Raw genomic sequence first — 60,948 nt, forward strand, 5'->3', positions numbered from 1 at the left:
GAATATAGCTAAAGTTTGGACTATAACCACTACTAGTAATGCTAATGCTACAAATGTTGCTGCACCTCCTACTAATACTAATAAAAGAATTGGTGTTAGCAATGTTTCCACTTCTAATGCAAAGCGCGAAAAACTGCCTGAAACTGCTAAAATCATTTAAATCGCCTGTGATAAAGCTGCTGAAATTTTTTCCAACATTGGGGATGATGATCCCATTGCTTTAGATTATAATGGTTTGAATTTTGATGATTGCCATATCTCTGAAGTTATAAAGTTCTTGCAAAAACTTGCTAAAAGTCCTAATGCTAGTGCTATAAATTTGGCTTTCACGCATCATATTACAAATGCTCTCATAAAAGCTAGAGAAGAGAAACTAGAGCGCGAAGCCTCTATTCCTAAAAAGCTAGAGGATGGTTGGGAGCCCATCATTAAGATGAAGGTTAAAGATTTTGATTGTAATGCTTTATGTGATCTTGGTGCAAGTATTTCTGTTATGCCTAAGAAAATTTATGATATGCTTGACTTGCCACCGCTGAAAAATTGTTATTTGGATGTTAATCTTGCTGATCATTCTACAAAGAAACCTTTGGGTAAAGTTGATAATGTTCGCATTACCGTTAACAATAACCTTGTTCCCGTTGATTTTGTTGTCTTGGATATTGAATGCAATGCATCTTGTCCCATTATATTGGGAAGACCTTTTCTTCGAACTGTTGGTGCTATCATTGATATGAAGGAAGGTAATATAAAATATCAATTTCCTCTCAAGAAAGGTATGGAACACTTCCCTAGAAAGAGAATGAAGTTACCTTTTGATTCTATTATGAGAACAAATTATGATGTTGACACTTCGTCTCTCGATAATACTTGATACACACTTTCTGCGCCTAGCTGAAAGGCGTTAAAGAAAAGCGCTTATGGGAGACAACCCATGTTTTTACCTACAGTACTTTGTTTTTATTTTGTGTCTTGGAAGTTGTTTACTACTGTAGCAACCTCTCCTTATCTTAGTTTTGTGTTTTGTTGTGCCAAGTAAAGTCTTTGATAGAAAAGTAAGTACTAGATTTGGATTACTGCGCAGTTCCAGATTTCTTTGCTGTCACGAATCTGGGTCCACCTCCCTGTAGGTAGCTCAGAAAATTAAGCCAATTTACATGCATGATCCTCAGATATGTACGCAACTTTCATTCAATTTGAGCATTTTCATTTGAGCAAGTCTGCTGCCATTTTAAAATTCGTCAATACGAACTGTTCTGTTTTGACAGATTCTGCCTTTTATTTCGCATTGCCTCTTTTGCTATGATGGATGAATTTCTTTGATCCACTAATGTCCAGTAGCATTATACAATGTCCAGAAGTGTTAAGAATGATTGTGTCACCTCTGAATATGTTAATTTTTATTGTGCACTAACCCTCTAATGAGTTGTTTCGAGTTTGGTGTGGAGGAAGTTTTCAAGGATCAAGAGAGGAGTATGATGCAACATGATCAAGGAGAATGAAAGCTCTAAGCTTGGGGATGCCCCGGTGGTTCACCCCTGCATATATTAACAAGACTCAAGCGTCTAAGCTTGGGGATGCCCAAGGCATCCCCTTCTTCATCGACAACATTATCAGGTTCCTCCCCTGAAACTATATTTTTATTCCATCACATCTTATGTGCTTTTTCTTGGAGCGTCGGTTTGTTTTTGTTTTTTTTGTTTTTGTTTGAATAAAATAGATCCTAGCATTCACTTTATGGGAGAGAGACACGCTCCGCTGTAGCATATGGACAAGTATGTCCTTGGTTTCTACTCATAGTATTCATGGCGAAGTTTCTCCTTCGTTAAATTGTTATATGGTTGGAATTGGAAAATGATACATGTAGTAATTGCTATTAATGTCTTGGGTAATGTGATACTTGGCAATTGTTGTGCTCATGTTTAAGCTCTTGCATCATATGCTTTGCACTCATTAATGAAGAAATACATAGAGCATGCTAAAATTTGGTTTGCATATTTGGTTTCTCTAAGGTCTAGATAATTTCTAGTATTGAGTTTGAACAACAAGGAAGACGGTGTAGAGTCTTATAATGTTTTCAATATGTCTTTTATGTGAGTTTTGCTGCACCGGTTCATCCTTGTGTTTGTTTCAAATAAGCCCTGCTAGCCTAAACCTTGTATCGAGAGGGAATACTTCTCATGCATCCAAAATACTTGAGCCAACCACTATGCCATTTGTGTCCACCATACCTACCTACTACATGGTATTTTCCGCCATCCCAAAGTAAATTGCTTGAGTGCTACCTTTAAAATTCCATCATTCACCTTTGCAATATATAGCTCATGGGACAAATAGCTTAAAAACTATTGTGGTATTGAATATGTAATTATGCACTTTATCTCTTATTAAGTTGCTTGTTGTGCGATAACCATGTTCACTGGGGACGCCATCAACTATTCATTGTTGAATTTCATGTGAGTTGCTATGCATGTCCGTCTTGTCTGAAGTAAGAGAGATCTACCACCCTATGGTTAAGCATGCATATTGTTAGAGAAGAACATTGGGCCGCTAACTAAAGTCATGATCCATGGTGGAAGTTTCAGTTTTGGACATATATCCTCAATCTCAAATGAGAAAATTATTAATTGTTGTTACATGCTTATGCATAAAAGAGGAGTCCATTATCTCGTTGTCTATGTTGTCCCGGTATGGATGTCTAAGTTGAAGAATAATCAATAGCGAGAAATCCAATGCGAGCTTTCTCCTTAGACCTTTGTACAGGCGGCATAGAGGTACCCCTTTGTGACACTTGGTTAAAACAGTGCATTGTGATGATCCGGTAGTCCAAGCTAATTAGGACAAGGTGCGGGCACTATTAGTACACTATGCATGAGGCTTGCAACTTATAAGATATAATTTACATGATGCATATGCTTTATTACTACCGTTGACAAAATTGTTTCATGTTTTCAAAATCAAAGCTCTAGCACAAATATAGCAATCGATGCTTTTCCTCTATGGAGGACCATTCTTTTACTTTCAATGTTGAGTCAGTTCACCTATTTCTCTCCATCTCAAGAAGCAAACACTTGTGTGAACTGTGCATTGATTCCTACATACTTGCTTATTGCACTTATTATATTACTCTATGTTGACAATATCCATGAGATATACATGTTACAAGTTGAAAGCAACCGCTGAAACTTAATCTTCTTTTGTGTTGCTTCAATGCTTTTACTTTGAATTATTGCTTTATGAGTTAACTCTTATGCAAGACTTAATTGATGCTTGTCTTGAAGTGCTATTCATGAAAAGTCTTTGCTTTATGATTCACTTGTTTACTCATGTCATATACATTGTTTTGATCGCTGCATTCACTACATATGCTTTACAAATAGTATGATCAAGATTATGATGGCATGTCACTCCAGAAATTATCTGTGTTATCGTTTTACCTGCTCGGGACGAGCAGAACTAAGCTTGGGGATGCTGATACGTCTCCGACGTATCGATAATTTCTTATGTTCCATGCCACATTATTGATGTTATCTACATGTTTTATGCACACTTTATGTCATATTCGTGCATTTTCTCGGAACTAACCTATTAACAAGATGCCGAAGTGCCGATTCTTTGTTTCTGCTGTTTTTGGTTTCAGAAATCCTAGTAAGGAAATATTCTCGGAATTGGACGAAATCAAAGCCCAGGGGCCTATTTTTCCACGAAGCTTCCAGAAGTCCGAAGACGAAACGAAGAGGGGCCACGGGGTGGCCAAACCCTAGGGCGGCGCGGCCCCACCCCTGGCCGCGCCGGCCTGTGGTTTGGGCCCCCCGTGCCGCCTCTTGACTTGCCCTTCCGCCTACTTAAAGCCTCCGTGACGAAACCCCCAGTACCGAGAGCCACGATACGGAAAACCTTCCAGAGACGCCGCCAACGCCGATCCCATCTCGGGATCCAGGAGATCGCCTCCGGCACCCTGCCGGAGAGGGGAATCATCTCCCGGAGGACTCTACGCCGCCATGGTCGCCTCCGGTGTGATGTGTGAGTAGTCTACCCCTGGACTATGGGTCCATAGCAGTAGCTAGATGGTTGTCTTCTCCCCATTGTGCTATCATTGTCGGATCTTGTGAGCTGCCTAACATGATCAAGATCATCTATCTGTAATTCTATATGTTGCGTTTGTTGGGATCCGATGAATAGAGAATACTTGTTATGTTGATTATCAAAGTTATATCTACGTGTTGTTTATGATCTTGCATGCTTTCCGTTACTAGTAGATGCTCTGTCCAAGTAGATGCTTGTAACTCCAAGAGGGAGTACTTATGCTCGATAGTGGGTTCATGCCTGCATTGACACCTGGGACAGTGACAGAAAGTTCTAAGGTTGTGTTGTGCTGTTGCCACTAGGGATAAAACATTGATGCTATGTCTAAGGATGTAGTTGTTGATTACATTACGCACCATACTTAATGCAATTGTCTGTTGCTTTGCAACTTAATACTGGAGGGGGTTCGGATGATAACCTGAAGGTGGACTTTTTAGGCATAGATGCAGTTGGATGGCGGTCTATGTACTTTGTCGTAATGCCCAATTAAATCTCACTATACTCATCATGATATGTATGTGCATGGTCATGCTCTCTTTATTTGTCAATTGCCCAACTGTAATTTGTTCACCCAACATGCTGTTCGTCTTATGGGAGAGACACCTCTAGTGAATTGTGGACCCCGGTCCAATTCTCTATACTGAAATACAATCTACTGCAATACTTGTTCTACTGTTTTCTGCAAACAATCATCTTCCACACAATACGGTTAATCCTTTGTTACAGCAAGCCGGTGAGATTGACAACCTCACTGTTTCGTTGGGGCAAAGTACTTTGGTTGTGTTGTGCAGGTTCCACGTTGGCGCCGGAATCCCTGGTGTTGCGCCGCACTACATCCCGCCGCCATCAACCTTCAACGTGCTTCTTGACTCCTACTGGTCCGATTAAACCTTGGTTTCTTACTGAGGGAAACTTGCCGCTGTGCGCATCACACCTTCCTCTTGGGGTTCCCAACGGACGTGCCAACCACACGCATCAATGGCGTCCCCAGAAACATGGTTACCGCTCAACAAGCAACTTATCAAGAAATAAGATACATAAGTACATATTCTTCACCACAATAGTTTTTAAGGCTATTTTCCCATGAGCTATATATTGCAAAGACAAAGAATAGAATTTTAAAGGTAGCACTCAAGTAATTTACTTTGGAATGGCAGAGAAATACCATGTAGTAGGTAGGAATGGTGGACACAAATGGCATAGTTTTTGGCTCAAGGATTTGGATGCACGAGAAGAATTCCCTCTCAATACAAGGCTAGGCTACTAAGGTTGTTTGAAGCAAACTTAAGTATAAAATGGTGCAGCAAAGCTCACATATGAACATATTGTAAGCATTTTAAGACTTTACATCGTCTCCTTGTTGTTCAAACACCTTAACCAGAAAATATCTAGACTCTAGAGAGACCAATCATGCAAACAAAAATTTTAACAAGCTCTATGTAGTTCTTCATTAATAGGTGCAAAGTACATGATGCAAGAGCTTAAACATGATCTATATGAGCACAACAATTGCCAAGTATCAAATTATTCAAGACATTATACCAATTACCACATGCAGCATTTTCCGTTTCCAACCATATAACAATGAACGAAGTAGTTCAACCTTCGCAATGAACATTAAGAATAAAGCTAAGAACATATGTGTTCATATGAAACAGCGGAGCGTGTCTCTCTCCCACATAAAGAATGCTAGGATCCGATTTTATTCAAATAAAAACAAAAACAAAAACAAAAACAAACAGTCGCTCCAAGTAAAGCACATAAGATGTGACTGAATAAAAATATAGTTTCACTAGAGGTGACCTGATAAGTTGTCGATGAAGAAGGGGATGCCTTGGGCATCCCCAAGCTTAGATGCTTGAGTCTTCTTGAAATATGCAGGGATGAACCACGGGGGCATCCCCAAGCTTAGACTTTTCATTCTTCTTGATCATATTGTATCATCCTCCTCTCTTGACCCTTGAAAACTTCCTCCACACCAAACTCGAAACAAACTCATTAGAGGGTTAGTGCATAATTGAAAATTCATATATTCAGAGGTGACATAATCATTCTTAACACTTCTGGACATTGCACAAAGCTACTGAACGTTAATGGAACAAAGAAATCCATCAAACATAGCAAAACAGGCAATGCGAAATAAAAGGCAGAATCTGTCAAAACAGAACAGTCCGTAAAGACGAATTTTTCTGGGGCACTTAACTTGCTCAGATGAAAATTCTCAAATATAATGAAAGTTGCGTACATATCTTAGGATCACGCACGTAAATTGGCAGATTTTTCTAAATTTCCTACAGAAGGGGCTGCTCAATTTCGTGACAGTAAGAAATATGTTTCTGCGCAGTAATCCAAATCTAGTATCAACATTACTATTAAAGACTTTACTTGGCACAACAATGCAATAAAATAAAGATAAGGAGAGGTTGCTACAGTAGTAACAACTTCCAAGACTCAAATATAAAACAAAAGTGCAGAAGCAAAATAATGGGTTGTCTCCCATAAGCGTTTTTCTTTAACGCCTTTCAGCTAGGCGCAGAAAGTGTGAATCAAGTAACATCAAGAGATGAAGCATCAACATCATAATTTGTTCTAATAATAGATCATAAGGTAACTTCATTCTATTTCTAGGGAAGTGTTCCATACATTTCTTGAGAGGAAATTGATATTTAATATTACCTTCCTTCATATCAATAGTAGCACCAACAGTTCGAAGAAAAGGTCTTCCCAATATAATGGGACAAGATGCATTGCATTCAATATCCAAGACAACAAAATCAACGGGGACAAGGTTATTATTAACCATAATGTGAACATTATCAATCCTCCCCAAAGGTTTTTTTATAGCATTATCAGCAAGATTAACATCCAAATAACAATTTTTCAATGGTGGCAAGTCAAGCATATCATAGATTTTCTTAGGCATAACAGAAATACTTGCACCAAGATCACATAAAGCATTACAATCAAAATCATTGACCCTCATCTTAATGATGGGCTCCCAACCATCTTCTAACTTCCTAGGAATAGAAGTTTCAAATTTTAGTTTATCTTCTCTAGCTTTTATGAGAGCATTTGTAATATGTTTTGTAAAGGCCAAATTTATAGCACTAGCATTGGGACTTTTAGCAAGTTTTTGTAAGAACTTTATAACTTCAGAGATGTGACAATAATTAAAATCTAAACCATTATGATCTACAGCAATGGGATCATTGTCCCAATATTTTGAAAAATTTCAGCAGTTTTATCACAAACAGTTTCAGCAGCTTTAGCAGTTTCAGGTAATTTTGCACGCTTTGCACTAGGAGTAGAAACATTGCCAACACCAATTATTTTACCATTGATAGTAGGAGGTTTAGCAAAATGTAAATAATTATCATTACTAGTGGTGGTAATAGTCCAAACTTTAGCTACATTATTCTCTTTAGCTAGTTTTTCGTTTTCTTCTCTTTCCCACCTAGCATGCAATTCAGCCATCAATCTAATATTTTCATTAATTCGAACTTGGATGGCATTTGCTGTAGTAACAATTTTATTATCATTATCCCTATTAGGCATAACTTTCAATTTTAAAAGATCAACATCAGAGGCAAGTCTATCAACCTTAGAAGCAAGAATATCAATTTTATCAAACTTTTCCTCAACAGATTTGTTAAAAGCAGTTTGTGTACTAATAAATTCTTTAAGCATGGCTTCAAGACCAGGGGGTACACTCCTATTATTGTTGTAAGAATTACCATAAGAATTACCATAACCATTACCATTATTAGAAGGATATGGCCTATAGTTGTTACCAGAATTATTCCTATAAGCATTGTTGTTGAAATTATTACTTTTAATGAAGTTCACATCAACATGTTCTTCTTGGGCAACCAATGAAGCTAAAGGAACATTATTTGGATCAACATTAGATCTACCATTCACAAGCATATACATAATAGCATCAATCTTATCACTCGAGGTTTCTTCAACAGAATTTACCTTCTTACCTTGTGGAGCCCTTTCTGTGTGCCATTCAGAGTAATTGATCATCATATTGTCAAGAAGCTTTGTTGCCGCCCCCAAAGTAATGGACATAAAGGTACCTCCAGCAGCTGAATCCAATAGGTTCCGCGAAGAAAAATTTAATCCTGCATAGAAGGTTTGGATGATCATCCAAGTAGTTAGTCCATGGGTTGGCCAATTCTTCACCAAAGATTTCATTCTCTCCCATGCTTGAGCAACATGTTCATTATCTAATTGCTTAAAATTCATTATGCTACTTCTCAAAGATATAATTTTAGCGGGAGGATAATATCTACCAATAAAAGCATCCTTACATTTAGTCCATGAATCAATACTATTTCTAGGCAAAGATAGCAACCAATCTTTAGCTCTTCCTCTTAAGGAGAAAGGAAACAATTTTAATTTTATAATGTCACCATCTACATCCTTATACTTTTGCATTTCACAAAGTTCAACAAAATTATTAAGACGGGCAGCAGCATCATCAGAACTAACACCAGAAAATTGCTCTCTCATAACAAGATTTAGTAAAGCAGGTTTATTTCAAAGAATTCTGCTGTAGTAGCAGGTGGAGCAATAGGTGTGCATAGGAAATCATTATTATTTGTGCTAGTGAAGTCACACAACTTAGTATTCTCAACAGTTCCCATTTTAGCAGTAGTAAATAAAGCAAACTAAATAAAGTAAATGCAAGTAACTAATTTTTTTTGTGTTTTTAATATAGAGATCAAGACAGTAAATAAAGTAAAACTAGCAACTAATTTTTTTGTGTTTTGATATAAGAGCAAACAAAGCAGTAAATAAAATAAAGTAAAGCAAGACAAAAACAAAGTAAAGAGATTGGATGTGGGAGACTCCCCTTGCAACGTGTCTTGATCTCCCCGGCAACGGCACCAGAAAAAGAGCTTGATGCGTGCAGTTAACACACGTCCGTTGGGAACCCCAAGAGGAAGGTGTGATGCGTATAGTAGCAAGTTTTCCCTCAGTAAGAAACCAAGGTTATCGAACCAGTAGGAGTCAAGGAACACGTGAAGGTTGTTGGTGACGGAGTGTAGTGCGGTGCAACACCAGGGATTCCGGCGCCAACGTGGAACCTGCACAACACAATCAAAGTACTTTGCCCCAACGTAACAGTGAGGTTGTCAATCTCACCGACTTGCTGAAAACAAAGGATTAACCGTATAGTGTGGAAGATGATGTTTGTTTGCGAAGAACAGTAAAGAACAAGTATTGTAGTAGATTGTATTTCAGATGTAAAGAATGAACCGGGGTCCACAGTTCACTAGTGGTGTCTCTCCCATAAGATAAATAGCATGTTGGGTGAACAAATTACAGTTGGGCAATTGACAAATAGAGAGGGCATAACAATGCACATACATGTCATGATGAGTACTATGAGATTTAATCAGGGCATTACGACAAAGTACATAGACCGCTATCCAGCATGCATCTATGCCTAAAAAGTCCACTTTCAGGTTATCATCCGAACCCCTTCCAGTATTAAGTTGCAAACAACAGACAATTGCATTAAGTATGGTGCGTAATGTAATCAACACAAATATCCTTAGACAAAGCATTGATGTTTTATCCCTAGTGGCAACAGCACATCCACAACCTTAGAACTTTCTCTCACTGTCCCAGATTCAATGGAGGCATGAACCCACTATCGAGCATAAATACTCCCTCTTGGAGTTACAAGTATCAACTTGGCCAGAGCCTCTACTAGCAACGGAGAGCATGCAAGAACATAAACAACATATATGATAGATTGATAATCAACTTGACATAGTATTCAATATTCATCGGATCCCAACAAACACAACATGTAGCATTACAAATAGATGATCTTGATCATGATGGGCAGCTCACAAGATCTAACATGATAGCACAATGAGGAGAAGACAATCATCTAGCTACTGCTATAGACCCATAGTCCAGGGGTGAACTACTCACACATCGATCCGGAGGCGATCATGGCGATGAAGAGACCTCCGGGAGATGATTCCCCTCTCCGGCAGGGTGCCGGAGGCGATCTCCTGAATCCCCCGAGATGGGATTGGCGGCGGCTGCGTCTCTGGAAGATTTTCCGTATCGTGGCTCTCGGTACTGGGGGTTTCGCGACAAAGGCTTTAAGTAGGCGGAAGGGTAGGTTTAGGGGCGACACGAGGGCCCCACACAACAGGGCGGCGCGGGCCCAGCCCTGGCGCGCGGCCCTGGCGTAGCGGCGCCTCGTCGCCCCACTTCGTAATCCTTTCGGTCTTCTGGAAGCTTCGTGGAAAAATAAGACCCTGGGCGTTGATTTCGTCCAATTCCGAGAATATTTCCTTTGTAGGATTTCTGAAACCAAAAACAGCAGAAAACAGCAACTGGCTCTTCGGCATCTCGTCAATAGGTTAGTGCCAGAAAATGCATAATAATGACATATAATGTGTATAAAATATGTGAGTATCATCATAAAAGTAGCATGGAACATAAGAAATTATGGATACGTTTGAGACGTATCACCTACATATACCTTGCCCCTGCCCAAGTGTGAGCCACACTTAGCCATTTTCCACTTCTTAGCACAAGAGAGGTGTATGTGGCTTTGCCCTCTTCATATGCACAAGAGGCGTTCGATGAAATGCCTAAGAGCTTTTGCCACTTGAGTTCACACAAAACAAGCCACACTTAAATGTCTTTTTTCTTCTCCATCGAGGTTAACAACTTTACCCTTTCATCTATCATTGATAAAATGCATGTGTATATATATACATCGTTTCACTAATCCTGATGTTCTGTAATGGTTTTTGATAAGCTTAATTATATCATGCATATGAATCGACAATGGATGTACTGACCGATGCTTTGACGAGTTCACTTCGGGCCTAAGAAATTTTATCGACGTGCCTGAGGCAAACAAACATGGTGGTGTTTATGTATTTTCCATGTGTTGACTGTAAGAATGTCATAAATTACTCTTCCTCGAGTACCATTCACAGCCACCTGCTGCGGTCCGGTTTCATGCCCCACTACAATTGTTGGACCAAGCATGGAGAAAGAGGGGTTATGATGGAAGACAATGAAGAACAAGAGGCTGATGACAACTATCCCATGTTCGTTGAATACGGTGATACTGCAAAGGGGGTTGTTTTCCTTCAGAAGGCAATGAAGACAATGAAGCAAAATATCAAGGGGCACCAGATGAGCCTGCTGATGATCTTGGTCGGGCCATTGCTGATACAAGGAGAGAATGTGAAACTGAAAAGGAAAGGTTGAACTTCGACCAGATATTAGAGGATCACAACAAATTGTTGTACCCAACTTGCGAAGATGGCCAGAAAAAGCTAGGTAGCACACTGGAATTGTTGCAATGGAAGGCAGAGAACGGTATCACTGACTCAGGATTTGAAAAGTTGCTGGAAATAATTAAGAAGCAGCTTCCAAGGGGTAACAAATTGCCCGCCAGTACGTACAAAGCGAAGAAGGTTGTCTGCCCTCTAGGATTAGACGTGCAAAAGATAAATGCATGCACTAATGACTGCATCCTCTACCGCGGTGAGTACGAGAATTTGGATGCATGCCCGGTGTGCACTGCATTGCGGTATAAGATCAGACAAGATGACCCGGATGATGTCGAGGGTGAGCGTCCTAGGAAGAGGGTTCCTGCCAAGGTTATGTGGTATGCTCCTATAATACCACGGCTGAAACGTTTGTTCAGAAATAAAGAGCATGCTAGGTTGTTGCGATGGCACAAAGAAGACCGTAAGAAAGACGAGATGTTGAGACACCCTGCTAATGGGTCCTAGTGGAGAAAAATCGATAGAGAGTTCCCGTACTTTGCAGAGGATGCAAGGAACTTAAGGTTTGGTCTAAGTACATATGGCATGAATCCTTTTGGAGAGCAGAGCTACAACCATAGCACCTGGCATATGACTCTTTGTATCTATAACCTTCCTCCTTGGTTGTGCATGAAGCGGAAGTTCATTATGATGCCAGTGCCCATCCAAGGCTCGAAGCAACCCGACAACGACATTGATGTGTACCTGAAGCCATTAGCTAAAAAACTTCTACAACTATGGTCCATAATAGGTGTACATGTGTGGGACGAGCACAAAAAGGAGGAATTTGACCTACGAGCGCTGCTTTTCATAACCATCAATGATTGGCCTGCTCTTGGTAACATTTCAGGACAGTCAAACAAGGGATACAATGCATGCACGCACTGTTTAGATGAGCTCGAAGGTGAATATTTGGATAAATGTAAAAAAGGTCGTGTATCTGGGGCATCGTCGATTTCTTACGTGTACCCATCCCGTAAGAAAGAAAGGCAAGCATTACAACAGTGAGGCAGATCATCGGAAGAAGCCTGCCCACAGTAAGGGTGCTGATATATTTGGTATGGTCAAGGATCTAGAAGTAATATTTGGAAAGGGTCCTGGAGGACGGTGAGTTCCGAATGACGTTGCCGGACACGCGGCCATGTGGAAGAAGAAATCTATATTTTGGGAGCTATCCTATTGGAAAGTCCTAGATGTCGGCTCTTCAATCGATGTGATGCACGTGATGAAGAATCTTTGCGTGAACCTGCTAGGCTTCCTGGGCTTGTACGGGAAGACAAAAGATACACCAGAAGCACGGGAGGACCATCAACGTATGAAAGACCCAGAACAACTGTATGAGACAGATAAATGACATCATTACTCCAGCTACGCTCTTACAAAAGCAGAGAAGGAAATCTTTTTTGAATGCCTGAGCAGTATCAAGATCCTGTCTGGCTTCTCCTCCAATATAAAGGGAATAATAAATATGGCAGAGAAAAATTCTAGAACCTGAAGTCTCATGACTGCCACGTGATAATGACAGCTTCCGATTGCATTGAGGGGGCTTCTACCGAAAAATGTTCGAGTGCCCATTGTGAAGCTATGTGCATTTCTCAATGCAATTTATCATAAGGTAATCAATTCAGAAATTCTACAGAGGTTGCAGAATGATGTGCTCCAGTGTCTTGTTAGTTTTGAGTTGGTGTTCCCACCATCATTCTTCAATATTATGACACATCTCCTCATTCACCTGGTCGAAGAGATTTCCATTCTCGGTCCTGTGTTTCTACACAATATGTTCCCCTTTGAGAGGTTCATGGGAGTCTTAAAGAAATATGTTCATAACTGTGCTAGGCCAGAAGGAAGCATCTCCAAGGGCTATGCAACATAGGAGGTCATTGAGTTATGTGTTGACTTTATTCCTGACCTTAAGCCGATTGGTGTTCCTGAATCGCGGCATGAGGGGAGACTGAGTGGAAAAGACATGCTAGGAAAGAAAGCAATGATATGTAGGGACGGGCATTTTTTCACTCAAGCACACTACACAGTTCTACAAAGTTCCACCTTGGTGGCTCCATATATCAATGTACACAAGAAATTTGTACGCTCCCAAAACCCAGGGCAGTCGGACGATTGGATTATACGCGAACAAATGTCGACTTTCGGTGGTTGGTTGCAAAAACATCTCATGAATGATACCACTGTTGGAGATCAGATGTACTTGTTGGCCTAGACACCATCGTCGACTGTATTGACTTTCCAAGGGTATAGGATAAATGGGAATACATTTTACACGATCGCCCAGGATAAAAAGAGCACCAACCAAAACAGTGGTGACCGCTTTGATGCAATAAAAAACAAAGGAAAAAAATGACACATATTATGGTTACATAGAGGAGATATGTGAACTTCACTATGGACCTTCTTTTAAGGTCCCTTTGTTTAGGTGCAAATGGATCAAGATAACAGGAGGCGGGGTTCAGGTAGACAAGTTGTATGGACTGACAACAGTGGATCTCAACAATCTTGGGTATAGAGACGAACCATTCGTCCTAGCCAAGCATGTGGCCCAGGTTTTCTATGTGAAGGACATTTCTACCAAACCAATAAAAAGAAAAATAAGGAAACAAATACATCAAACGATAAGCCAAAGCGCCACATAGTTCTTTCTGGAAAAAGAAACATCGTGGGAGTGGAGAACAAGACAGACATGTCAGAAGATTATAATAAGTTTGATGAAATTCCACCCTTTACAGTGAACATTGAACCAATCATCAAGTTAAATGATGAAGATGCTCCATGGTTACGGTCGAAGAAGGTTCAATGATGAAGATGCTCCATGATCAAGTTAATTGAAGAAGGTTCATGGCACAAATGAGTATCTAAACATGGCAATCAATTTCCCATTTATTTTTGTGTAATCATGTAACTGTATGTAAGATATTAACAGTGGAGATGGTTGCCTTTTTATACCATATATATATATATATATATATATATATATATATATATATATAGGGAGATTCCCCAACACTGTTAGAGGATATGGAGTCTTTCACGGGCTTGCAGGAAAAAAAATCTGAGGCGGAGCTTCCAAAGATGACGTAGGGCGTGTGCACCAACAAAATCTTCGAGAAGCTCCACCACGGGAGATTTCCCAACCCTTTCCCCAACACTGTTAGAGGAGATGGAGTCTTTCACGGGCTTACAGGAAAAAAATTCCGAGGCAGAGCTTCCAAAGATGCCGTAGGGCGTGTGCACCAACAACATCTTCGAGAAGCCCACACGGGAGATTTCCCAACCCTTTCCCCAACACTTTTAAAGGAGATGGAGTCTTTCATGGGCTTGCAGGAAAAAAATTCCGAAGCGGAGCTTCCGAAGATGCTGTAGGGCGTGTGCACCAACGACATCTTCGAGAAGCTCCACCACGGGAGATTTGCCAACCCTTTCCCCAACACTGTTAGAGGAGATGGAGTCTTTCACGGGCTTGCAGGAAAAAAATTCCAAGGTGGAGCTTCCGAAGATGCCGTAGGGAGTCTGCACCAACGACATCTTCGGGAAGTTCTGCCACGGGAGACTTCCCAACCCTTTCCTCCATCCATGGGGATGAAACTCTCCCTACCTTCTAGGTTGGCTTGTTGAGCTGCTTGCCATGGCGTATCGATGCTCCTTTTATAGGCACAACGCCGCTTCTACTTCGTCTTGTTCCTCCGACTGGGCGTCGTGCGCTACATGCTTTATCTCATCGAGCAGTGCATCCACCCACGCGTCCTTATCCTGTCGGCAGCTTTAGTCTCGGTTGCACCTACTAGCCGGGACTAAAGGTTACCCACACGTCCTTATCTCACCAACAGCTTTGTTAGTTGACACAAAAACCACCTTTAGTCCCAGTTGTTCCCACCAGCCGAGACTAATGGTTGCCCGCACGTCCTTATCCCGCCGACAGTTTGTTACATGGCTTCTAAAACCACCTTAGTCCCGGTTGCACCCACCAGCCGGGACTAAAGGTTAGATGGTCAGCTCTGGCTTCCTCTTCTTCTGCCATATGCTCACCACCATCTCTGGGTTCCTCTTCTTCCTCCTCCTCATCATCAGCAGCGTCACCCACGATGAAGCCACCAGCTCTGGGTTCCTCTTCTTCCTCTATATGCTCACCACCAGCTCTAGCTTTCTCTTCTTCCTCCTCCTCATCATCATCGGCGTCAGCCACGATGAAGCCACCACCTTAGGCTTCCTCTTCTTCCTCCATATGCTCACCGCCAGCTCTGGATTCCTCTTCTTCCTCCATATGCTCACCACCAGCTCTGGGTTCCTCTTGTTCCTCCATATACTCACCACCAGCTCTGGGTTCCTCTTCTTCCTCCATATGATCACCACCAGCTCTGGGTTCCTCTTCTTCCTCCTCCTCCTCATCATCGGCGTCAGCCACGATGAAGCCACCAGCTCTGGGTTCCTCTTCTTCCTCCATATGCTCACCACCAGCTCTAGCTTTCTCTTCTTCCCCCTCCTCATCATCATCGGCGTCAGCCACGATAAAGCCACCAGCTTAGGCTTCCTCTTCTTCCTCCATATGTTCACCACCAGCTCTGGGTTCCTCTTCTTCCTCCATATGCTCACCACCAGCTCTGGGTTCCTCTTCTTCCTCCATATGCTCACCACCAGCTTTGGGTTCCTCTTCTTCCTCCATATGCTCACCACCATCTCTAGATTCCTCTTCTTCTTCCTCCTCATCATCGTAAAAGAAATTATTCAAAAGATATAAATTAATGCATTTTAAATTAAAAATGGCAAAATGGTTAGTAGTTTGAATAGTTTGAATAATTATTTAAGAAAACATAAAATGGTTTTAGATTAATTATGTAAATTAAAACACTTTTCATGTTGAAAGTTTTGTCACATTCATATTAATATTCATAAGTTATTCAAATTCATATCCATAAGTTATTCAACTTCATATTAAAATTCATATGCATACGTTATTCAAATTCATATTCATAAGTTACTCAAAATCATATTCAAATTCAAATTCATAAGTTATTCAAATTCATATTCATAAGTTATTCAAATTCATATACAAAAGTTATTCAAATTCATATTCATAAGGAATGTAAATATTTAAATGTTCATAATGAATAAATTATACATTTATTACATAGAGATTTCTTTTCTGAACTTTTTGATATATCATATGTTATTTTTTGATTTGAAATAAGGCGGAAAACGAAATTATTTGAAAAGGCACATACAAATTTGCCTTTGGTCCCGGTTCGTGCGACGAACCGAGACCTAAGGGTTATTTTGCGCGCATAGTGAACAACGCAGCCAAAATAGGCCTTAGGTCCCGGTTGGTTCCACGAACCGGGACCAAAGGGGGGCCTTTGGTCCCGGTTCGTGCGGCGAACCAGGACCAAAGGGTCTCCCCTATAACTGTTGACACTTCGTCTCCGCGGTTCGACGCCGTCAGGCTGCCCAATCGCCGTGTGCCCGCCGCTCGCCGTCCACCGTGTCGTCGACCGCTGCGCCATCGTTCACCGCGCCACCTTCCGCGTGCGCCCCGGCCCAACCGCCTCCTCCCCATTACCGCGTCGCCGCTCTGCTTGCCGCGCGCCGCCCGCCGCCAAGGCTTGACCGCCGCGCCTCCTCCGGTAAGGCCCCCCTCTCCCTCTCCTCCTCCGGCCGGCCGACCGGCGGCCGGCCACTACATCTTTTTTAGTTAGTTAAAATTAGTGGTAGTGAAATTAGTTAGAAAATTTTGTTAGAAAATTATTTAGTAGTGAAAAATTAGTTAGAAAAACTTATATGTTAGAAATATTAGATAAATTTATATGTAGTGAAATTTATATGTTAGTGAAATTGAGAAAAATTTATATGTAGTGAAATTTATATGTTAGTGAAATTTAGAAAAATTTATATGTTAGAGAAATTTATAAAATAGTGAAATTTATATGTCAGTGAAATTTATAAAATAGTGAATTTATATGTAAGTGAAATTTATAAAAACTTATATGTTAGTGAAATTTATAAAAACTTATATGTTAGTGAAATTTATATGTTAGTAATATATTCATAAGTAGTAAATATTAGTAGTATAAATATTTAGATAGAAATATTAGTTAAAAAAGTGTTTGAAATATTTACTTACTAAATATAGTAGAAGTATTAGTTAGAAATATTTACTTACTAAATATTAGTTATAGAACTAATATATTAGTAGTATGTATATATAGTTAGTTTATTGATCACAATATTATGTTTGTTTAATTATGTTAGTACATATATGATTTAGTTTTCATAACTACGATGCCGTGCCCGCCGCGTCGTGGAGGGTTTGGGACCGTTCTGGACCAGATGCTGTTGATGAGGGAGGTCCGGGACTGGGCTCCGCCGGGGTGTCACTGAGAGGTGTTATCTTCCGGGGCGCGCACGTTGGCGCGGAATCCGGGTCCCATCGTCGACTCGGATCTTCTTTGGTGGAGGTCGTGTGGGCCACGCTCGTTTCAGAGGGAGCCGACCCCCGAGGAGGTGGTAGCTCAGCGCATCACAGAGGAGGACGAGCATGTTCGCCGTTACCTGCATGTGTTAGACACCATGTATATGAACGGATGGTCAGTTCTGCAGGGATCTCACGTGAGCTATGATCCTGTGATTTTTACGTGGCTTTGGGTGTTCACCCGGCGCGGCTCGGGACCCGGTCGGTGCCGTTGAGAGGTTCTAGTGATGTATTAGGGTTAAATAAAAATCGACTAGAGCTATATAGGCATGTAACTGCACTATCTGCTTTTAGCACTACATTATCGATCCTTAATTAATAACTATATATGTAACTCCAATTTCTGTTTTCTACATTATCCTTAATTAATATATATATGTGATTATATGATGGTTCCTATAACTTACAAGTCATTGCAAAAACTATGGACGCTGACAGAAACGAAGCCCAAGAAAATTCATGGCTAACCTCATAGCCGGCGGTATTCTTGATGATGGCGGTGACGATGTCACCGCAACTTATTTGAATGACTCCGGTGAGGGAGCAGAGGATATTGAGCGAAGAAAAGATGGCTCCGGTGAGGGAGCGAAGGATATTGAGCGAAGAGAAGATGGCTATGGTGAGGAGAAAATCATAATGGCCCCGCTGATGGAACCATAGTTATTACAAAGTCCACCAAGGTATATAAATTAAGCTGTTGCTGACTAGATGCATTAACTAATTTGTATATATATAAATTGATGATGAATTATTTCTTTTTTAGCCCTCCAGATCGAGCAATTCTTCTGTAAAGTCGAAGCGAGGCCCGACCAAAAAGTTATCAAACGGTGTTAGGTATGACATCATCAAAATCGATCAGAGTGGCCGACCGACTGCTCCCGACAAGGCTACAAAATTATTTATAAGTCAATGCGGAGTGATTGTTAGGGACTGCATCCCGATCGCCGTTCGAGAATGGCACACGCCGAAGGGAGGGGCTGAACCAGGTCATTATGTCGATGATGTAGCAAAAGGAAACCTTTGGCGCCCTCTCATGGCACATTTCAACCTACCTCCAGAGGAGAATGTCGATAGAGCCAGACAGATGGAGGAGGCAGCCAAGGAGTTTGCTCTAAAGAAGATGGCCGAACTATTCAAGCAACACAAGAAAAGATTGCACGACTTTGTCAAGAATAAGAAGACCCCGGACTTCACTGGAGGGTATGGGAAGATAAAAGATCACTGGCCCGAATTCGTGAAGTACTAAGAGTCAAAACAATTTAAGAAAAGGTCGGGAACAAATAAGGCAAATGTTGCGTTGAAGAAATATCACCAAATTACGGGTCCATGTGGCTACAGGTCCAACCGGTCTAAGTGGTAGGCAGCTGAGGCGGAACTGGTCAACAAAGGGATCCAAATAGGGACATTCGATTGGACCGAACGGTCGAAGGAGTGGTTCTACAGGATTGGGGGAAGGTTGGACCCAGAAATAGGGAAGTGTATTTATAATAAAGAACATCTGAAGAACCCTTGTCAAGCCCTTATAGATGCATAGGGACGTGTGGGAGGGGAGGTTCCATCCCAAAAGAGAGAAGGGCGATCTGACACGCGCCCTTGGGAACAAAGAACACGGCGGATGAACATGAGGCACAGAAGGCTCCATTCCGTGGAAGTATGGCTTTCCCGCGGCAAGGGAAGCAGACCGCATAGCGTCCTTAGAGAATTCTGTGAGCGCTCTTCAAGCCACCGTTAACCAAGTACTTACAACCCAGCGATCTTAGGGGAAGCATGTAGATATTGCATTCGATGCTATGACCCGCATTAGTCTCAGCACCGGAAAAGCAGCGTGGCTTCCACTCAGCTTGATAAAGATGAACATGTGATGGTGCCTCCTCGCTACCCCGTGGATGATCTCACGAAGAGCCATCCTTGTGAGCTGCATGTAAAATTTGTCAACATATCCATGAAGGCGGCGGTCGGCTATGTCTTACCTACAAGAACTTACCATTGTCGTCCCATCCAAGATGGCTATATTTTTGTGCTGGTGGATGAAGTGACGGTAGGATATGAGCCGTTGATGCTTGACCACCCTGCAGGTGAAGATGGGGAAATCACTGAAATGGGAGAAGCCCATAGAACCACCGTTCAATGGTGAAGGAGCTTGATGTCTACGCATGCTTCTATTCTTGTAGACAGTGTTGGGCCTCCAAGTGTAGAGGTTTGTAGAATAGCAGCAAGTTTCCCTTAAGTGGATCACCCAAGGTTTATCGAAGTTAGGAATGTAGAGGTCAAAGGTATCCCTCTCAAGCAACCCTGTAACTACAATACAAGAAGTCTCTTGTGTCCCCAACACACCCAATACACTTGTCAGATGTATAGGTGCACTAGTTCGGCGAAGAGATAGTAAAATGCAAGTGATATGGATGAATATGAGTGGTAATAACAATCTAAAATAAATATGGCAGCAAGTATAAATGCAATAAAACAATAAATAAATGGTGATTTGATGCTTGGAAACAAGGCCTATGGATCATACTTTCACTAGTGGTCACTCTCAACAATGATATCATAACGGAATATAAATATAAGCACTTCACTATGCTACTCTGAAAGACTCTCCGGCTGGATAACGAACACTAATCCATTGTGTAGGTCTGCAAAAGCAAACCTTAAAAATATATTCCCAAATACTAATCAACACCCCGCGCTGCGCTTTGAGCATTTCTAGGCGGTACTAACACACCACAATTTCATAGAGACATCCAACTCAAATCATAATTCAGTGAACATGTATTCTATGAAATATAGCCTAAGAGACCCACACGGTGCACACACTCCACCTTTACACACATGGGACAAGGAGTCTCCGTAGATCACATAAGTAAAGTTCACTTGAATAGCATAACGACATCTAGATTCAAAGCTCATGATCACATAAAGATCACACCATGAGAGAGAGATAGACCACATAGCTACCGGTAGAGCCCTCAGCCCCGGGGAAGAACTACTCACTCCTCATCATGAGAGTCAGCAACGGCAATGGAGATGGCGGTGGAGTCGATGGAGATGGCTCCGGGGGCAATTCCCCGTCCCGGCAGGGTGCCAGAACAGAGACTTCTGCCCCCCGAATCTTGTCTGCAACGGCGGCGGAGCTACGGAACTTTTCATGGGAGGAGGCTTGTATATTTAGGGTTTTTGCGTCGGGAGCTTTATATATCCGAAGGATTTAGGTCGGTGGGGTGCCTGGTGGCCCCAGACCACCTCTAGGCACGGGCCAGGGCCAGGCCGCTCCTAGGGTAGGTGTGGCCACCCTGTGGCCCCGCTTCGTCTCTCCTCTGGACTTCGTCTTCGCTCCGAGAAAAATTGGAACTTTGGTTTTTTGTTTTGTCCAATTCCCATAATATTTCCTGCACAACTTTTCTGAAATACAAAAATAGCAGAAAACAGGAACTGACACTGTGACATCTTGTCAATAGGTTAGTGTCGGAAAATGCATTAAAGTGCCACGAACTATAAACAAAACATATAGCAATTGGTGTAAAACAAGCATTGAGCATAAAAAATTATAGATACGTTTGCAACGTATCAGAGCTCATCGTGTTTCCAGGTTCGAAGCCAAGCAGGCCACCTCCAGCTCATTCTCCGCCACCTCCGTCGCCTCCGCAGTCTCCTCCGCGTGATGATTCTCCTCTTTATGATGATTCTCCTCTGCGTGAGCAGTCTCCTCCGCCTCCGCTGTCTCCTCCATGTGAGTGGTCTCCTCTGCGTGAGAACACTCCGCCGCCTCCTCCTCGTCAGGAGACTCCGCCGAGTCTGCAACCTAAGCAAAGGAGGAAGAGTACCGTGGCAAGTACTAAAGCTCCAAAGAGATCATCAGCTCCGAATAGGTCTAAGACTCCAGATTTGTTACCATATGAGCGGTCTGATGAATAAAACGATGCAATCGCAAAGTAATTCACATGATATTCAACAAAAGCATATTGATGGTGTTCCCCATGACAACATGGTTATCAACAACAAGCAACTTATAAGAACTAAGAAAGCATAGAACATTATACTTGCCATAATAGTTTTTAGACTACTTTCCCATGAGCTATAATTTAAACAAAACATGTGATTATTTTTGAATATTTAAAGGTAGCACACAAGTAATTTACTTTAGAGTGCCAGTGAAATACCACATATAGGTAGATATGGTGGATACAATTGGCAACTTTGGTTTTTGGTGGTTGGATGCACGAGTAGAGCTCCTACTCAGTACAGGTGAAGGCTAGCAAAAAGACTGGAAGCGACCAACTAAGAGAGCAATAATGGCCATAATCATGCATAGCGACAAAACACTATCAATCAAAGCATAAAATGATATTACAAATCAAAAACTAAATGATCATAGAGGCTTTAGTTGACTGGTTATAGTCACAACATGGTGTAAGCATGCGCCAAGTCAACCGAATAAAGCATCAAAGGAAAATACCACAATACTATGCTTTTATGATAGAAACAACACATGATTCTTTCAATGAAACATTATGCATTCTCAGCTATTTGAAACAAGTCATACTAAAACAATAAATACTAAGCATATGACAAGAATAACATCCAACATGATATGTCAAAGTCTATGCCACAGTCCAAACAAGCTTCCATTTGCATCACTATAGTCATGAAATATTTTACTCGTATCCAACACCAATCAACTTATTTGAAATAACTCTCAGAGATGAAATACATTATGGACCAGAGAGCTAATCATACACAAATAAAGAATACTAACGTGCTCTGAACAAAATTCAAGTGAAAGAACAAGAGCTAAACGCGGTACCAGAAAACTAGAACACTCACAGAACATTGACAGCGAAAACTAGAGCGTTCTATGCAATTAAAAAGGAGTGGGTCTTTCTCCAAAACAAATGTGCCAGGATCCAACATATGCTAAAGCAAACAAAACAAAACAAAGAACAAAAATAAAGACGCTCCAAGAACAACGCATAGCGTATGAAGCAATAAAAATATAGGGTATAGAGAGATGACTTGTTGCTTTGTTGATGAAGAGGGGATGCCTTGGGCATCCCCAAGATTTGACGATTGTACTTCTTGAATATGTCTTTCGGGTTCAGGGCATCCCCAAGCTTGAGCTTTTGTCCATTCTTCATCCCATCACATCAATCTTCTCTCCCTACACTTGAAAACTTTCTTCATACAAAAACTTCACACAATTCTTTATTAGCAGCGTTAGTATAATTAAAATAAAAAATCACTTATGTTCAGTACTAAAATATATCAAACATCTATTAATGCATAAGATACTGTAGCAACCTTTCAAATATTTCTCTGATCAAAAGAACTCAAAAAGAAAGAGATTTAAGAGGCGAATGCAAATAGTGCAGAAATCTGTCAAAACAGAACAACAGGTAAAGATCGAAATTTCATAAAATGCTATGTTGCTTATTTCGAAAAGTGGTCAACTAACAAAAGTTAGATAATAACCTGGGTCATATTCATAAAAATAAAAGTTCAAAATTACGGTCTGGCTATTTTTACGAATTTTTATGGTAACATCATAGAATCTGTTTTCTGGACAGCAACTTCCCCAAACATTACTTTCTTCCTATTAGAGGCTATTCTTGGCACAAACATGAAATAAAAATCATAAGGAGAGGTCATTGCAGTAGTAATAACTTCCAAAACTCGACAAAAAAGAAAAATTACAAAAATAAAACAATGGGTTGTCTCCCATAAGCGTTTTTCTTTATCGCCTTTTAGCTAGGCTCAGTAATTTGAGAAGATGCTCACATAGGAAATATGAATTGAAGTAAAATAGAGCATCAAGAAGCAAATATAAAACACATTTAAGTCTAAACCACTTTCTATGCATAGGAATCCTGTAAAAAAATAAATCAAAGAAGCACATAGTAACAAGCATAGGAAAGCAAAACAAGTGCAACTTCAAAACTTTCAGCATATAGAGAGGTGTTTTAGTAACATGAAAACTTCTACAACCATATTTCCCTCTCTCATAATAACTTTCAGTAGCATCATGAATAAACTCAACAATATAACCATCACATAAAATATTCTTATCATGAGCCACATGCATAAAATAATTATTACTCCCCACATAAGTCATTCTTATTAATTGTAGTGGGAGCAAATTCAACAAAATAGCAATAATTATTATTCTCATCACCATAATCATAAAATATAGGAGGCATATTGTAATCATAACTAATTTTCTCCTCAATAGTAGGTGGACTGAAAATAACATAATCATCATTGTAATCATCATATATTGGAGGCATAGTATCATCAAAGTAAATTTCCTCCTCCGTACTTGGGGGACTAAAAATATGATGCTCATCAAAATAGCTTCCCCAAGATTAGACTTTTTCATAGAATTAGCAATAATGGTGTTCAAAGAATTCATACTAATAACATTGCTACCAGCATGCAAGTAAAGTTCCATAGGTTTTTTAATTTTCTCTTCAAACACCTCATGTCCTAACTCAAGATAAATACTATAAATCTCTCTAATTTTGTTGTTGTTTTGCATTAAGCCTAACTAGTGAAAATAAAAATAAGAAACAAAAATATGCAATTGCAGAATCTTAAGGAAATAAATTCGAGCACTCACCAGCAACTAAAAGACTTAAAATTCAGAGGATGTGATTACCTTTTACCTTACCTCCTCGACAACGGTGCCAGAAAAGAGCTTGATGTCTACGCACGCTTCTATTCTCGTAGACAGTGTTGGGCATCCAAGTGCAGAGATTTGTAGAACAGCAACAAGTTTCCCTTCAGTGGATCACCCAAGGTTTATCGAACTCAGGGAGATAGAGGTCAAAGGTATCCCTCTCAAGCAACCCTGCAATTACGATGCAAGAAGGCTCTTATGTACCCAACACACCCAATACACTTGTCAGATGTATAGGTTTACTAGTTCGGCGAAGAGATTGTAAAATGCAGGTGATATGGATGAATATGAGTGGTAATAATAATCTGAAATAAATATGGCAGCAAATAGACATGCAGTAAAACAGTAAATAAATGGTGATTCGATGCTTGAAAACAAGGCCTAGGGATCGTACCTTTACTAGTGGTCACTCTCAACAATGATATCATAAAGGAATATAAATATAAGCACTTCACTATGCTAATCTGAAAGACTCTCCGGCTGGATAACGAACACTAATCCACTGTGTAGGTCTGCAAAAGAAAACATTGAAAATGTATTCCCAAGTACTAATGAACACCCCGCGCTGCACTTTGAACATTCATAGGCGATACTAACACAACACAATTTCATAGAGACATCCAACTCAAATCATAATTCAGTGAACAAGTATTCCGTGAAATATAGCCTAAGATACCCACACGGTGCACACACTCCACCTTTACACATATGGGACAAGGAGTCTCCGGAGATCACATAAGTAAAGTTCACTTGAATAGCATAACGACATCTAGATACAAAGCTCATGATCACATAAAGATCACACCATGGGAGAGAGCAATAGACCACATAGCTACCGGTAGAGCCCTCAGCCCCGGGGAAGAACTACTCACTCCTCATCATGGGAGTCAGCAATGGCGATGGAGATGGCGGTGGAGTCGATGGAGATGGCTCCGGGGGCAATTCCCCATCCCGACAGGGTGCCGGAACAGAGACTTCTGTCCCCCGAATCTTGTCTGCGACAGCGGGGGAGCTACGAAACTTTTCGTGGGCGTAGGCTTGTATATTTAGGGTTTTTGCGTCGGGAGCTTTATTTAGGCGGAGGATTTAGGTCGGTAGGGTGCCTGGTGGCCCCAGACCACCCCTAGGCGTGGGCCAGGGCTAGGCCGCTCCTAGGGTAGGTGTGGCCACCCTGTGGCCCCCCTTCGTCTCTCATCTGGACTTCGTCTTCGCTCCGGGAAAATAGGAACTTTGGTTTTTGTTTCGTCCAATTCCGATAATATTTTCTGTACTACTTTTCTGAAATATAAAAACAGCAGAAAACAGGGAACTAGTACTGTGGCATCTTGTCAATAGGTTAGTGCCGGAAAATGCATAAAAGTGCAACTGTAAACAAACCATATAGCAATTGGTGTAAAACAAGCATGGAGCATCAAAAATTATAGATATGTTTGCAACGTATCAGAGCTCAATGAGTTTCCAGGTTTGAAGCCAAGCAGGCCACCTCCAGCTCATTCTCCGCCACCTCCGCAGTCTCCTCCGCGTGATGATTCTCCTCTTCGTGATGATTCTCCTCTGCATGATGATTATCCTATGCGTGAGCAGTCTCCTCCGCCTCCGCCGTCTCCTCCACGTGAGAATACTCCGCCGCCTCCTCCTCATCAGGAGACTCCGCTGAGTATGCAACCTAAGCAAAGGAGGAAGAGTACCGCGGCAAGTACTAAAGCTCCGAAGAGATCATCAGCTCCGAAGAGGTATAAGACTCCAGATTTGTTACCATATGAGCGGACTGATGAGCAAATCGACGCAATCGCAAACTCCCAGCTGAAGGAGTTTCTTGCACCGAAGAAGCCTCCGCCAAAGGTGTATATAGCACCAAATACAATGAAGCAATTCGCCGAGACGAGAGCAAAGAAAGCTGAGTTGGCATGTGATTATGACTGCTCTCTTGGACAGGCCTCTAGAGCGAGAAAAGTGAAAAAATTTGCCTAGCTCGGACAACAGGAAAATCAATCGATACCCCCCCTTGGTCGTGCACTCCTATGATGGTCGGGAGACGCAGTCGTTGATCGAACGGGCGGATAGAGGTCTTGGAGTAGATGTTCAGTACGAACGTTACTTTCCAACTGCTGAAGTCAAATACACATACAAATACGGGAAGGATCTCGTCAGACCTGGCCAGCTCGCGCATCTAGGGACTCAGATGCGAAGGTTGCATGAATGGTACCTGCAATCCTGTCTGAACTCGGATCTATACCTCACAGTGGGACTTAGAGATAAGCATTACTTCCGGAGGAAGGTGGAGATAAACATTGAGTTTGAAGAACTATTTCAGTTATTCAATCAAGACGCCCTCGACAAATCTGTCATCAGTTGCTACTGCATGTAAGTGATTTATTTATGTAATTAAGTCTATAGCTCAGTTCATTCATTTGCACTAACAATTATCCTCACTATATTATTTTAGTACGCTATATATTATGCAGAATGAAGAAGCTCGAATGCAAAAGATGCATGCTCTATGATTTTGGGTTCATTGACCCAAACCCCGTTCATGAAGTTACGGTTCGACAGTACGCCAAGGACACAGAGGACAACTTGCTAAGGTTTTTACTGAAGTAAGCAAACAAAGCGGAAATATTCTTTCCTTACAACTTCTAGTGAGTGTTATAAATGTATTATATACATTCGATTTCGCATACTCGATGTGTAGTTTAAATAATCCGGCGAGTTATGCGTGTGCAGCTTCCATTATATTCTCCTAATCATTCAGCTTAACAAAGGAGTAGTACTTGTCAAGGACTCGAAATGTAAACACCATGGGGCATGGGCGAACATGCATGGCTGCCCTGCTACAGAGGTAATTTCAGTCAATATCGTATCAGCATCTTCATCTATCAGCATCTTCATCTGTTCATCATTTGATGATATCATCAACTAATCAATAACTCATTTACTCATTTTTTCTTTGTCGGGCAGTGCTTGGAAACGGTTCATCAATACTGCTCCGTGTCGATGGAAACCGGAGTTTACATTTCAAGATCGTCCTGTAAGTAGTACTATATAGCTATGTCCGCGAATCTCTTTGATATTCTGTTTCAATATCATGCTTGATTATTAGTTTTATCGAACTATTTTTTCGTAAAGTGGTTGAAGCACGAACCCGGGAATAAATTATGTGGATACTACGTCCGTGAGTTCATTCGCGAGATGACCTGTCACAGGGACCCGGAGGCGGCTATACAAGCCACTCGTGTATGTGAACAATATTTCACAATCTTATTTTATTACCATCAATTTTATTGAGTTGCATTCATATATATTGATCTTTTAAAAAAAAAAAGATGGAACGCCTGCGGGACTCTCTCCTAACGGAGGATCGCATACGAGCAATCCAAGAGGAACTTGCGGGATTCTTTCTTAGCGAGGTCATAGCTCGAACTGGAGAATACCATCGGGAGTTCGTATATCTATGACTTAGGGATATGAATAGATATGGTACCTTTGGTCCCGGCTTTATATATTGTAAACATGCATTACTTGTACTATATTTCATGACGATGTCTATATATACATGACGATGTTTGTGGTTTCTTGAATGATGTATGCATTGCAGAATTGAATGAATAATATAAAACCCTGAAACTCTGCCGCGGCAGAGAAACGCTGCTCGGCAGAGAAACGGCCATTTCTCTGCTGCGGTAGAGACCCTCTAATCCCGGTTTGTCTCACGAACTGGGACCAAAGGTCCTCCACCAGGAGCCCCCTAGCCGCACCACGTGGCGGGGCCTTTGATCTTGGTGTACATTTGAACCGGGACTAAAGGGTTGAGCCTTTAGTCCCGACTGTCCAGTCCCGGTTGCAAAACCGGGACTGAAGGCCCTTATGGACCGAGATTAAAGGCTCTTTTTCTACTAGTAATAACGCTGAAATAGCGCGCTATTTTTTCAAAGATACCAGAGGAAAGCTGAATCAAACTGGAGTGAGATGATTCCATAGGTTGGGCAAGTGAGAAACAAAAGAAAAGAAGACAAATCACACTTTATCTTGGCGAGGTATGCGATGGATGGAAATAATTGGAATACACCAAACATGCTTTATTGAAAACAACAATCATTTGAGAAGAGCTGCGCAATTTTTTCCGTGGTGAAGCACGAACATTCAGCTGATATCTAAAAAAAGTTGAGACATTTATTTTAAAACGAAGGGAGCAATAGAGATAAAATACATATCAACGTGATTGCTCGAATACTGGCGCCAAGTTTACGCTGTGTTGCTCTACCACCACTGATGCTGAGTTCTACTGCTTTGTTCCAGGAGGGAGTTGCAACCTGCAGCCGCTGCTTACTTTGGTGAGTTGGAGGAGGCCCTTATCCATGGCACCTATACTGCTGCTGGTGTCGATCCTGTCATGATAGAAGGTGATGTCCACACTAAGTGTAAGACGCTGCCTTTTCTCCACACCTCGATCTCTCTTTCTCCAAACCTTAACCACCTGGTTGCGAGAAAGGCTTGTGTCTTTGCCTCCCTCCTCACAACACACACCATAGATAGATAGGCACGCTGTACCTTGGCTTTTGCCTTGCCAAACACAGCCATGAGCCTTAACCACATGCAATTGGGGGAGGGAGGAGGGGCAGCATAAATGGTGTGATCCCAGGACTCCCCACGCCTCACCTCTCTCTCCTTTCTGTGTCTACATTTTCGCAACCTCTTGCTCATATCACCAAGAGGAGTAGGCATACAAAACATCAAATTAAGCATGCACTAGATTGTTCTCACTTATTATTGGAGCATACATAGTATGCGTCTGACTTGGGTGCACAAGCATGCACACAATGAGATGTCAAAAGGTGAGACCCGAATCCCGGAGTTTCTCGTCGACAATGTCATCCAGCTTCTTCGATCGCCATCTCTTCAGTCAGGTGGTTCGCCCAGTCACCAACTTTTCCAGCCCTAAAGAAGGAAGAATTCTCCATTGGCACCCCACCGATCCTGTCAGACACACCCGAGGAGTTGACCGGCATGCTCTTGAGCTTGTCGAAGCTACACAGGTGCACCACGTCCTCCACGACTCCACCGCTCACCTCCTCCTCGGTGAAGGGGACGCGGAGGAACTCGGCGAGCATCTTGACATAGACGACTGGATGGGCCATCATCTCGTCGTACTTCAAGAAGAGAACCCTGTCGCTCTCAGAGATGTTCTTCTTCCAGAACCCGAGGTTGTGCTCCCAGATGGGTCCATACGAGGACCCCCCCATGGAAAATAGCTCGAACGCATAATGATTACTCGATGGAATATCTTCTTAGGATTACACAGAACTAGGACAAATTACAATTTTACAGGGAAGCAAGTTTTTTGTGTGATTTCATTCTCACGCAAGCCTTGCTGAATGCAAAGGTGAATCAATACATCAGATATTCCAAAGTAAGGGAAAGGTAATTTCTTGTGGCTAAGAAAACTTTATATATTGACATGACAGAATAACAATCAAGTGACTTGCAATAAGCAATGGAATATTCTTTGCTTCAAGATTATTAGTTTCATTATCACGGATGCCTAAAGGAACCTTCATGATGCACCACAAACTTGGTCGTTTGGTAACCATGGCTTAGGTGGGACGTGATATGACATGCAAAGCATGAAAGTATAAATGGATAGCCATTCACATGTCTATGTTTTGGATTTTTCATGTTTTTGTACAGTAGCACCTCTCTTTTCTTATACTAACATGTTACTGAGTCATCATGGCCCCGTGATGCTTAGTAGGCACCGACTCACCAACGTCACGAGCATCTCCGTGGACGGTGTTGGTCAAGGAGGATGTGGTGCCCAAAACGACCCCACTTGTCTCGTGCTTCCATGTATCTGCCGCTGGGATGTATGCAGAGGAGAACGGATGTGTGTCGTCGCTCCAGCTAATCCGCTGCCAAGACAGATGCCAAGGAGAACATTGGCGCAATGAATGTAGAAAATGTAGAAAATGAAATCTTGGAGCAGCGGCAAGCACAATGAGAAAGAAAAAGAGGTCAGCCAAGCTCGATGCATGAGAGGGTGTGAGTCTGCCAATGACGAGTTTTGAGGTGTCAAGTGGGGCCTGAGTGGTAGGCCTTAACCCTCGGCGACTTTATTGAGGTCTATGTGAATAACACTGGCAGGAGGAGGCGTCTCTTCTGCCTGTTGTTAGCGGCTTTAACTTTGACCCTTTAGACTGTGCGCAATAAGACGGTGATAGAGCGTATCTTTCCTTAACGCGCTACTGACTGTATCTACAATTTCTTAGCTTTATTACCCGCTGTGTAGACTGCAGGATAGGGAGCGTCTGGACGGCATGCTGGAGGATGTTCTAGCGGCGGCTCGTCGCATTTCTACGCCATCCAGCCTCTGAGTTGCCGTTGTCTCTAGGCTATATCGCTTGTTTTCTCTTTTTCGGGCATGATGTGTTGTGGCCCCAGTGGACCTGTTGGTGGTTGGTAGTTTCTTTTATGCTTGTACTTGAACTTTGTATGGGTGTGGTTGATTTATTTATAAAGTCGGGTGATACGTTGAAAACGTATCTATAATTTTTGATGCTCCATCCTTGTTTTACACCAATTGCTAGATGTTTTGTTTACACTTCGTGGCACTTTTATGCATTTTCCGACACTAACCTATTGACAAGATGTCACAGTGCCAGTTCCTGTTTTTTTGCTGTTTTGTATTTTAGAAAGATTGTACAGTAAATATTCTCAGAATCAGATGAAACAAAAACCAAAGATCTTATTTTTTTCAGTAACGAAGACGAAGTCCAGAGAGGGGACGAAGAGGCACCACAGGGCGGCCAGACTAGGCCTAGGTGCGGCCCAGGCCCTGGCCGCACCTAGGGGTGGTCTGGCCCCCTGGCCTCCACCGACCCATCCCTTCCACCTATAAGAAGCCTCCGTCCATGAAAAGTTCCGTAGCTCCGCCGCCGCCGAAGATAAGATCTGGGGGACAGAAGTCTCTGTTCCGGTACCCTTCCGGGACGGGGAATTGCCCCCGGAGCCATCTCCATCGACTCCACCGCCATCTTCATCTCCATTGTTGACTCTCATGATGAGGAGTGAGTAGTTCTCCCCCGAGGCTGAGGGGTTTACCGGTAGCTATGTGGTCTATCTATCTTTCCACGTATGATCTTTATGTGGTCATGAGCTTTGTAATCTAGTTGAATAAATAGATGTTATTCTTCAACTATTGTACTACTCAAGTGGTTTTATTATGTGATCTCCGGGGACACCTTGTCCAACGGTGTGAAGGTGACAGTGTGCACACCGTGTTTGTTTCTTAAGCTTAATTTACAGAAATAATTATGAATTGTGGTGACTAGTTAGTACCATCTTTGTATGCTCAAGGTGATAGTGTGGGCGTCCATAGATTGGGAATGCGAACTTTAAGGAATGCTTATGCAGCCCTACGCAGTGAATTTGTGTTTATTATCAAACCGGATAGTGGTTCAGAGTAGCGCAGTGAAGTGATAATATATATGTATTCAATTATGGTATTATTGTTGAGAGTGTCCACTAGTGAAAGTATGATCCCTAGGCCTTGTTTCCAAGCATTGAAACACCGTTTACAACTAGTTCTGCTACATGTTTGCTTGCTGCTATTTTTATTTCAGATTGCAATTACCACTTACAATCATCCATATTACTTGTATTTCACTATCTCTTCGCCGAACTAGTGCACATATACACTTGACAAGTGTATTGGGTGTGTTGGGTACTCAAGAGACATCTTGTATCGTAATTGCAGGGTTGCTTAAGAGGGCTATCTTTGACCTTTACCTTCCTGAGTTCGATAAACCTTGGGTGATCCACTTAAAGGAAACTTGTTGTTGTTCTACAAACCTCTGCACTTGGAGGCTCAACACTGACTACAAAAATAGAAGCATGCGTAGACATCAAGCTCTCTTCTGGCGCCGTTGTCGGGGAGGAAAGGTAAACGGTACTCACATACTTTAGCTACTAAGTTTACTAGTTGCTGGTGAGTGCTCGAAGTTATTTCCTTTAGATTCTGCAATTACATCTTGTTATTTTTATTTTCATTAGTTAGGCTTAATGGAAAACAACAACAAAATTAGAGAGCTTTATAGTATTTATCTTGAGTTAACACATGAGGTGTTTGAAGAGAAAATTAAAAAACCTATGAAACTTTACTTGCATGCTGTTAGCAATGTTATTAGTATAATTTTTTTGAACACCATTATTGCTAATGCTATGGAAAAGTCTAAACTTGGGGAAGCTAGTTTTTATGGAAATGATCTTTTTAGTTCCCCATCTTTTGAGGAGAAAATTTTCTATGATAATATTATATCTCCAATATATGATGATTACAATGATGATTATGTTATTTTCAATCCACCTACTATTGAGGAGAAAATTGATTATGGTTACAATATGCCTCCTATATTTGATGATTATGCTGATGAGAATAATAATGATAGCTATTTTGTTGAATTTGCTCCCACTACAATTAATAAGAATGAATATGCATATGTGGGGAGTAATAATTATTTTATGCATGTGGCTCATGATAAGAATGTTTTATGTGATAATTATATTGTTGAGTTTATTCATGATGTTACTGAAAGTTATTATGAGAGAGGAAAATATGGTTGTATAAGTTTTCATTGTACTAAAACACCTCTCTATATGCTGAAAGTTTTGAAGTTACTCTTGTTTTACCTTCCTATGTTTGTCACTTTGTTCTTTGTGCATTTATTTGTGTACAAGATTCCTATGCATAGGAATTGGGTTAGACTTAAATGTGTTTCATATTTGTTCCTTGATTCTCTCTTTTGCTTTAATTTATATTTTTTTATGTGAGCATCTTCTCAAATTACCGAGTCGAGCTGAAAGACGTTAAAAAAACACACTTGGAAGATAACCCATGTTTTATTTCTATAATTTTTCTTTTGTTGGGTCTTGGAATTTATTGCCTCTGTAATAACCTCTCCTTATCATTTTATTTCGTTTTTGTGCCAAAAATAGCCTCTAATGGGAAGAAAGTAAGATTTGGGGAAGTTGCTGTCCTGAAAACAGATTATGTGCTGTCACCATAAAAATTTGTATTCCCAGCCAGAACGTAATTATGAGCTGCCAATTTTTGAGCATATGCCCCAGATTATTAGCAACTTTAGTTAGTTGAGCACTTTTCGATCTGAGTAACAGAAAATTATCGAAAAAATTAATCTTTACCTGTTGTTCTATTTTGACAGATTTCTGCCACTATTTGCATGTGCCTCTTAATCTCTTTCTTTTTTAGTTCTTTTGAGAGAAAGAGATTTTTGAAGAAGTTGCTACAATAGCTAGTGTTTTAATGGATGCTTTATATATGTTAAAACTTAACCTAAGTGGATTTGTTATTTTGATTGCACTAATGCTGCTAATGAGAATTGTGTGAATTTTTGTACGAAGGATGTTTTCAAGTGTAGGGAGAGAAGAGTGATGTAATGGGATGAAGTATGGACAAAAGCTCAAGCTTGGGTATGCCCATGTCACCCCAAGAAATATCCAAGAGGTACAAGCATCAAATCTTGGGGATGCCCAAGACATCCCCTCTTCATCAACAAAGCATCAGGTCATCTTTCCATGAGCTATATTTTTATTGCTTCATATGCTATGTGTTGTTTTTAGAGTGTCTTTATTTTTGTTTTTTCTTTTTTATTTTGTTTGTTGTATCATATGGTTGGATCCTAGCATTCTTGTGTGGGAGAGAGACACGCTCCGTTTTAATTGCATAGAACGCTCTAGTTTTCGCTCTTATTGTTCTGCGAGTGTTCTAGTTTTCTAGCACTGCGTTTAGCTCTTGGTTTTCCATTCTTATTTTGTTCAGAACTTGTTAGTCTTCTTTATTCATTTATGGTTAGCTCTCTGGTGTTTATTGATTTTCATCTATGAGAGTTGTTTCAAATAAGTTGATTGGTGTTGGAGACGATTAAAATATTTCATGCTTATAGTGATGCAAAAGGAAACTTGTCTAGACTGTGGCATAGACTTTGGCATGTCATGTTGGATGTTATTTTTATCATATGATTAGTAGATATTGTTGTAGCATGACTTGTCTCAAATAGCTGAGAGTGCTTAATATGCAATTGAAAGAATCATGTTTTGTTTTCATCATACAAAGTATAATATTGTGGTATTCTCCTTTGATGATTTATTGGATTGACTTGGCACATGCTTATATCATGTTATGACTACAACCAGTCAACTAGATGTTGGAGATATGCCCAAGAGGCAATAATAAAAGTGGTTATTATATATCTTTATGTTTATGATAAATGTTTATATATCATGCTATAATTGTATTAACCGAAACATTGATACATGTGTGTTATGTAAACAACAATGAGTCCCTAGTAAGCCTCTTAACTAGCTTGTTGATTAATAGATGATTAGTTTCATAATCATGAACATTGGATGTTATTAATAACAAGGTTATATCATTATATGAATGATGTAAAGGACACACCCATTTAAGAGTAGCATAAGATCACGTCATTAAGTTATTTGCTATAAGCTTTCAATACATAGTTACCTAGTCCTTATGACCATGAGATCATATAAATCACTTATACTAGAAAGCTACTTTGATTACATCAAACGCCACTGCGTAAATGGGTGGTCATAAAGGTGGGATTAAGTATCCGGAAAGTATGAGTTGAGGCATATGGATCAACAGTGGGATTTGTCCATCCCGATGACGGATAGATATACTCTGGGCCCTCTCGGTGGAATGTCGTCTAATGTCTTGCAAGCATATGAATAAGTTCATAAGAGACCACATACCACGGTACGAGTAAAGAGTACTTGTCAGGAGACGAGGTTGAACAAGGTATAGAGTGATACCGATGATCAAACCTCGGACAAGTAAAATATTGCGTGACAAAGGGAATTGGTATCGTATGTGAATGGTTCATTCGATCACTAAGTCATCGTTGAATATGTGGGAGCCATTATGGATCTCCAGATCCCGCTATTGGTTATTGGTCGGAGAGAAATCTCAACCATGTCTACATAGTTCGCGAACCGTAGGGTGACACACTTAAGGTTTGATGTTGTAATAGTAGAACTTGAATATGGAATGGAGTTCGAAGTATTGTTCGAAGTCTCGGATGGGATCCCGGACATCACGAGGAGTTCCGGAATGGTCCGGAGAATAAGATTCATATATAGGAAGTCATATTCCAAGTTTGGAAATGATCTGGTGCATTTATGGAAGGTTCTAGAAGGTTCTAGAAAAGTCCGGAAGAAATCACTAAGGAAGGAAGAGTCCCGGAGGGACTCCACCTCCCCATGGCCGGCCAACCCTAGAGGGGGGAGTCCAAGGTGGACTCCACCAAGGGGGCCGGCCACCCCCCTTCATGGAAGGGTGGGAATCCCACTTGGGTGGGAGTCCCACCTTGGGTAGGTTTCCCTACTACATGGAAGGTTTTGGGTTGGGGTCTTATTCGAAGACTTGTAGTCCAACACTTGGGGTTCCACCTATATAATGAGGGGCATAGGGGAGGGGGCCGGCCACCACAAGCCACCAAGCTGGCCGCACCCCATAGAGGCCGGCCACCCCCTCTCCCAAACCCTAGCCGCCCCCTCTCTCCTCCACCTCTCCCGCACGCTTAGCGAAGCTCCGCCGGAGTTCTCCATCGCCACCGCCACCACGCCGTCGTGCTGCCGGAGTCAAGGAGGAGCTACTACTTCCGCTGCCCGCTGGAACGGGGAGAAGGACGTCGTCTTCATCAACACCGAACGTGTGACCGAGTACGGAGGTGCTGCCCGATCGTGGCACCGTGATCAAGATCTTCTACGCGCTTTTGCAAGCGGCAAGTGATCGTCTACCGCAGCAACAAGAGCCTCATCTTTTAGGCTTTTGAAATCTTCAAGGGTGAGTCTCGATCATCTCCTCGTTGCTCCCGTCTTCTAGATTGCATCTTGGCTTGGATTGCGTTCTCGCGGTAGGAAATTTTTTGTTTTCTATGCAACGAATCCCTACAGTGGTATCAGAGCCGTGTCTATGCATAGATGGTTGCACGAGTAGAACACAATGGTTTTGTGGGCGTTGATGCTTTTGTTGTCTTTAGTTTGAGTACTTTACATCTTTGTCGCATAGTGGGATGAAGCGGTTCGGGCTAACTTTACATGACCGCGTTCATGAGATTTGCTCCACGCTCGACATGCAACTTGTATTGCATAAGTGGCTTTGCGGGTGTCTGTCTCTCCTACTATAGTGAAGATTCAATTTACTCTTCTATTGACAACACTAGTATCACCGTTGAGGTTCATGTTCGTAGGTAGATTAGATCTTACTCGAAAACCCTAAACCACGTAAAATATGCAAACCAAATTAGAGACGTCTAACTTGGTTTTGCAGGGTTTGGTGATGTGATATGGCCATAATGTGATGATGAATATGTATGAGATGATCATTATTGTATTGTGGCAACCGGCAGGAGCCTTATGGTTGTCTTTAAATTTCATGTTGAGTAGTATTTCAAAGAAGTTGTAATAGTTGCTACATGGGAGAACAATCATGAAGACGGCGCCATTGACCTTGACGCTACGCCAACGATGATGGAGATCATGCCCGTTGATGATGGAGATCATGTCCGTGCTTTGGAGATGAAGATCAAAGGCGCAAAGACAAAAGGGCCATGTCATATCACATATGAACTGCATGTGATGTTAATCCTTTATGCATCTTATTTTGCTTAGATCGCGACGGTAGCATTATAAGATGATCCCTCTCACTAAAATATCAAGATAATAAAGTGTTCATCCTTAGTAGAACCGTTGCCAAGACTTGTCGTTTCGAAGCATCTCGTGATGATCAGGTGTGATAGACTCAACAAGTGCATACAACGGGTGCAAGCCAGTTTTGCACATGCGGATACTAAGGTGGCCTTGACGAGCCTAGCATGTACAGACATGGTCTCGGAACACATGATACCGAAAGGTAGAGCATGAATCATATGATTGATATGATGAACACTTTGAATGTTCGCCATTGAAATTACATCTTGTCTCGTGATGATCGGACTTGGTGTGGTGGATTTGGTTCGTGTGATCACTAAGACAATGCGAGGGATATTGTTTTGAGTGGGAGTTCACCTAGATTTTAATTTTGTTAAATTAAAATTTGAACTCAATTTGTCATAAACATTAGTCTAAACTATTGCAAATATATGTTGTAGATATGGCGTCCCCAATCAATTTTAACCAGTTCCTAGAGAAAGAAAAGCTTAAGAGCAACGGTAGCAACTTCACCGACTGGTTCCGTCATGTGAGGATCTTCCTCAATGGCGGAAATCTGCAATATGTGCTTGATGCACCGCTAGGTGACCCTCCTGCAGAAACTGAAACCGATGAAGTAAAGAACGTTTACGCGACTCGGAAAACTCGGTACTCTCAAGTTCAGTGTGCCATCCTATGCAGTCTGGAAGCCAATCTTCAAAAACATTTTGAGCACCACGATCCTCATGAGTTGGTCAATGAGTTGAAAACTATCTTTGAAACTCATGCGGCCGTGGAATGCTATGAAGCATCGAAACACTTCTTCAGTTGCATGATGGAAGAAGGCAGCTCCGTTAGTGAGCACATGCTCGCCATGACCGGGCATGCGAAGAAACTCAGTGATTTGGGAATAGTGATTCCTAACCGACTGGGGATTAATCGTGTCCTTCAATCACTGCCACCTAGTTACAAGAACTTTGTGATGAACTACAATATGCAGAACATGAACAAAGAGTTACCTGAACTCTTCTCCATGCTGAAATCTGCTGAGATTGAGATCAAGAAAGAGCACCAAGTGTTGATGGTCAACAAGACCACCAGTTTCAAGAAACAGGGCAAGTCTAAGGGAAAATTCAAGAAGGGTGGCAAGAAAGCTGCCACGCCTCCTGTGAAACCTAAGACTGGCCCTAAGCCTGATGTTGAGTGCTATTACTGCAAGGAGAAGGGACACTGGAAGCGTAATTGCTCCAAGTATTTGGTGGATCTGAAGAGCGGCCTTGTTAAGAAGAAGAAAGAAGGTATATCTGATATACATGTTATAGATGTTTATCTTACTGGTTCTCGTACTAGTACCTGGGTATTTGATACTGGTTCGGTTGCTCATATTTGTAACTCGAAACAGGAACTAAAGAATAAACGAAGACTATTGAAGGATGAAGTGACGATGCGCGTTGGAAATGGATCCAAAGTCGATGTGATCGCTGTCGGCACACTTCCTCTACATCTACCTTCGGGATTAGTTTTAAACCTCAATAATTGTTATTTTGTACCCGCGTTGAGCATGAACATTATATCTGGATCTTGTTTAATGCAAGACGGTTATTCATTCAAGTCTGAGAATAATGGTTGTTCTATTTTTATGAATAATATCTTTTATGGTCGAGCACCTGAAAAGAATGGTTTATTTCTGTTAGATCTCGATAGTAGTGATACACATATTCATAACATTGATGCTAAGCGAATTAAATTGAATGATAATTCTACTTATATGTGGCACTGTCGTCTTGGTCATATTGGAGTGAAATGCATGAAGAAACTCCATACTGATGGATTACTTGAATCACTTGACTTTGAGTCACTTGATAGATGCGAAGCATGTCTAATGGGAAAAATGACTAAGACTCCATTCTCTGGTATTATGGAGCGAGCTACTGACTTATTGGAAATCATACATACCGATGTGTGCGGACCAATGAGTGTAGCATCGTGCGGTGGTTATCGTTATGTTCTAACCTTCACAGATGATCTGAGTAGATATGGGTATATCTATTTCATGAAACATAAATCCGAAACTTTCGAGAAGTTTAAGGAATTCCAAAGTGAAGTAGAAAATCAACGTAACAAGAAGATTAAATTTCTATGATCTGATCGCGGAGGTGAATATCTGAGTTATGAGTTTGGCATGCATTTAAAGAAATGCGGAATACTTTCACAATTGACACCACCGGGAACACCTCAACGAAACGGCGTGTCCGAACGTCGTAATCGAACTCTCTTAGATATGGTTCATTCTATGATGTCTCTTACTGATTTACCATTATCATTTTGGAGTTATGCATTAGAGACAGCCGCATTCACTTTAAATAGAGCACCATCAAAATCCGTTGAAACGACGCCGTATGAATTATGGTTTAATAAGAAACCTAAGCTGTCATTCCTAAAAGTTTGGGGTTGCGAAGCCTATGTAAAAAAGTTACAACCGGACAAGCTAGAACCCAAAGCGGAGAAATGCGTCTTCATAGGATACCCTAAGGAAACTATAGGGTATACTTTCTATCACAGATCCGAAGGCAAGATCTTTGTTGCTAAGAACGGAACCTTTCTTGAGAAAGAATTTCTCACTAAAGAAGTGACTGGAAGAAAAGTAGAACTCGATGAGATTGATGAATCTTCACTCATTGATCAGAGTAGCGCAGTACCGGAAGATGTTCCTATGCCGCCTGCACCGTCAACAGAGGAAGCTAATGATGATGATCATGAAACTTCAAACGAGATAGCTACTGAACCTCGCAGATCGACAAGGAAACGTGCCACTCCTGATTGGTATGATCCTTGTCTAAATGTCATGATTGTGGACAACAATGATGAAGACCCTGCGACGTATGAAGAAGCGATGATGAGCCCAGATTCCAACAAATGGCAAGAAGCCATGAAATCTGAAATGGGATCCATGTATGATAACAAAGTGTGGACTTTGGTAGACTTACCTGATAGCCGCAAGGCTGTCGAGAATAAATGGATCTTCAAGAGAAAAACAGATGCTGATGGTAATATTACTGTCTATAAAGCTCGACTTGTCGCAAAGGGTTTCCGACAAATTCAAGGTGTTGACTACGATGAGACTTTCTCACCTGTAGCGAAGCTAAAATCTGTGAGGATTTTGTTAGCAATAGCTGCATTTTTCGATTATGAGATTTGGCAGATGGATGTCAAAACGGCGTTCCTTAATGGAGACATTGAGGAAGAGTTGTATATGGTACAACCCAAAGGTTTTGTCGATCCTAAAAATGCTGACAAAGTATGCAAACTTCAGCGTTCAATTTATGGACTGAAGCAAGCATCGAGAAGTTGGAACCGACGCTTTGATAAGGTGATCAAAGACTTCGGGTTTATACAGTATCATGGAGAGGCCTGTATTTACAAGAAAGTGAGTGGGAGCTCTGTAGCATTCCTGATATTATATGTAGATGACATATTATTGATTGGGAATGATATAGAACTATTAAGCAGTGTAAAAGGTTATTTGAATAATAGTTTTTCAATGAAAGACCTTGGTGAAGCATCGTATATATTAGGCATCAAGATTTATAGAGATAGATCAAGACGTCTAATAGGGCTATCACAAAGTACATACCTGGACAAGATTCTAAAGAAGTTTAGAATGGACGAAAGTAAGAAAGGATTCTTACCTATGTTACCAGGCAAGGTCTTGAGTAAGACTCAAGGTCCGGCTACGGCAGAAGAAAGAGAAAGGATGAGTCAGATCCCCTATGCTTCGGCAGTAGGCTCTATCATGTATGCCATGCTATGTACTAGACCGGATATAGCACATGCTGTTAGTTTGACTAGCATATATCAAAGTGATCCAGGAATGGAACACTGGACAGCGGTCAAGAATATCCTGAAGTACTTGAAAAGAACTAAGGATATGTTTCTTTGTTATGGAGGTGACCAAGAGCTCGTTGTAACAAGTTACACCGATGCAAGTTGGAACACTGATCCTGATGACTCTAAGTCACAGTCTGGGTACGTGTTTATATTGAATGGTGCTGCAGTAAGCTGGGCAAGCTCAAAGCAGTGCACGGTGGCGAAGTCTTCAACAGAATCGGAGTACATAGCGGCTTCAGAGGCTTCATCAGAAGCGGTATGGATGAAGAGGTTCATTGTAGAGCTCGGTGTGGTTCCTAATGCATTGGACCCACTAGTCATCTACTGTGACAACATGGGTGCCATCGCCAATGCACAAGAACCAAGGTCACACAAGAGGCTGAAGCATATCAAGCTGCGTTATCATTCGATTCGCGAGTACATCGAAGATGGAGAAGTAAAGATTTGCAAAGTACACACTGATCTGAATGTAGCAGATCCGTTGACTAAAGCTCTCCCTAGGCCAAAGCATGACCAACACCAGAATGCCATGGGTGTAAGGTACCTTACAATGTAATCTAGATTATTGACTCTAGTGCAAGTGGGAGACTGTTGGAGATATGCCCAAGAGGCAATAATAAAAGTGGTTATTATATATATTTATGTTTATGATAAATGTTTATATATCATGCTATAATTGTATTAACCGAAACATTGATACATGTGTGTTATGTAAACAACAATGAGTCCCTAGTAAGCCTCTTAACTAGCTTGTTGATTAATAGATGATTAGTTTCATAATCATGAACATTGGATGTTATTAATAACAAGGTTATATCATTATATGAATGATGTAAAGGACTGATACGTCTCAAACGTATCTATAATTTCTTATGTTCCATGCTAGTTTTATGACATTACCTACATGTTTTGTTCACACTTTATATCGTTTTGATGCATTTTCCGAAACTAACCTATTGACGAGATGCCGAAGTGCCAGTTCTTGTTTTCTGCTGTTTTTGGTTTCAGAAATCCTAGTAAGGAAATATTCTCGGAATTGGACGAAATCAACGCCCATCATCTTAGAATTCCACGAAGCTTCCAGAACACCCGAGAGCCGCCAGAGGGGAGCCCTGGGGGGCCCACACATGTGGTCGGCGTGGCCCAGGCCCTGGCCACGCCGCCCTATTGTGTGGTGGCTCCGTACCCCCTCCGACTCCGCCTCTTCGCCTATTTAAAGGTCCCTGACCTAAATCTTCGATACGGAAAAGCCACGATACGAGAAACCTTCCAGAGCCGCCGCCATCGCGAAGCCAAGATCTGGGGGACAGGAGTCTCTGTTCCGGCACGCCGCCGGGACGGGGAAGTGCCCCCGGAAGGCTTCTCCATCGACACCACCGCCATCTTCATCAACGCTGCTGTCTCCCATGAGGAGGGAGTAGTTCTCCATCGAGGCTAAGGGCTGTACCGGTAGCTATGTGGTTAATCTCTCTCCTATGTACTTCAATACAATGATCTCATGAGTTGCCTTACATGATTGAGATTCATATGATGAGCTTTGTAATCTAGATGTCGTTATGCTATTCAAGTGGATTTTACTTATGTGATCTCCGGAGACTCCTTGTCCCACGTGTGTAATGGTGACAGTGTGTGCATCGTGTAGTACTTGGCGTAGGTTATGATCATAATCTCGTGTAGGTTATGGAGTTAATTATTACTATGATAGTATTGATGTGATTTATTCCCCCTTCATAGTGTAAAGGTGACAGTGTGTATGCTATCTTACTACTCGGTTTAAATTGCAAAGATCTATTATGCTCTAAAGGTTACTTAAATATGAATGCCGAATGTTGTGGCGCTTGTTAACTCCGGCTTGAGGGAGCTCTTGTAGACCTACACAACGAATGGTGTTCATTATCAAACAAGAGTATATGTAGCACAAAGGAAGAGAACTTATTTATTTATGTGATCAATGTTGAGAGTGTCCACTAGTGAAAGTATGATCCCTAGGCCTTGTTTCCAAATACTGCAACCATCGCTTGTTTACTGTTTTACTGCAACTTTACTTCCTGCAATATTACTACCATCAACTGCACGCCAGCAAGCACTTTTCTGGCGCCGTTACTACTGCTCATATTCATTCATACTACTTGTATTTCACTATCTCTTCGCCGAACTAGTGCACCTATACATCTGACAAGTGTATTAGGTGTGTTGGGGACACAAGAGACTTCTTGTATCGTGATTGCAGGGTTGCTTGAGAGGGATATCTTTGACCTCTTCCTCCCTGAATTCGATAAACCTTGGGTGATCGACTTAAGGGAAACTTGCTGCTGTTCTACAAACCTCTGCTCTTGGAGGCCCAACACTGTCTACAAGAATAGAAGCACACGTAGACATCAAGCACTTTTCTGGCGCCGTTGCCGGGGAGGAAAGGTAAAAGGCACTCATACTCCGGTCCCAGGTAACTAAGTACTTTTCTGTTGCCGTTGTGTGTGTGTTCGAAGCTATTTCCTTTAGATCCTGCAATTGCATCTTTTTGTTTCTTGTTAAACACTAGTAAGGCATAATGGAAAACATCTGTGAGCTTTTTAAACTATTTCCTGAGTCAAGACATGAATGGTTTAATGCGAAAATTAAAAAACCTATGGAACCTTATTTGCATGCTAGTAGCAATGATATTAGTATGAACGCTTTGAACACCATTGTTGCTAATGATATAGAAAATTCTAAGCTTGGGGAGGTCAGTTTTGATGAAAATGATCTCTTTAGCCCTCCAGGTATTGAGGAGAAAGTTTATGTTGATTATGATATGCCTCCCATATATGATGATTATAATGATAGTGGTCTTTTGGTGCCGCCTACTATGGAGAGTAAATTTTATTATGATTATACTATGCCTCCTACACTTGATGAGAATAATAATGATAGCTACTTTGTTGAATTTGCTCCCACTACAACTAATAAAATTGATTATGCTTATGTGGAGAGTAATAATTTTATGCATATAGCTGATGATAAGAATGTTTTATGTGATACTTATATTGTTGAGTTTGTTCATGATGCCTCTGAAAGTTATTATGAGAGAGGAAAATATGGTTGTAGAAATTTTCATGTTACTAAAACACCTCTCTATATGCTGAAATTTTTGAAGTTGCGTTTGTATTGCCTTCTTATGCTTGTCACTTTGTTCTTCATGAATTTATTTGTGTACAAGATTCCTATGCATAGGAAGAGGGTTAGACTTAAATGTGTTTTGAATTTGCTTCTTGATGCTCTCTTTTGCTTCAACTCTTATTTCTTGCGAGTGCATCATTAAAATTGCTGAGCCCATCTTAATGGCTATAAAGAAAGAACTTCTTGGGAGATAACCCATGTGTTTATTTTTGCTACTGTTTTGTTGTGTCTTGGAAGTTGTTACTACTGTAGCAACCTCTCCTTATCTTATTTTATTGCATTGTTGTGCCAAGTAAAGTCTTTGATAGTAGGGTTGATACTAGATTTGGATTACTGCGCAGAAACAGATTTCTGTTTGTCACGAATTTGGGCAGGGTTCTCTGTAGGTAACTCAGAAAAATCTGCCAATTTACGTGATTGATCCTCAGATATGTACGCAACTTTCATTCAATTTGAGCATTTTCATCTGAGCAAGTCCAGTGCCTCTAAAAAATTCGTCTTTACGGACTGTTCTGTTTTGACAGATTCTGCCTTTTATTTCGCATTGCCTCTTTTGCTGAGTTGGATGGATTTCTTTGTTCCATTGACTTCCAGTAGCTTTGGGCAATGTCCAGAAGTGTTAAGAATGATTGTGTCACCTCTGAACATGTGAAATTTTTGATCATGCACTAACCCTCTAATGAGTTTGTTTCGAGTTTGGTTTGGAGGAAGTTTTCAAGGGTCAAGAGAGGAGGATGATATACTATGATCAAGAGAGTGAAGAGTCTAAGCTTGGGGATGCCCCGGTGGTTCATCCCTGCATATTTCAAGAAGACTCAAGCATCTAAGCTTGGGGATGCCCAAGGCATCCTCTTCTTCATCAACAATTTATCAGGTTTCTTCTCTTGAAACTATATTTTTATTCGGTCACATCTTATGTACTTTACTTGGAGCATCTGTTTGCTTTTGTTTTTGTTTATGTTTGAATAAATTCATGCTTGTGTGGGAGAGAGACACGCTCCGCTGTTGCGTATGAACACATCTGTTCTTAGCTTTACTCTTAATGTTCATGGCGAAGGTTGAAACTGCTTCGTTCATTGTTATATGGTTGGAAACAGAAAATGCTGCATGTGGTAATTGGTATAATGTTTTGAATAATTTGATACTTGGAAATTGTTGTGCTCATATGGATCATGTTTAAGCTCTTGCATCATGTACTTTGTACCCATTAATGAAGAACTACATAGAGCTTGTTAAAATTTGGTTTGCATGATTGTTCTCTAGAGTCTAGATATTTTCTGGTTAAGGTGTTTGAACAACAAGGAAGACGATGTAAAGTCTTATAATGCTTACAATATGTTCATATGTTAGTCTTGCTGCACCATTTTATACTTGAGTTTGCTTCAAACAACCTTGCTAGCCTAGCCTTGTATTGAGAGGAATTCTTCTCGTGCATCCAAATCCTTGAGCCAAAAACTATGCCATTTGTGTCCACCATACCTACCTACCACATGGTATTTCTCTGCCATTCCAAGCAAATACTTCATGTGCTACCTTTAAACAATTCAAAAGCTATTATCTCTTATTTGTGTCAATGTTTTATAGCTCATGAGGAAGTATGTGGTGTTTATCTTTCAACCTTGTCATTTACTTCTGACAGACTTTCACAATGGACTAGTGGCTTCATCCGCTTATCCAATAATTTTGCAAAAAGAGCTGGCAATGGGGTGCCCAGCCCCAATTAATTAACTTGCATTAATAATTCTCTTCACATGTTTTGCCCTGATCTATCAGTAAGCAACTTAATTTTGCAAATAGACACTTCTCCATGGTATGTGAAATGTTGGAAGACACCCGAGGATTCGGTTATCCATGGCTTGAGAAAGCAAAGGTTGGGAGGAGTGTCATCTAAAAAATAAAAAAATAAAAACTAAACTAAAGTACATGTGTAAACAAAAGAGAAGAGGGATGATCTACCTTGCTGGTAGAGATAACGTCCTTCATGGGAGCCGCTCTTGAAAGTCTGGTTGATGAGGTAGTTAGAGTGCCCACTACCATTCGTTGACAACAACAAACACCTCTCAAAACTTTACTTTTATACTCTCTATATGATTTCAAAACTTAAAAAGCTCTAGCACATGATTTAATCCCTGCTTCCCTCTGCGAAGGGCCTTTCTTTTACTTTATGTTGAGTCAGTTTTCCTACTTCTTTATATCTTAGAAGCAAACACTTGTGTCAACTGTGTGCATTGATTCTTACATATCTACCTATTGCACTTGTTATATTGCTTTGTGTTGACAACTATCCATGAGATATACATGTTACAAGTTGAAAGCAATTGCTGAAACTTAATCATCCTTTGCGTTGCTTCAATGCCTTCTACTTTGAATTTATTGCTTTATGAGTAACTCTTATGCAAGTCTTATTGATGCTTGTCTTGAAAGTATTATTCATGAAAAGTCTTTGCTATATGATTCATTTGTTTACTCATTATCTTTAACATTGCTTCGAATCGCTGCATTCATCTCATATGCTTTACAATAGTATGATCAAGATTATGATAGCATGTCACTTCAGAAATTATCATTGTTATCGTTTACCTACTCGAGGGCGAGCAGGAACTAAGCTTGGGGATGCTTGATACATCTCAAACGTATCTATAATTTCTTATGTTCCATGCTAGTTTTATGACATTACCTACATGTTTTGTTCACACTTTATATCGTTTTGATGCATTTTCCGGAACTAACCTATTGACGAGATGCCGAAGTGCCAGTTCCTGTTTTCTGCTGTTTTTGGTTTCAGAAATCCTAGTAAGGAAATATTCTCGGAATTGGACGAAATCAATGCCCATCATCTTAGAATTCCACGAAGCTTCCAGAACACCCGAGAGCCGCCAGAGGGGAGCCCTGGGGGGCCCACACATGTGGCCGGCGTGGCCCAGGCCCTGGCCGCGCCGCCCTATTGTGTGGTGGCTCCGTACCCCCTCCGACTCCGCCTCTTCGCCTATTTAAAGGTCCTTGACCTAAATCTTCGATACGGAAAAGCCACGATACAAGAAACCTTCCAGAGCCGCCGCCATCGCGAAGCCAAGATCTGGGGGACAGGAGTCTCTGTTCCGGCACGCCGCCGGGACGGGGAAGTGCCCCCGGAAGGCTTCTCCATCGACACCACCGCCATCTTCATCAACGCTGCTGTCTCCCATGAGGAGGGAGTAGTTCTCCATCGAGGCTAAGGGCTGTACCGGTAGCAATGTGGTTAATCTCTCTCCTATGTACTTCAATACAATGATCTCATGAGCTGCCTTACATGATTGAGATTCATATGATGAGCTTTGTAATCTAGATGTTGTTATGCTATTCAAGTGGATTTTACTTATGTGATCTCCGGAGACTCCTTGTCCCACGTGTGTAATGGTGACAGTGTGTGCATCGTGTAGTACTTGGCGTAGGTTATGATCATAATCTCGTGTAGGTTATGGAGTTAATTATTACTATGATAGTATTGATGTGATTTATTCCCCCTTCATAGTGTAAAGGTGACAGTGTGTATGCTATGTTAGTACTCGGTTTAAATTGCAAAGATCTATTATGCTCTAAAGGTTACTTAAATATGAATGCCGAATGTTGTGGCGCTTGTTAACTCCAGCTTGAGGGAGCTCTTGTAGCCCTACACAACGAATGGTGTTCATTATCAAACAAGAGTATATGTAGCACAAAGGAAGAGAACTTATTTATTTATGTGATCAATGTTGAGAGTGTCCACTAGTGAAAGTATGATCCCTAGGCCTTGTTTCCAAATACTGCAATCATCGCTTGTTTACTGTTTTACTGCAACTTTACTTCCTGCAATATTACTACCATCAACTGCACGCCAGCAAGCACTTTTCTGGCGCCGTTACTACTGCTCATATTCATTCATACTACTTGTATTTCACTATCTCTTCGCCGAACTAGTGCACCTATACATCTGACAAGTGTATTAGGTGTGTTGGGGACACAAGAGACTTCCTGTATCGTGATTGCAGGGTTGCTTGAGAGGGATATCTTTGACCTCTTCCTCCCTGAGTTAGATAAACCTTGGGTGATCCACTTAAGGGAAACTTGCTGTTGTTCTACAAACCTCTGCTCTTGGAGGCCCAACACTGTCTACAAGAATAGAAGCACACGTAGACATCAAGGACACACCCATTTAAGCGTAGCATAAGATCACGTCATTAAGTTATTTGCTATAAGCTTTCAATACATAGTTACCTAGTCCTTATGACCGTGAGATCATATAAATCACTTATACTGGAAAGGTACTTTGATTACATCAAACACCACTGCGTAAATGGGTGGTTATAAAGGTGGGATTAAGTATCCGGAAAGTATGATTGAGGCATATGGATCAACAGTGGGATTTGTCCATCCCGATGACGGATAGATATACTCTGGGCCCTCTCGGTGGAATGTCGTCTAATGTCTTGCAAGCATATGAATAAGTTCATAAGAGACCACATACCACGGTACGAGTAAAGAGTACTTGTCAGGAGACGAGGTTGAACAAGGTATAGAGTGATACCGATGATCAAACCTCGGACAAGTAAAATATAGCGTGACAAAGGGAATTGGTATCGTATGTGAATGGTTCATTCGATCACTAAGTCATCGTTGAATATGTGGGAGCCATTATGGATCTCCAGATCCCGCTATTGGTTATTGGTCGGAGAGAAATCTCAACCATGTCTACATAGTTCGCGAACCGTAGGGTGACACACTTAAGGTTTGATGTTGTAATAGTAGAACTTGAATATGGAATGGAGTTCGAAGTATTGTTCGAAGTCTCGGATGGGATCCCGGACATCACGAGGAGTTCCGGAATGGTCCGGAGAATAAGATTCATATATAGGAAGTCATATTCCAAGTTTGGAAATGATCCGGTGCATTTATGGAAGGTTCTAGAAGGTTCTAGAAAAGTCCGGAAGAAATCACTAAAGAAGGAAGAGTCCCGGAGGGACTCCACCTCCCCATGGCCGGCCAACCCTAGAGGGGGGAGTCCAAGGTGGACTCCACCAAGGGGGGCGGCCACCCCCCTTCATGGAAGGGTGGGAATCCCACTTGGGTGGGAGTCCCACCTTGGGTAGGTTTCCCTACTACATGGAAGGTTTTGGGTTGGGGTCTTATTCGAAGACTTGTAGTCCAACACTTGGGGTTCCACCTATATAATGAGGGGCATAGGGGAGGGGGCCGGCCACCACAAGCCACCAAGCTGGCCGCACCCCATAGAGGCCGGCCACCCCCTCTCCCAAACCCTAGCCGCCCCCTCTCTCCTCCACCTCTCCCGCACGCTTAGCGAAGCTCCGCCGGAGTTCTCCATCGCCACCGCCACCACACCGTCGTGCTGCCGGAGTCAAGGAGGAGCTACTACTTCCGCTGCCCGCTGGAACGGGGAGAAGGACGTCGTCTTCATCAACACCGAACGTGTGACCGAGTACGGAGGTGCTGCCCGATCGTGGCACCGTGATCAAGATCTTCTACACGCTTTTGCAAGCGGCAAGTGATCGTCTACCGCATCAACAAGAGCCTCATCTTGTAGGTTTTGGAAATCTTCAAGGGTGAGTCTCGATCATCTCCTCGTTGCTCCCGTCTTCTAGATTGCATCTTGGCTTGGATTGCGTTCTCGCGGTAGGAAATTTTTTGTTTTCTATGCAACGAATCCCTACACTAGAGCCTCTATGATCATTTAATTTTTGACTTTTAATATCACTTTATGCTTTGATTAATAATGTTTTGTAGCTATGCATTATTTTGGCCATTAGTGATATCTTAGTTGGTCACTCCCAGTCTCTTGCAGGTATGATAAAAAATAATAATTATCATCATGAATCAATAACATTTTCAGATCTGAGATCATGGCACTCGGGCCCAAAGTGACAAGCATTAAGCATAGCAAGTTGCAATAATGTAAAAAATACTAACAACGGATACTAGGTACTATGCCCATAACAATCTTATAGCTATTACATGAACAATCTCATCCAATCCCTACCATCCCCTACAGCCTACAATGGGGAATTACTCACACATGGATGGGGGAATCATGGATGGTTGTTGGAGAGGCATCGGTGATGGCGATGGCGATGATCTCCTCCAATTCCCCGTCCCAGCAGGGTGCCAGAAAGGAGTTTTTGGTTCCTGGATTGGGGTTTCTGGTGGCGGCGGAGCATCGGAACTCTTTCTGGAAAAACGTCGAACCCCCTGGTGTTTTTAGGGTCGAAGGCTTAATACAGTCGGGAGGAGAGGTCGAGGGGGTGGCCGAGGTGGCCAGACCACCCCTAGGTGCGGCCAGGCATGCCCCACGCTTATGGCAGGTGTGGGCCCCTCGTGCCCCCCTCCGTCTCGTCTTCTGGCTCCGTGAGTCTTCGGGTGAAATATGATCTTTGTGATATTTTCCGAGAATTTTACTATAAGTTGGATTTCTGCACAAAAACAAGACACTAGAGCAATTTTGCTGAAAACATCGTTAGTCTGTGTTAGTTGCATTGAAAACACACAAATTAGAGGGCAAACAATAGCAAAAGTGTTTGGCAAAGTAGATACGTTTTGGACGTATCAACTCCTCCCAAGCTTAGCTTATTGCTTGTCCTCAAGCAATTCAGTGACAACTGAGTGCGATAAAAGAAACTTTCACGAACCTATTTGCTTCATATGATGTATATATTCTCATTACATGATTAAATACTTAGGCAATTCATAATAAGAAGTATGCAACTAAGGCTACTCAATAGTTATGCAGGCTATGAAAAGATACCAACACAATATTAAGTAACATGAGACATAAGTATCTGCAGGATTGCAATGTTCATAATATGATATGATAAAGTGGTATATCGCTTTCCCTTACTTGTGGAGCAAAACATAAATGTCAAGGCACCTCTGAATTTCAAGAGAAGACTAGAATTAAAAATATCGAAAGATTCAAGCATCACAGTTATACCACAATTAATCTTATTCTGGGACAAGCATATTACACTAAGAATGACAGCTATGCTTTCGAGAAGGTGCTCAAAGAAAGGATGGTGACTCAACATAAGAAGTAAAAGATTGGCCCTACGCAGAGGGAAGCAAGATTACTCATGTGCTAGTGCTTTTTATTTCAAATGCAATAGGAGTGCTGAAAATATATATTTTTAGAAGCATGCATGTCTATGTCAACGGCTGGCATTAAGTGATTTATCATCCCTTCATATAGTGACCTCAAGAGCGGCTTCCATGTAGTTCTCCAATGCACACCATTATTTAGGATCTCTCCAGTACATAATATGTGGAGCATGCAGTGTTTGTTTATTTGTTCATTTTATTATATTATTTGGGATGGGCACCCGGTTGCCTTGCTCTTTTTGTAATATTATGGACCAGCACATTATGCATGCTAGTCACGGTATGAAGTCATGAAAGGACAATAAAGCACTCAATACTTCCTCATGAGCTAAAATAAAACACAAAACAGGTGGTATTTTTAAAGGTTTAAAGGTAGCACACAAGCAATTCACTTTGGAGTGGCAGTGAAATACCACATATAGGTATGTATGGTGGACACAATTGGCACCTTAGTTTTTGGTGGTTGGATGCACGAGTAGAGATCATACTCAGTACAAGTGAAGGCTACCATTAGACTGGGAAGCGACAATCAAGAAAGCAGTAAATGTCGTAATCATGCTTGCGATGGAAGAAATTAACGGAAGCATAAAAGTAATACAAGAACTCCGAGGGAAGATAAATCATCAAGACGTAAATGAATTTTATTTAGTCTTATGAATGCTTGAGCGTGTGCCAAGTCGATTCAAATGAAGCATTCAGAGAAGGATACCACAATGTCATACCATTATATGAATAAATCAATGCAGGCAAACATCTATATAACATGTTACCTACTATCAGTAAATTGGAACCAATCATGAGAGAGCATAAACTACTAAGCATCATTAAGTAGCATACACCTTACACAAAAAAAACTAAACAAACTAAGCATGTCCACATAAATGAGTATATGTACAAAAACGAAAACAAATAGAGTTCATACCAGCCTCTCACCACATCTTGAATTGTCGTGACCGTCATTATTGCTCTTCACTTGTGTGGATTGAATAATATAAAATGATAATCAAGATCCAATTAAGTCACGGAAGACCTTTAAACTCTGCAGTAACTTTACAAAACCAATGAAGAAGAACAAATATTTTTAGGTTTTCAATTTTTTAATCAACACACAAAGCAAAAACTTTTTGGATTTTCGAATAGCAAACCATAAAGAGAAAATGAAACAATCTAAAGAAGCAAATGAAGAGAAACAACAGAAATATTTTTGGTATTTTTGTGTCTTGAAAATTAGAAACAAAAGCAAGAACAACAAAAGAAAGAAAACTAACATAGATACGCAAATGCAACTAGTGGCAGGAATATGCCAACACAAAACATCAGGCAAAGATCATTTTTTTGAAAATGTTCTGTAGCTCAAATAGAAAAGTTCTCAACTAACGAAAGTTAGATAACAACCTGGGGCATATGCTCAAACATTGGTAGCTCAAAATTCCGCTCTGGTTGGGAATACGAATTTTTACGGTGACAACATAGAATCTGTTTTTGGACAGCAACTTCCCCAATTCTTACCTCCTTTCTATTAGAGCATATCCTTGGTATAAAAACGAAATAAATAAGCTAAGGAGAGGTTATTACAGTATTAACAACTTTGAAGATTCAATAAAATAGAAATTACAGAAATAAACTAAATAAGAACAAAAAAAAGCGAAACATGGATATACAAAGTTTCGACGGAATATGATGTATAGATGAGTGAGATGTCGGTATTCCTCCCCCCAAGTTTAGGGTTTTGGCCTAAGTGGAGATCAATCACAGGCGAGTCAAGAGGTGCTGCCTCCATAATATGACGAAGAAGCACCATCGTCCTGATATGAACTCGAGGACGCCCCGGCGTAGTGTGTGGTGTAGTCATCAGTGGTCGCCTCCTCTTCCTGGTGATGCCCATGGAATCCAAGTAGACGCAGTTGCTCGTACAACTCCTCCTTCGAACGCAACCATGGCTACCTGTGAACACTAAACAAACCAGGTTGTGGCAGGGAAACCTCCCTTTCATCTCCATCAGTAAATAACATTCTATATACCAGACCTCCTGCACAAGAGTTAGCGGTAACAAATTGATGGTATTTCATAGTATCAAGATCAAGTCTCTGTGCCAACAACACATCATTTGGATCAACATGAAGATCCAAAGCATATATAATACGTGCAACAATAATTCTCCCATAGATGGGTCCTCTAGCAGATAAGCGACGAGCCATAAGAGCACCAAGATTGTACTTAGTACTGTTATTGAGTGCAGTAACTAGAAAAGCCAAGTGATAGTTAGAAATATTGCTAGTGTTTTTCCTACCAAGAATACTAGTGGCAAGGTAATAAGTAAAGTATCGAATAGCCGGGAGTTGAATGTTCCTTATCTTGCCACGATGGGCTCTCTGGTCGTTATCATTTGTCACCCCTCGGTAGAGCTCCAACAAATCAGCAGGAGTGTCTTTGATCCTCTTTGTTGACCCAAACATAGAAATATCTATGACATCACAAAACCTCGACAAGGGCAAAGTAACAGACATATCATAGATTTTAAATGCAACATATGGCTTGTAGGCAGTGTTATGGAAGGAAAAAACTCTCAACAAAGGTCTTAGTGAGCAAAGCATATTGTTCACTCTCATCGTTCATGTAAGTAGTCAAGCCAACCCTGTCAACAAGGAGCAAGAAATTCTCGTAGATCCCTGCATCTATCATGAAGTTAGCACAACGTAAAGTGGATGGATGTGCTTGTCCATCATCCCTCTCACCAATGTTCGGTGCAATAAGATCTTCATTATTGGATTACATAAATTGAGTAGATGATCTTGAAGACCTTCTTGCCCTTGGTGCTTCTCTCTCAAAGATTTCTCCATAGGTGTGGTTGTCCATCCTTCTTTTCTGAAATTTTTAACAAACCTCATAAAAAGTGATTTTAAGACAAACAAATATAGGAGAACACTATGGAGACTTGTAAGGGGACTAAACATGCATCAAAACAAATTATCTAAGCATAATACAAGCATGCAAGCTCACTTAACATGTCATCTACAGAAGCAAAATACTCAAGATATACTCCACCAAACAAAATTCTACTTGGATAATCGGAGGAGTCACATACCAGAGAAAATGCTCCAAATTTCAGCAGGAAATATGGGCTGAGCAAGGAGATAAAAAATTCACGAGCAAGAACAGCAAGAACACGGGTTTGAGAGAGAGAGTGGAATGGTAGAGGGGAGAGCAAGTGGAGGGCCAGGGGTCCCCACACCTGGCCTTAGCACGGCCAGGGTGTGCCCCGCGCCACCACATGGTGTGGTCAGCCAGTGGATCCCCCTGGGCTGCCCCAGGTGCCTCTCTTCCCCTTTTCATGCGTAAAAATTTTGTAGATATTTTCTAGAATATTTCAAGAAAAATTATTTTTGGGCAATTTTCAGAATTTGAATAATGATTCTAACATAGGACAATAATTATGGAATGATGAAAAAAATTCAAAACCAAATCTACAGCAACTCTAAGACATTATAATATGAAATTAATAATGGGTACATAGGTGAGAGCATAGTTTCATTCATTCAAAATTACTTTGTTAACAAGGTTGATCAAGTCTTGTTAGCATAACAATTTTATATGAAACAAAACTTTGCGTTTCACATTATGATTATGTTACCTCAATCTTGATAGGCATAGTCCCAATCATGACAATATCATTATGTTTCTTTGGCATTGGCAAAGGAAAATGAAATTTCCCAATTTAGATGGTCTCAATATTAATAACAGAATTTAGACAATATTTTCTATCAATTTTCTTGGGAAAATAAACCGTGTGCTCTTTGTCATCAACATCGAAAGTTACTTTTCCTTGGTTGCAATCAATAATAGCCCCTGCAGTGTTAAGAAAAGGTCTCCCAAGAATAATAGACATATTATCAACTTTAGGTATTTCCAGCACAACAAAGTCAGTCAATATCATACAATTATGAGCAACTTGAACAGGAACATCCTCACATATACCAACATGAATAGTAGTAGATTTATCAGCCATTTGCAAGGATATATCAGTTGGTATTAATTTTTCTAGATCAAGTCTCTTATAGAGAGAAAAAGGCATAACACTAACTCCTACTCCCAAATCACACAAAGCAGTTCTAACCTAATTATTTTTGATGGAGCACGGAATGGTGGGTGTACCTGGATCACCAAGCTTCTTTGGAACCTTGCCTTTAAAAGAATAATTAGTGAGCATAGTGGAGATTTCCTCATTTGGAATCTTCCTTTTATTAGAGACAATATCTTTCATATACTTTGAATAAGGAGGCAATTTAATAGCATCAGTCCAAGGAAATTGCAACAACAAAGGTTTCATCCATTCACAGAACTTTTTATAGTGTTCCTCTTCCTTTGATTTGTGTTTCTTATCAGGAAAAGGCATTGGTTTTTGCACCCAAGGTTCTCTCTCACTACCATGTTTAGTAGCAATGAAATCTTCCTTAGTGTATTTTGTATTTTTAGTATGCTTTTCAGGTTCCTCTTCAATTTTCTCTTTATCGGAAGCATCATTTTTATCATTACCATTTTCAATTTCAGCATCAGAGATAGATATATACTATTAGGATCTTTAGCAGGTTCAGAGGATTCTACAACATTTTTATGTTTCTTCTTCTTTTTCTTAGACTTAGTCCTAGTATCATTAGCTTGTTGAGAATCTTGTTCAATTATCTTTGGATTTCCTTCATGATATAAAGGATCCTAAGTAGAAATACCACTTGTAGTTCTTATTTCACAACCATGTTTTTTCCTAGAAGCATTAATTAGCATATCTTTTTGCACTTTAGTGAGCTAATCAATTTGAGTTTGAACCATATGGAAATGTTTAACAAGCATTTTAACATCATTAGAGGTTCTTTCCACAATATCATGCAAATTGTTGATAGCTCTAGAATTTTCCATTAGGTGATTTTCCACTCTCTTAGTAAAATTATCTTGCTTAACAATATATTTATCAAATTCATCTAAGCATTGATCAAGAGGTTTGGAGTAGGAAATATCTCTACTATCAAAATGTTGGAGAGAGTGTACCTCAATAGTGGGAGAACGAGGGATTTCTTACATAATTCTTCTATAAGTGGTAGATTCTTCACATCTTCAGATTTAATACCCTTCTCCTTACGAGATTTCTTGGCTTCCCTCATCACTTCATCATTTAGTTCAATCATTCCCTTTTCTTCGCTGTTGGTGTTGGCTCAGGTGTAGTCCAATCATCATAATTTTTGCTTATTTTGGCCAATAATTTCTCAGCTTCAGCATGAGTTCTTTTCCTAAAAACATAACCAGCACAACTATGTAGGTATGTCCTAGATTCAACAGTTAGTCCATTATAAAACATATCAAGGAGTTTATTTTTAGCTAATGGATGTTTAGGTAGTGCTCTAATTAAAGAAACAAAATCTTGCCCAATATTCAGGCAATTTCTCTCCTTCTACCTGCACAAAGTCAAAGATTTTCTGCAAAGCAGCATGTTAAGCACTAGCTGGGAAATATTTCTGAAAGAAGGCATTAACCAAACCAACAGGACTATCAATAGATCCAGGAGACAAATTATCATACCAAATTTTAGCTGCTCCTTTCAGAGAGAAAGGGAAAATTTTAGTGACAAAGTAAGTGTGTATCTTAATATCATCGGAGAATAAATTGCTCAAAGTAGAGAGTTCATTCATATGTTTCATAGAACTTTGATTTTCAGTACCACAGAAAGGTTCTTTCTCAACAATAGATATATAAGGTAAATCTAGAGAGAAATCATAATCCGTATCTCTAATATTTATGGGAGATGTGGTAAACTTAGAATCGGGAGACAAATTATATCTAACAACTCGTCTTGCAAGAAGACTTTTAATAGCACTTGCATCTCTAGTAGCATGACATTCTTCAATGAAGTCATCATCAAGTTCAATATAAGTTTTATCAAGATCATAACTAGGATCCCCCTAGCTTCAGGTGAACTAACATGTGTAATAATATTTTCAGCATTTTCAATTTGTTTAGCTCTAGCAATTGTAGTATCTAGGAAAGGATCTAATGAACCACTCTTATCAAGCACAGTAGAAGCATCGTCAAAATCATTAGGAGCATTATCAGATTCAGCAGAAGTAGCAGCATGTGGTAGAGTAAGAAGCTTACTCATAACAGATGGTGAATCAAGAGCAACAGAGGTGTTCAGAGTTGTACCTCTTCTTGTAGTGGATGGCAATATAGGGAACTTCGATTCAGGAGATTTCTCCATAATAAATAAATTGCAGCGAACAATATCACCTTCAAGTGGGCTTGTAAATAAAGCTATGCTCCCCAGCAGCGGCGCCAGAAAATAGTCTTGATGATCCACAAGTATAGGGGATCACAACAGTCTTCGAGGAAAGTAAAACCCAAATTTATTTATTCGACACAAGGGGAGCCAAAGAATATTTATAAGCTTTAATAGATGAGTTGTCAATTCACCTGCACCTAGAAATATACTTGCTCGCAACAGTTTATCAGTAGTAACAGTTTTATGGCAGTGGTAGTAGTGAAGTAACAACAGTAATGAAAGGAAAACAGCAGTAACGATGATTGCGGTAGACAACATGATTAAAATACTGTAGGCACATGGATGGATGAACGGGCGCTGCATGAATGAGATAGTTCATATAATAAGTAATACGTGGGCATTGCAAGTAATAATGATAAAAGCATCCTAATATAAGATAACCATTGGCGTGAGTTCCTATTTAGTTATGCGTGCTCGCAATGAGAAACTTGCACGACATCTTTTGTCCTATCAGCCCGTTTGAAAGTGCATGGAGCCCCCATGTGTGGTTTTGGTAATTAATGACAATCCCTATGGACTAATGTTTGCATTGAGTTATATTTGTAGGAGTTGTCCATAGGCAATTCTTGAACCATATGTTGGCTTCAAGGTTGCAATAAGAAGAAATTGATGAAGGATATCAAGTGTCAAGTATGTCTTGAAGATGAAGATGAAGTGAGCCCTCAAGTTACTTCAAGACATCAACATGATGAAGAATGAAGAAATGAAGTGCAAGTTCAAGATGAGCCATCTCGAAGAGATCCTTTGCTTGAGTCTTGCCATCCATATGGTGATCATGGATATGTGAAGATGCGCCGAAGAAGAAGCTCTCCCATGGTGGATTATGGGGGAGCAATCCACATGGTGGTCATGGTTATGTGAAGATGCGCCGAAGAAGTAGCTCTCCCATGGTGGTTTATGGGGGAGCAATCTACAAGACTTCGTCAAGCAAGCACAAGAAAGAAAGGCGTTCCATCTTGTTGAGGTCAAGATCGTCGTCATCAAGCTCAAGTGGAATGCGCAAGTATAAGGTTTGCTCTTGATAGGGTTTCTTTCTCACCGGTCTCATAGTATAGTTGGAGACCGGTTTATAGTTTAGTTGCCGTACTATCAAGAGGGCTCTCGAGTGAGTAACTCGATCGTATCCTTCGGAGAGCTCAAACCTTTGCATCCTTGCATCATCCTTCTTGGTTATTATTTGTATCTTATCCATATGGTGTTTTAGAGCTTGTGCTTATTCTCATGACAAGCTCTAGTTCATCGAAAACGGATTCCACATGAATCACTTGTTGCGTTTTCGATATTGGAGTTTTTCTCGGTTTCTCGTATTGAGAGGTTTCACTCTAAAAACATAGAAAAACCTAACCCACTTGTTCTTAAGCTTTTCACTCTTTGTGGGGTAGCTCTTTTCATCTTCTTTACAACAAAATTGGTTTCACCCAAATCCGAGTTTCCTAACTCAAGTTGTTGCATTTTCGAGGTTGGAGGTTTTACCGGCATGTCTTTTTTAGATAGGTCAAACCTTTCATCACTTATTTATATCCTACCTTATTGGACTATGATGGTTCCCTGCATGATCTTGTAGAGCTTGTTACTAGCTTTGAAACGAGCCCAAGATCATCAAAATCGGAGTCCGGATGCAAAAGTTATTCAAGTTTCCGTGAAGCCGTTTTTTGGCGGGAAGTGGGCCGGAAGTTCCGTCCCAAATGACCGGAAGTTCCGGTGGCCGGAACTTCCGCCCTACTTCCGGTGAACTTCCGGAAATGACGAATCTGCACGCAGAAAACATACCGGGAGCATTCCGGGGGCGCCCTACTTCACCCGGAAGTTGGCCGGAACTTCCGGGGGGCGGAAGTTCCGCCCCAAATGACCGGAAGTTCCGGTTTTGACGAGTTTTGTGCATAACGGGCAGATTTCTCTTGCCCTATTTAAGGGGGTCTTCTTCCCCAAAGTTCCCCATCCGTTTGAGCTCGTTTTTGCCCCCATTGTTGACCTTCTTTGAGCTTGCTATCTCCCTCTCCCTCCCATGAATCTTGCATCTATTTGAGAGAAAGATAGAGGAGATCTAGATCTACATCTTCACCAATCAAATCCCTCTCTTTGTGAGGGGAATCCATTAGATCTAGATCTTGGAGAAATTTGGTGTTCCTCCTCCTATTTGTTCTTCCTCTCTTATTCCCCCAATAGCTTTTGTAGCTTTGTTGGAATTTGAGAGAGAAGTACTTGAGCATCTTTGTGGTGTTCTTGCCATTGCATTTGGTGCATCGGTTTGAGTTCTCCACGGTGATTCGTGGAAGTGGAAGCAAGAAAGTTGTTACTCTTGGGTTCTTGGAACCCTAGACGGATTTGAGGCCTTTGTGGCGATTTCTTGGGAGCCTCCAATTAAGTTGTGGATGCGTGCCCCAAGCTTTGTGTAAGGCCCGGTTTCCGCCTCGAAGGAAATCCCTTAGTGGAACCGTGACCTAGGCCTTTGTGGCGAGGGTCACCGGAGATTTAGGTGAGGCGCCTTCGTGGCGTTCGGTGTGTGGTGTGAGTACCGCATCTTGGGGTGAGGCCTTTGTGGCGTTGGTGTGCATCGAGCAACCACACCTCAAGGTGAGCCTCTTGTGGCGTTCGGGAGCACTAAGCCACCGCACCTCTCCAACGGAGATTAGCACTCGCAAGAGTGTGAACTTCGGGATAAATCTTCGTCTCCCGTGTGCCTCGGTTATCTCTATACCCGAGCTCTTTACTTATGCACTTTACCTTGTGATAGCCATCGTGCTTGAAGTTATATATATCTTGCTATCACATACTAGCTTGTATTGCTTAGCATAAGTTGTTGGTGCACATAGGTGAACTCTTGCTTAGAATAAGTTGTTGGTGCACATAGGTGAACCATAGTATATAGGCTTTGGGCCTGACAAAGTAAACGCTAGTTTTATTCCGCATTTGTTAAGCCCATCTCGTAAAAGTTTTAAATCGCCTATTTACCCCCCCCCCTCTAGGCGACATCCGTGTCCTTTCAATTGGTATCAGAGCAAGGTCTCTCATTCTTAGGCTTCACCACCTTGAGAGTAAAGATGTCGGTTAGGGGATTAGCGCACAATAACTTGTTTATATTTGATGGCACAAATTATGATCTATGGAAAATTTATGTGCTTAAAATCTTACGGGGTATGTCCCCGGATATGGAGCGATTTCTTGGCATGGGTTTTTCTTCTCC

The 60,948-nt window shown here is 41.0% G+C and overlaps 1 pseudogene; it reads right to left on the reverse strand.

Moving 5' to 3' along the window:
* Positions 1-29,102: 29,102 nt before the first annotated feature.
* On the reverse strand, positions 29,103-57,584 carry LOC127338827 (flavonol 3-sulfotransferase-like; annotated as a pseudogene).
* Positions 57,585-60,948: the final 3,364 nt, after the last annotated feature.

The sequence above is a fragment of the Lolium perenne genome, chromosome 3, assembly GCF_019359855.2.
Source record: "Lolium perenne isolate Kyuss_39 chromosome 3, Kyuss_2.0, whole genome shotgun sequence".
Taxonomy (NCBI): Eukaryota; Viridiplantae; Streptophyta; class Magnoliopsida; order Poales; family Poaceae; genus Lolium; species Lolium perenne.